Raw genomic sequence first — 71,315 nt, 5'->3', positions numbered from 1 at the left:
GGCCAGAACCGTCCCCACATATCGAGCTCTGGCTTTGTATCTTTTGAGTGTGAAGGTAATTAGAATAGATATCTTTTGCCACAACAATTTCTTGGAGTTTATGTTTTGACCCGACACAATAAAGACCATAGCTTTTAGACTTAGCTTGGCGACCTCACACCAAACCCGTCTTTTGTAGTTGGTTTGCCATCGCATCAACCAAATCATGAGGTGGAATTACGATAGGACGATGGAAGGTTTATTGGTTGCATTTGGGCTTCAACCCATGTTTGGTTGGATGGACTATGCCTAATGCAGTATTACTCAGCGCAATGTGTTCGGGTGAAGGCTTCACTATCATATTAAGGCCCTGTTTGCTCACGGGAAGAGTGTAGGAAAAAAAGAGGAATTGAGTTCTTATGATTCTATTCACTGTAGCATCATTTAGAACGTAGGAATGAGCATGAACCTTTCTTTTGGACGATAAGAAAGCATGGGTTTTTGGAGGAATGAAACAAAACACTCTGAGCAAAGGTTAGTCATTCCTACGGTGCTCATCTGCTTGCATGCATGTTCGCAACTAATGAAGCCCGAATTCCTATATGACTTTATCGATCAAGAGATAAGATAACGAAAGAATAAGGCTTGTTGTCCAAAAAAAACAAAGAATAAGGACACACTACAAACACAACAATCCCCTCTCCCTCTCACCCCGCATCTAGACTAGATTGCAGTTCAACTGTGGTCCATTTCTCTTGCTTGCAGGATAAGTTTCTTTTGCTTCGCCATCATCACCATGCACCTTTACCACTACTTTAAACTGTGTCGATTGCTAGTTTAGGTCCGCTCCAACTATTTACCACACACCATCTATTCAACAAAATGCCTCTTCATGTGAATGCTTTTCCAACCTCCCACACTTCTGGCCATGTGTACTGGTTGGTAGCGCCAGAACAAAGCTCATGTGTGCAGTGGCAAGCATCTCTACACTTGTCATCGATGCATAAAACCCTAGGTTGAGAGCAATGATAGGGCGGCCTAGCACGAAGCCGCGAACACCTCAAGCTCTGCCACTAAGAATCCGTAGACATAACAAAGGTGAGATGGGCATTTAAGTCGAGCAAGAGTTCACCCCGCGTGCCTTGGTCCTTGAGGACGTCCACCATTGCTTGAAAAAGATGGCTACCAGATCTTTCCTCGGCAACTATGGTATCAATGAGTTTCTTTCGTTGAACTTTGTGGTGCAAACCGATTCACACAAGCACAACTTGGAGCTAGAGCATGAGGAGGAGAGGAGGAGAAAGTCGACGATGATGGTAAATGATGGGTGAGAATGAGTATGATTTTTGAGAGATGAAATAAGTGGTAAGTTTACCTCTAGCAGTACAAGCAACAAAGTATAATAATAATGCCAACGAAACCAAAACAATAGCGGAACATTAATGTTTACGATACATAATTAATATCATTAGATAGATTATGAAATCTATTTTTATAACAAACTTATTTAAATATATAAATGCTGTTAATATTTTTTATAAACTTAATTAAAATTCTAAAAAGTCTGATCGGCGTAAATAGCATAGTGACACCTAAAAGAATAGAGGAGTCAAAATTTACCGACGTCTTCCGTGAGACTCTACCAGGATTACCGTCTGAACAAGAGGTTGATTTATGCATCGTAAACAAACAACGGATGTAGCAACTAGCGTGAAAGCCGTTGCGCATTTTGGTTTGCTTTATTCGCCATCGTAGAAATAATAAGCAGCTTCTTGTTTAGGGGGGGCTATCTCGACTCTTTGAGCCTGAGAAGGAAGGGTACCTATGACGGAACATGCAGAGGCGGTGACCGCGAGATATGACGTGGCCACTGATGCACGTCCACGTCCTACCCATTACCATAGATTCCGCCCAAAATCAACATCTGAACCACACAGCCACACCTGACGATCCCAATCTACCCTCTCACTGCCCATGGGGCCCAGGCCGATTCCTGAAACAAAACCTGTGATGATCTGTCAAACAGAAAGGTTACGGACTTCACAACGTACAGTAGAGAAACTGACATTGTGGTCCCACTAGTACACTTCCAGCTGTCAGGAGCACCCTGACAGATCACGCCTCTCCAGTCTCCCCGTTTTATTAAAACAAAGCAAACAAAAACAAATCTTAGCTGTTGCTCTCCGACGACTGCAGCCACCACTGCCCATCCCGCTGCCTATTCCCGCTCGCCGCCGCCGCCAATGGCGAGCCTCCGGCTCGCCGTCACCCACTGCCCGGCTCTCCCTCTCCCGACCCCCCATAGCCACCTTCGCCGCCGCCATCTGCACCTCCATCCCTACCCCAATCCCCTCTCCCTCTCACCCCGCATCTCCTCCCACCCCTCACCTATCCCTCGCCGCAACCTGCCCCCGCTCCTCGCCTCCGCATCGGCCTCTCAAGCGGCAACCAAGCCGCCGCAGCCGGCGGCATCGGGCGGTGCTAAGCCGCTGCCCCTCTTCATCTCGCTCGCCGCCGGCCTCGCCGTCCGCTTCCTCGTGCCGCGGCCGGCCGAGGTAACCCCGGAGGCATGGCAGCTCCTCTCCATCTTCCTCTCCACCATCGCGGGGCTCGTCCTCGGCCCTCTCCCCGTCGGTGCGTGGGCATTCCTCGGTCTCACCGCCACCGTCGCCACGCGCACGCTCCCCTTCACCGCCGCGTTCGGGGCGTTCACTAACGAGGTCATCTGGCTCATCGTCATCTCCTTCTTCTTCGCGCGCGGCTTCGTCAAGACCGGCCTCGGCGACCGCGTCGCCACCTACTTTGTCAAATGGCTGGGGCGCAGCACTTTGGGCCTATCCTATGGGCTTGCCATCAGCGAGGCTTTCATCTCGCCTGCCATGCCTAGCACCACGGCCAGGGCAGGAGGGGTTTTCCTTCCCATCGTCAAGTCGCTGTCGCTCTCGTCGGGAAGCAAGCCCAACGACCCATCGGCGAAGAAACTCGGCTCTTATCTTGTGCAATCTCAGCTACAGGTAATAAACGCTGCGCTTGAATGCTGGATGATGCAGATGCGTGCAGTTTTATATTAAGATGTTAATAGTCTGATGAATCCCGCTGTTATATCAGATATTCGTGAATGTAAATTGTTTTTATTTTCCCTTTTTTACTATAATCTGTCGCTTCTTTGTCTACCGCACCCTGCATTCGCGACTACTCTCAATGTGTTTATAGGAGGGAGCAATGGTAATTTTCTTGATCTGTAAGGTTCTTAATATTTGTGCGCACTCAAACTAAGTAAGCATTATGATTTGACGCGAAGGGTGCACTTGTAAGGATAATTTTGATGTGCTAAGATACAACCATAATTAATCAATGCAGCAATGAGATATCCATTTGTTTTAGCACAAACTAATTGTGGGTACAGATATTTTTCTTTGAACAAATTGAAATCTCACATTTGAATTGGAAATTAGCCTCAACCTGCAAGTGTTCTTATATGTTGTTTCTGTTTATGTGGACTTGTGTCCTCTGTAGTTGTACTAGTTATGTTTTCGCTTCTTAATCATTGTGTATTTTAAACGTTGATCAATGGATTTTCTGTGCTGGTTTCTGATGCTTGATTGACAGGCAGCTGCCAACTCCAGTGCTCTCTTCTTGACAGCGGCTGCACAGAACCTGTTGTGTCTGAAGTTAGCAGAGGAGATTGGTGTTAATATCGGAAACCCATGGATTACTTGGTTCAAGGTTGCTAGCGTACCAGCACTTCTTGGGCTTTTAGCGACTCCTTATTTGATTTACAAAATATTCCCCCCAGAAATAAAGGACACTCCTGAAGCCCCAGCATTAGCTGCCGAAAAACTAAGGTTAATGGGTCCGGTAACAAAAAATGAATGGGTCATGATTGCAACGATGCTTCTTGCAGTATCACTATGGATTTTTGGGTAAGATTTTTCTTTTTAAAGAGGATTTTCCCCATGAATTGACTTGCAATCTGAAGCTAAACGTTCAGTAACTGAATTTTTGTATTTAGTTTCACCGTTTACACTGTTCTTGGAATCACGCAAGTAAGTATATATACACACAGCACAAGAGCACAAGTATCTTTCTTGACTGGTGCTTGCTGTAGTAGTCATTGTGATAATGTTCACATCACAAAGCATTGAGCAGCACTCAATTGGTGTAAACAGCATTGTTCTGTGTGTTTTCCCCAGAAAACTTCCTTTATTAGTCTGTGGTTCCACTCATGATTGTGGAGACAGCTAAAATATTTTTTTTTCTTTATGGCCAAGAGTCAATATGGTTCAAAAGTATTCAGTTTTCCTTTTTTTATTGATGAGGAACAAAAAAGGCTTATCCTGTTTCTGATATTGCAGGGAAGCTATTGGCGTATCCAGCGTTGTTGCTGCAATGATTGGACTCTCAATACTTCTTCTGCTTGGAGTGCTGAACTGGGAGGATTGTTTGAATGAGAAGTCTGCATGGGACACCCTAGCTTGGTTTGCTATTTTAGTTGGTTTGGCTGGGCAGCTTACTAACCTCGGGATTGTGTCCTGGATGTCGAATTGTGTTGCCAAGGTTCTTCAATCTTTCTCATTGAGCTGGCCTGCAGCATTTGGTGTTCTTCAGGCCTCGTACTTCTTAATTCACTATATATTTGCAAGCCAAACTGCACATGTTGGAGCTTTATACTCGGCATTTCTTGCCATGCATTTAGCAGCTGGTGTGCCAGCTGTAATGTCGGCACTTGCTTTGGCATACAATGCAAACCTCTTTGGAGCACTAACACACTATAGCAGCGGGCAATCTGCAGTATACTTTGGAGGTAATTGTGCTTTTCCACCTCTTTTGTTGAATACATATTTTCCAAGTTTGCTTGCAATCCACCGCGTTGGTTTGGTACCATTCCATACTTGTTTCGAGCCTGGTTTTCAATACCGATTTATGGAGTAGTTAATTAACTGGCTAGCTTCTGCTGGTATTGCAATGTGTAGAACACATTTTGATGCACCATTTTTGTTCTTTTTTGTTGATTCAATTTACTAAATCCTTCTCTAGCATCAATTTCTATTTCGCTAGGTATGACATTGTATTTGATCATGAAAACTACCTTCATATTTGTGGACACAACAAAATGATAATTCAAATGGAGCCTTATAATGAAATGAAAGCACAAGCTGCTGCGCATAGACATATGAAGAAAATTCTTTGCTTGTTTTATTAGTTAGGTGATCCTTATAAAGGGCTTTAATAAAGCTTTAATATTTGTTCTGCTGAGTAACCTGATGTTTTCCTTGTGCAGCGGGGTATGTTGACCTTCCAGATGTATTCAAGCTGGGTTTTATAACAGCCGCACTCAATGCTGTAATTTGGGGAGTTTCTGGTGCATTGTGGTGGAAATTTTTGGGTCTTTATTGAATCTTGGGGCAGTGTAAGTACATGAAAATGGTACCATATATTAAACAAGTAACTCATGATCCACCATCGGAGGTGGGGGTTCATTTTTCTTCTGAGGTGCCTATGAATGCATAATAACTGAGGAACGCTCATCTTTAAAAAGTTTTTGAGCATGATCATCCTAGAAAGCAGATAGGTTTTCGGAGGTTGCTAAGACCGTCTTAAGGGGTGTTTGGTTGCCCCTCCTAAATTTTAGTCGCTGTCCAATCAGATGTTTGGACACATGCATGGAGTATTAAATATAGACTAATTACGAAACTAATTGCATATTCTATGACTAATTTGTGAGACGAATCTTTTAAGCCTAATTAGTCCATGATTTGACAATATTTTGCTACAGTAAACATGTGCTAATGATGGATTAATTAAGCTTAAAAAATCGTCTCGTGGGGTACTGACGGATTATGTAATTTGTTTTTTTATTAGTATTCGAACACCCCATATAACATCCTTCCGACACACCTCCTAAATTTTAGTAGCTGGATTCAAACACCCCCTTATATATCCTTTGATTTGATTGATGTACCATCATATCTCCTCCCCACAAGGAAATAAATGCATGAGTGACTTTTGAATTTTGATGGCACAAATCTTGTCTTATATCAAATCCTGATAGTAGATTATGATCACTTAGCTGCAGATCTAGCGGGTGTAAACTTGCATTTGGGATAAAATCACCTAGAACAAGTACTGGAGAAGAGAGGGAGAGAAGAGATGGGGAAAAAGGACATGTTACCGTCCATCCGTAGGCTTGGCAGAGGAGGAGGCCATGGAGTCGGTGGCAAGGTCGACGCCGGGGTGAGTGGCTCCGATGAAGGTGCTGAGGTGCTCGTCCCGGTGGCGTAGATCCAGTGGTGAGGGCGGTGGCGAAGGTAGTGGCGAAGGCGTGGCCCAATGGCGGCGACGAAAGCGGTGGAGCTTCCCATCGCTCACAGCGCGCCCTCTCAATCGGACTTGGGTTAGGATGTCGATTGAAATTGGCGGCCACGGTGAACCTCGTGTCTCGAGCCCCAGCCCCTACCTCCTATTCACAGCGCTGCATGATGGGGGCCCACCATCCAGGAGAACGGCTGGGCGCCCCCGATCAGGGCGCGAGTCAGGGTCCAACTCGATCGTTGGACCGAGCCGGGTGGAGATCAATCTAACATTCTCTCCCTTGATCTCACCTTATGACTTAAACTTATTTCACTTTATTTCTTTCCCATTCCATCACAGATTAGTGCATAGAGCATGCCTCGTCATAACAGTTTGTACCGTTAGGTTAACAACTACAATACACCTCTCTGTTTTGAAACAAATTCTCTACTAGGCCCTTATTATCTAGAAATCATAGGCTTTCTCGTAAACCCATGTCGACTGTGTGTTCTCTGAATGCACTAGGTGGTTAGCCTTTGATAAGCGGATCCGCAAGTACTTGCTCGGTACTTATATGCTCAATGATTTCAAAATGATTTTGGATTTTCTCCTTTACAACATATAACTTAATGTCAATGTGTTTGGCAGCACACTTGACCTATTGTCATAAGAGTACTTTAAATGGTTATTGTTGTTGTCTACCATTGTTAAATCCGGGTACAAATTCCCTTAACCACCTTTTGTCTGTTCCTGAAGCCTCATGACAAGCTATACTATGGATATCCATCATTGATGATACCACGACTATTTTTTTGAAGCTTTTCCACAATAAAACTCCAACTGCGAGTGTTAGCTACTACTGTGGATTTCACTACATATCTCGCCGAAGTTTAACATTTGTACCCACAACTATTTGAGAGTACCTGTTCTATCTTACTCAACATGAGGCCTACAATACTTCGTAAAATTACAAGACATTCTTAACTCCATTCCAGTGATCTATATCTAGACTGGACTTCTGCCAAAACATCCCGGATACGTGAGCTATGTCAGGGTAAGTTCTTACTTGTACACTCATTAAGCTTCCAACAGTTGAAGTATATGGAACCATGTTCATTTGATCGATCTCATATCGGTTCCTGGAACATTGAAAGTTTCCAAATCTATTACCCTTGACTATAGGAGCAGGCGTAGGTTTACTCGCATGCATACTTTATTACTTTAGAATCTTTTCTAGCTATGCCTATGCTATAGGCTTAATACCCCTTTTCTTCTATCTCGGTGAATTTTAATTTCTAGAACCAATGACCCTTCACCATGATCATTCATGTTGAAACTTTAGGACAAGAACTTCTTCTCCAATAGCATATTAACATCACTACTAGTGAGTAGGATGTCATCTATACACAGGATGTGGAAAATGAATTTTCTATTCTTGAACTTTTGCATAAGCGCTATTGTCCTCCTCATTCTCTTTAAACCTAAACTTTCTTATTGTTTCATCAACTTCAAATACTATTGTCTAGAGACTTGTTTTAACCCATAAATGGATTTCTGCAGACGACTTCCCATACGTTCTTTTTCTTTCACGACAAAACCTTTGGGTTGTGCCATGTAAATGTTTTTCATACAAATTCCCGTTGATGAATGCCGTCTTTACATCCATCGGATGTAACTCTAAATCGTAATGTGCCACTAACGCCATTATGATTCTAAAAGAATCCTTGCATGAGACTAGAGAAAAAAAATCTCATTGTAATCTATTCATTCTCTTTGCGTAAAGACTTTTGCTACAAGTCATGTTTTATATTTTTCCATATTTCCTTTGGAGTCACATTTTGTCTTATAGACCCATTCATAGCCTACTGTTTTGGCTCTATTAGGAATTTCTTCTAAATCACAAACATCGTTGGTATTCATCGAATTCATTTTAGCTTCCATAGCTTCTTGCCATTTAGACGAGTAAACGGTTCTCATGACTTCTTCAAATAAGGTGGGATCACCCTTCATTTGAATTTCTTCACTAACATAGACTTCATAGTCATAAAAAAATTGGTTTACTAATTCTTTGAGACCTTCTGGGGCCTCAGCTACTTGCACTTTCATATGGGGCTGTTGCTCTTCATTGCCAAGAGACAATTAATTCTACAGGCTCTTGTATCACAAGATCCTTGTTTACATTATTCATTTTTTCTGAAGAACTAACAACAGATGTTGTGTAAGTCATACAACATCAACAGGTATTGAGAAATTTGTTGCTCTTGAATCACTGGAGTGGACATGTAGTCTCTCTCCTCTTCAAGTCTTAGGTCTCTACATACCTTCACATACCATGCTCCCCCATATTATTCCATCTTCTATAAAGATAGTGTAGCTTCAAATTTTTTATTTGGGTTTAATCTGTTAAAACCTTATATGACGCTTTAAGCACCGTCTTAATATCTTTGAGGCTCGTCCAGTATGAATTCTGGCTGACTACGCTATTTCCTATCGGAACTGTAAAAAGTCCAGGAATTTAGCTTTTTTCTACTTAGGGGTATCATTGTTGTGACCGTTGTACTCCTCCGACGGTCACGTTCATCTTTGTCGGGGACCAATAGTACGGTACCCAAAGAAAAGGAGTTGATACCCATCAACGCTAAATTCATCAGAGCGATCAAGAACGCGACTACATTTCCCAGTAGGCCCCGCCTCGTCCAAACCACCAAGGCCGTAGGCTTCGTTTCGTTCGACCCCTGAGGGTTTGGAACGCCTTAGGCTGACTCCCGAGGGATGCCTCCGCCTCGCCCGACGTCTGAGAGCTGGCTCCGCCGTGGCTGACCCCCGAGGGTTGACTTCGCCTTGCCCAACATCCGAAGGATGGCTTTGCCTGTAACGTAAATGCATATCACACACACACACACACACACACACACACACACACACACACACACACACACACACATATATATATATTCCATGATCATTCAAAAATAGGGGTTATGCACCGGGGCTTGCCTTGGGCAGGCGTGGTGTCAACAAAGTCAGTAACTGATGGCTCTGGGGCTCTCTCCTATACAAGAATCTCCTCCTCGTAGTCCTGTTTGTCCGTAGGCATGAACTCTACCAACTCGTTATCTACATACATGAAATGATGACGCAACACTTAATAATACGGCAACAATGACTTTTCAAATAAAATACATCTATCAAGCTACTAAACTAGCTCTACCAACTAAGACGCTACGTTACCTATCATTCCCACTAAACAGGTATGAAACATTTCATGTATTAACTTAGCAACTAAAGGAATCCATATTCTTAATATCGATTTACTCTATATATGATAAAACAAGGAGTACTAGCTACTCTATTTATCAACCTACTCTAGGGCTACAAAATTTATAGTGAGCACATAATAATTTAATGAACCTATTGTAAAAATTTTATGGCTAAATCTATCATCAATTTGACAAAAATTCCTACAAATATTAAACTAAATAATACTAAGCTTTCCTAAATGAATTAATGAAGCTATCATTATCACAGATAACTGTAAACTAACTACACCAATAGATAGATAGCATTTTTGTGAACCTAACAAATTTTATTTCATTATTTTTGAACACCTACAGAATTTACTATAATTTTACAAAGATCAGCTCAAAACTAAATTGAATAATCATTTACTAATTCCCTGGAAAAATGAAAAATCGGAATTCATCCGTGCGGCCCATCGCGCGAGCGGCTCGGCCCACCCCCGCGCAGCGCGCGCGCACACGCGACCCACCAGCGCGGCCCACGCGATGCGGCCCAACTGTGCGTCGACGGCCCACGACAGGAAGGCCCGCGCGCACCGATCAATTATGCGAAAACCCCCTTGACCTACCGGTGAATCACCCTGAGACCCGTGACACTATTCCTACAGTCAGTACTTAAGTAATCTAACCCTTGGAATATTCTGTCTTCACCGAGGCCAGACCCTCGGGCACCCGCGCGCGCACCGGCGCGGCGGCGCTGGCATAGGGTGGTCACGTTGGCCAACCTAGCCTCTCCCCACCCAAGCTAGCGAGCCGAACAACACCTACGACCCAAGAGCCTACTCTAGCCGATGTTACAGGGACAGTAAAACTCACGGCAATAGTGGCCACGACACACGGCCACGCGCGACGGCGGCACGACCACGCCGGCCACTCAAAGTCACCGCAATGAGCTATAGCTAACCCTAAAGCACCATTAGCATACCCTGGTGGCTGCTGTGGTGGAGGTTTGTCCGGGGACAGACTGGGTGTGTCCGGCCATGTGCGCACAACAAGCTCCACGACGGTGGGGGTGGAACGACAATATCCGCGGCGTCGGGAAGGCAGTGGCAGTGGAAGTGGGGGTGCGCATGGGATGGAGGGGATCAAGGCGGAACTCGTGGTGGAGGCGAATTGGCGAGAGGTGGTGCGACGGGTAGCTATCCACAGTCGCGGCTGGTTTCGACCTTAATGGCACGACGGAGGGGGAAACAACCAATTGAATCATGGCTGGGCTCAATTGAAGGCCAAAGGTGACTAGGGCGGTAGCAGGGCTCCAACACCAGCGCTTGGCATGAGTAATTGCTCTAGTAGTGACCACGCGCGACGAATTTCACTCGGGCGCAGCTCGGTCCCACCTGCCGTCCCAGGCGACCGCAGCAGTGCGCGTGAGAGATGCTGGGACGAGACAGCATGATGTGTCGTGAAGCCATTTAGCACACGAGGACAAGGCGAGGGGGCGACAGCTCCACGTGCGGCGCAGTACGAGGCCAGCAGCGGCGCTGTCGCCTCGGCGGGACACAGACGCCAGGCAGAGCAGCAGCACGTGGGGGTGCCACGCGCCTGCGCGCGTTGTGCGCCCGACGTGACATTGTGGTGTGCGTGCTATGGTGCGACGACGACGGCACGAAGCAACGCGGTGACGGGACGGCGGCAGTCCATGCCGCGGCGGTGACAACACGAGACGGGCGATCCAGGCGACAGCGGACTGGCCAGAGCTACTGGCCCATGACGGCAATGGCAAGGACACTGCGGGGCGAAGCGGCCAGGGCAGCGCAGTGGTGCGCGTGCACCGGGCGGCTGATGTAGCGGCGCCGAGTGCCGAGGCACGGTGACCGTGTCCGGACGCTGAAATTGGCCGGGAACATGCCACATGATTTTTAAAGTGTCCCAAAAATCCAATTCAATGCTTCAATTGCTAAACCACCTATTTCATTCATAAGAGGGCATATTGAGCTATTAAAACCAGCCCTAAAACCACCCCACTACTGAACCCCATTCTCCTATAAAAATTATCAAACATGGCTTCGTCAAACCCTTTTCAAACTTACTAAATCGACTAAGTCTTGATCGGGTTCGCGTCAAATTTAATTTCTAAGCTATTAAGTATGCTAGCTAGTGAATTCCTTTCTCGACCATAGGTATTTCATCGCCATCTACAAAGTTCATACTTCTAATTCTACTAAAATTCCATATATACATTCTATAGTGTTTTCGCTTAATAAAAATTGATTTAAAACCCTAAGTGATATAAGTTGACTATGAAATATAGCTTTCGTTTCGCGTTTCCAATGATCGTTTCAAGTTATAGAAATTGATTTACATACTATATCACATGCATTAACACACAACCATGATGCTCATGACATGTTTTAGCAAAAGATTTACAGTGTAACACCGAGAGTGTTATAAATCTACCCCCTAAAATAAAATCTTGTCCTGAGATTTCATGTGTCTAGTGTGGGAAAAGAGATAAGAATTACATTTCAATATGGACAACTACCTCGATGAACCAGAAAGAAGATGGGGGTAATGCTTCAGGATATAGTCCTCTTGTTCCCACGTGGCTTCGTCCTCCGAGTGGTTTTGCCACTGAACTTTGTAGAATTTCACCACATTGTTCCTTGTCACTCTTTCTTTTTTGTCCAAAATCTTGACAGGGTGCTCAATATAAGTCAAGTTAGACTAGAGGGAAAGTCCTTCAATTTCCACAGCTTCATCAGGTACACGCAAACACTTCTTCAATTGAGACACATGGAGCACATCATTACCATCGATAAAATATCTAGAAGTTGAAGACGATAAGCAACTGGGCCACACGGCTCTAAAATCTTGTAAGGACCCACATATCGAGGGGCTAACTTGCCACTAACACCAAACTGATGCACCCTCTCATAGGAGACACCTTGAGGTACACATAATCCCCAACTACAAACTGCAAAGGTCTTCTTCGCTTATCCGCATAAACTTTCTATCGACTCTGAGCTGCCTTCAAATGACTCTGAATAATGCTGACTTGCTCTCGAGCTTCTTTGATGAAATCAGGTCCAAAATATCCACGGTCTCCCACTTCAACCCAGTTAAGTGGTGTCCTACACTTCCTTCCATACAGAGCTTCAAATGGTGCCATGCGAATACTTTCTTGATAGCTATTGTTGTAAGAAAACTCAGCTAACTTCAGGCATTCATCCCACTTCTCAGGAAAAGAAATAGCACAAGCTCTCAACATGTCCTCAAGTACCTAATTTACCCTTTCTATTTGGTCGTCAGTCTGTGGATGATAGGCTAAACTTCGGAGGAGGCTAGTACCAAGACACTCCTGGAGTTGCTCCCAAAAGCAGGAGACAAAGACGAACCCTCTATCAGAGACGATAGTGAGAGGAACTCCATATAGGGTCACAATCCAATCAAAGTACAGCTTGGCATACTTCCTAGCTAGATATCTGGAATCAACTAGGAGAAAATGAGCCTACTTGGTAAGGCGATCCACAATGACCCAAATAGAGTTATAGCCCTTGAATGTGTGGGGTAAACCCACAATGAAATCCATGGAAACATCTTCCCATTTCTAAACAGGAATGGGCAAGGGCTACAAATATTCCGGGGTATGCATGTGGTCTACCTTAACTCTCCCACAAGTGTCGCACTCCACGACGTACTGGGTGATATCCTGTTTCATATTGGACCACCAATATAAGTGGCGCAAATCATGGTACATCTTATTACTGCCAGGATGGATAGACAACTTTGAATGATGAGCTTCATTTAAAATCTTCCTTCTAACCTCCTCATTTGAAGGAACCACCAATCTATCCTTGTACCTCACTACACATTGCTCATTAATACTAAATTGAGGACTACGCCCTTCGGCAATTAATTTCTTGATGTGAGGAATTTCTAAAGTATCTTTCCTTTGCTCCATAATAATCTGCTCAAGTAAGCCTGAGACTAAGGCAATGTGAGCTAGCACCTCAGCATGGTTGAGAGACAAAGGTGCTCTTTCAACCTGATATGACTTCTGGCTCAATGCATCAGCCACCACGTTGGCCTTTCTGGGGTGATAATGTACCTCCAAGTTATAATCCTTGATCAATTCCAACCATCTCCTTTGCCTCATGTTCAGCTCAGACTGAGTGAAGATATACTTGAGGCTCTTATGATCTATAAAAATGTGTACTTTGTTGCCCAACAAATAACGCCTCCAAATTTTTAGAGCGTGGACCACAACAACCAGCTCTAAATCATGGATGAGGTAATTCACTTCATGCTTTTTCAATTGGCATGAAGCATAAGCTATCACACGCCCCTCCTGCATAAGCACACATCCCAACCCCGTCTTCGAGGCATCATAATATACATCAAAAGGTCTGTCAATATCTGGTTGGGCCAGGACAGGAGCAGTGGTAAGAAATTTCTTCAAAGCTTGGAAGGCTTCTTCATAGGCTGGACTCCAAACAAACTTGGCTTCTTTTTGGAGCAGCTTGGTCATTAGCTGAGCTATCTTGGAGAAGTCTGGAATGAAACGCCGATAGTATTCAGCTAGACCAAGGAACTGATGAATCTAGTGCACTGACTTGGGAGACTTCCAATTTAGCACATCTTGCACCTTGTTGGGGTCTATAGAGATACCGTCAGGTGTCAAAACATGCCCCAAAAACTGCACTTGATCCAACCAAAACTCACACTTGCTGAATTTAGCATACAACAGGTGTTCCCTCAAGCGAGTTAGTACTATCCGAAGATGTTGGGCATGCTCTTCCTTGTTCTTGGAATATATCAAGATATTATTAATGAATACCACTACAAACTTGTCTAGCTCCGGCATAAAGACTGAATTCATGAGATACATGAAGAATGCAGGAGCGTTGGTGAGACCAAAAGACGTGACTAGGTATTCATACAGCCCATACCTAGTAGAAAAAGTTGTCTTTGGTATATCTTGTGGTCTAATCTTGATTTGATGATAGTCTGAACGAAGATCAATCTTGGAGAACACTTTGACACCAGCTAGTTGATCGAACAAAGTATCATTATGAGGTAAAGGATACTTGTTCTTAATGGTTACCGCGTTGAGAGGGCGGTAATCCACACACATCCATAGAGTGCCATCCTTCTTCACAAAAATGTCTGGACAACCCCATGGTGAAGAGCTAGGATAGATGAATCCCTTTTTCAATAACTCTTCTAACAGTTTCTTTATTTTAGCCAATTTCTTCGGGGTCATGCGGTTCGGGCGTCGAGAGATAGGAGCAGTGCCAGGCTCTAATTTAATGGAGAATTCCACATCTCTATCTAGTGGCAACCCAGGTTGATCTTTAGGAAAGACATTCGGGAACTCGCAGACCATGGGAATAGAGGCAAGATCAGGAGAAGCTTCAGCATGAGCAGCAATAGGTAAGGCTGGATCTGAGGGCATAAGAAGAGACATCCTATCCTCAGAAGAAGGAAGCCGTAACTCAACAACTCTCTGCTTCAGATCCAAGACTATCCCATATACCCGTAACCAGTTCATTCCTAGAATTGCATCAATGCCTTGCCCAGGCAGCACCATAAACAGGAGACAGTAAGTATGAGTGGCTAATACTAAGCCCACCATGTCCGTCCGAGTATTAACGCACAGCTGCGCACCCGGAGTACTGATTCTATAGGTAAAAGGTATAGCCATAAGAGGTATATTGTGTCGGTGTGCAAATTCTATGCTCATGAATGAATGTGATGTACCAGAATCAAACAACACAAAAGCTAGATGGGAATCAATGGTGAACATACCAGCCATCACCGGTTTTATTTTTGCAATATTTCATCGACCTTCGTGAAATTAACCTGTCCAGATCGGCTCACTGACACTTTCTTCTTAATAACTATCCGCTTGATCAGGTGAGAGTTAGCTGAGGGCTGAGCAGACTAGGTAGGCTAGTTTTGTGAACACTTTCGGACATAGTGGCCTTCCTTGCCACACTTGAAACAAGCACCAAGCTTGTTCCCTAGTCCTTGACAAGGTGGGACCTGTTGTCCCTAGGGCTGTTGATGTTGCACCTGCTGGGTAGGTGCACGATACTGAGTGGAAGGTGCCTGAAAAGTCTGCTGAGGATGTCGAAACGAATGCCCACCCAAAGATTGATAGGGCACCGGCCTAACAACCTATACTTTCTATGCCTAGGGGTGGCTAGAAGACCTAGTAGCCACCCGCTTGCGCTTCCATTCTACCTGAGAGTCACGCTGCAACCCCTCCATGGCAATAGCAGCGTTCATCATCACCCCAAAGGTCTGATAATTTCCTGTATATAATTTCTACAAGATACAAGAGAGGCCGCGATAGAAACGGTCTCTCTTCTTCTCATCTTTATCAACATGAGTCCTAGCATACTGCGACAAGTGGTTGAACTTGTTGACATAGTCCATCACGGACATGCTTCCTTGCCGAAGGTCCAGAAACTCTGTCAACTTCCTGTTTAGAACACCAACAGGAATATAATACTCTCTAAAGGCCGCAGTGAACTCCTGCCAGGTCACCTGGTGATCCGTAGGCTACATGGCATTGAATGTGTCCCACCATGCACTAGCAAATCCCAATAGCTGTTGCGCTGCAAAGCGCACCTTCTGCTCCTCAGTTACTGTGAGCAGCAGAAACTTTTGCTCCAAAATGCTTAGCCAATGCTCCGCATCCAAAGGCTCACCTGTCGGCATGAACGTGGGTGGGTGGGTCTTTCAGAAATCCTAATAAGAGCAGGGTCCCTTAGGACCATGGGCACCACCCCCGTTCCCACCATTACCTCTGTGGCCTCCCCGGGCGAAGCCACCGATAGCCTGTGCCAGCAGCTCCATGGCATGGGCTGACTCGCGACGAGCAGCCAATATCTCCGCATCATCTCCACATGAGTCATCGGAGGTGGCAATGGCGGAGGAGCCAGAAGTGGAGCCTCATGACTCTCCCCGTTGCCGTTCCCATTGCCCCAACCACTTTCACCTTGGCCTTCACCAAGACCGTGGCCCGCTCTAGCACTGGTGCTCCCACGACCGGACCTCAGGTTCATCTGTAATAGATAGGAACAAACCATTTAGGACAACCCTCCAGATTAAGAATAAGAGACTAAAGAAATGATTAGATATTTATTGAAGCATTCTTTTAGTTATCCTATCAATTTACTAATCCAAATTATACGTGTAGGGGAAATTTAGTTTAAGTAAGATTTCCTTATCATGATGCATGCATCGGCCTGTACGCTCACTCAAGCCAGAATATAGCGGCAATTCGCAAAACTTTCGGCACATTGCACACTCACTTTTCGCTTTGCTAACGATTCTTACGCAGCGTAAGTCAGCGTACCTACAGAAAACTGATTAGATAAAATCAGTGCCGCTATCCTAGATAGACCATATTGTTAGGGCTTATACTTATTTAAATAATTTTATCGTATCCTACTTTTCGCAAAACTTTTGTTGGTCAAATTTTAGATTTTGAAAAAGAGTGAGGAAACTCATAGACTCATTATTGGCTCTGGTACCAACTATAGTAGGACCGCCCAAAATAACACACCTTCGGAGGCGCTCGTCTTTCATTAGACACTAAGCACCCCGAAAGCAAGCTACATCGGACGGATTCCGTCGGGACCCCAAGGGAGAGCCCAAATAATCCACGTTTTCCCGCAGGATCCAATAATGAGAACGAGTTACAATACTTAATCCATTTCATACATCCAGAGTTCTTAAAAATTACATTATTACATTTTCAAAGTTAGAGCGCAGAATATTAAACAGCGGAATTAAAATAAACATCTATCAATAATGAACAAGGATCTGTCTGTGCCCACCAGAAGAATCCTTCACACAACGATACTCCTCAAGCATTATCTACAACAGGGGTAAATAAACCCTGAGTACACAATATACTCGCAAGATTTATTCGACTAGTGGGAATAATTTTCTGACTCCAAGGGATATGCAAAGCTTTATGGTTTGCTGGTTTCCTTTTTGGAGAAAGCAATACTAATAGTGAGTCCTTTTTTATGTAATTATTAGTAGCCATGATTAATTGATTATCTTGTCATTCTATGTAAGCATCTGTTCTACTTTCAAGCAAGAGTTGAGCAATCAGTTCTATTTCTTCATCTTTTATCTTTTAGTTCTTACTACGATGCTAGAGTTTAGACAAGCCATACCAGATTTCCTGACGATTCGTGAATCAATACCCCTAGCTGGGTACCCCAAAAATACACGCCCTACTTGTACCCCAAGCACAAGCAGGACCAACTCATCACCCTCCTATCTCGGGGTCCAGGTCCCCGTCCAAACTTGGACTCTAAGCCCCCGCTCCTGAGTCCTAGACTCAGTGTGGTGCAAGGACCTCCACCATCCCCGCCTCTAATCAGTTGGTCCAGAAAGAGCCGAAACCCACGACAAGTGAGCAACATGTCTTCCCTATGCCCATACCCAAGTATGTGCTTGGGATAATAAGTCTGCGACTTGCCTAGCGTCCAATGCAACAGCCGGTCCTTAACTGACACAGATAGGAAAAAGTGTAACCAAGCTATGCCCTGTTGGCTGCAGGACACAACCTTTTACACCCACCAGTACCCAAACCATATCCCTGCCCGGTCACCATTTTTCCTTTCCACCATTTTATCATGAGTGATCATAATTATCACCTATTGTGAGTAATGGCAGGTTACTCACTCTACCAAAATCCTGAGCATAGCAGTTACCTGATCTATACTAGTAGGACTCATAGGTAGATATATTTATGCATATAGTTTCCATAAAATGCTTGTAACATAAATGCACATCATATATATATTCAGTGATCATTAAAAATACAGGTTATGCATTGGGGCTTGCCTTGGGCAGGCGGTGGGTCAACAAAGTCAGCACGAAAAGGCTTTGGGGCTCCCTTCTGCATGAGGATCTCCTCCTCGTACTCCTCAATGACCTCCCCATAGTCCTATTCGTCTGCAGGCACGAACTCTACCAACTCATGATCTATATGCATGAAATGATGATGCAACACTTAGTAATACGACAACAGCTACTCTTAAAATAAGAATACATTTGTCAAGCTACTAAACTAGCTCTACCGACTAAGGTGCTAAGTTACCTACTGCTACCACTAACAAGTATGGAGCATAACATATATTATCTTAGCACTAAAGGTATTCTTACTATTAATGCTGATTTATTCTATATATGATTAAACAGGGAGTACTAGCTACTATATTTATCCTCCTACCCTAGTGCTACAAAAATTACAGTGAGCACACAATAATCTAATGAGACTACTGTAAAAGTTTCATGGCTAAAGCTATCACCGATTTGCCACAAAAATTGCTACAAACATTGAGCTACATAACTCTAAGCTTTCTAAATTGAATTTATGAATCTATCACTATCATAGCTAACAATAAACTAACTACACCAATAGATAGATAGCATTTTTGTGAACCTAACAAATTTTGTTTCACTATTTTTAGAAACCTACAACATTTACTATCATTTTTTCAAAGTTTACCTCAAAACTAAATTGAATAAATATTGGTTAAGTCACTAGAAAATGAAAAACTGATTTCCTCAACGCGGCGCATGAGCGAGCGGCTCAGCCCACTCCAGCGCCCCGCACGTGCATGCGCAGCACACCGGCACGGCCCACACTGCTCGGCCCATGCGCGATAGTGGCCTAATGCGGGGAGACCCACGCGCGCATCGAAGATTATGCAAAAGAGACCCTGGCTTTCAACTAAATGAACCCGTAGTCCTTTTCACTATTTCACTCTCTTTGACGCTCGCACTTAACCCCCGGTTCACTATGAATTCTCGTTTCAAGGTCCCTGGCCGGAACTTAACAGAGGCCACGGCATCTCCGGCCAACGCCGGTGAGCACAGACCCCCTTGGCAGCAATACTCACCATCGAGACATCCCTCATCATAAGCGCATTCGATAGAGGTAATAAACACCACGAATGGTGCCGCATAGAGGCGTGGCCATGCACCACGATGGGGTTTGGCCATGGTGACACCGACGCCAGAGAATTAACCTATCCCAACGCCTCTACCGCTACCCTAGGAGCGAAGGTGCCTCACCAGATACGCGAAGGACAACATGGACGAAGTCGCGGGGCTCGGCAGGGTGGTTGGCCATGAGCGTGAGGTCGTTCTGGTTCATGGCAAGCATGACGATGGCGTCCCCGATGACCTGCTGCTCTACCGGCAAAACTGTTACATGGGTAAGGCAACCAAGTCAACACAATGCAAAGGCAGCGCTCAATTGAAACAACGGAGCACAGAGCGACGCGCTAGCCGAGCACCCACCTCGATGGCCATGGCAGACTGCTGTGAGGAGAATGCCACACATTACCTCACTATAGGATGGAAGCTCACCGGGACGACTCCAATCGCTGGCTAACTAATAGGGCTAGTTGGGTGTACAGTTAATTGGAAGGAGGTGGACTACGCAAGGCTAATTGGATGGACGATTCGACTCGGTCTTACGGTGGCCGGCGAGGGGAAAACTCAAATTGATGCCCCAACATCATACGACCACAACAGTGGTAGTCTTGGCACAACGCTAGACTCCAAACCAAAGCTCCAGATGCGCGCAATTACGAGGACAGGGCCAAGCTCTGCGGGTTTTGCCTTGGCGCGGCTCGGCCGACGCGATTCAATGCGACGGGATAGGGAGCTTGGCGTGGCGCGATCACAAAATGGAAAAGGACGGTAGCGCGACGGGTGATGGATCCATGCGCGTATCAGGCCGGCACGACGACGTGTGATCGTAGCGCCACAACACGTAGGACGATGGTGGCTCGGCACTACGCGCCGCAGTGGCTGGCACCGGTCCAAGGAGGCAGTAGCATGGCAACGCACGAACACGGATGTGATGGCGAAGGCAGGCGGGGCAAGCCCCATGCACGTGCAGCAATGAAGGGTCAGTGACAGCAGTAACCGGGCGAGCGGCGGTCGGAGCGTAGCACGACCGGTGACACAGCTCGACACAACGGCAATGGCAGAGTGGCCAAGTCCGCTGGCGTGGTGCATGTGTGTGCGTGAGCGGGAGCGTGAGCGCGCACCGGGGCACGGCAACAGGGGCAGTGGACCACATCGCGGAGCCAGCGGCATGCCCGGCCAGTGCGGTGGCACACGTGCGGTGTGCGTGAGCGTGCATGTTGGCGAACTAGCGCAGCACGCCAAGCCGAGGCAAAGGATGACCACGTCTAAATGCAGCAGCCGTCGGTAACGTGCCATGCATGTTTTTTTAAAAGCTGCTCAAAAATCCAACTCAATGATCCCATTGCTAAACCAACTATTTAATGCTCGAGATGGTATGTCAAACTACTAAAACCAACCATGAAATTACACTGCTTCTCAATTCAATTCGCCTACAAAAATTCCCAAACCTAGCTTTGTCAAAGCGTTGTTCGACTAAGGAATTTCGGCTGTCTTAAATAGTTTCGCGTCGAATGTGATTTTCAAGCTATTAAGTAAGCTATCTAGCGAACCCCGTTCTCGACCGCAAGTATTTCACTGCCACCTATGAAGTTTGTACTACAAACTTTATTAAAGTTTCATTTATGCGTTCTATAGCATTCTCGTTTAATAAAAATTCATTTAGAAACCTAAGTGACATAACGCGTCATGAAATATAACATTCGTTTCACGTTTCTAATGAATATTTTGAGTCACAGAAATTGATTTACACAGTATATTTCATACACTATCACATAAACATGATGCACATGCAGTGTTTTAGCAAAAGATTGTACAGTGTAACACCAAGGGTGTTACAGCAGTGGCGGTGGAAGTGGGGGTGCGCACGGGATGGAGGGGATCAAGGTAAAACTCGTGGTGGAGGCGAATTGGCGAGAGGTGGTGCGGCGGGTAGCTGTCCACAGTCGCGGCCGGTTCCGGCCTTAATGGCACGACAGAGGGGGAAATGGCCAATTGAAGTATGGCCAGGCTCAATTGAAGGTCGGAGGTGACTGGGGCGGTAGCAGGGCTCCAACACCAGTGCCTGGCATGAGTAATTGCTCTGGTAGTGACCACGCGTGGTGAATTTGACTCAGGCGCAGCTCGGTCTCACCTGCCGTCCTAGGCGGCCGCAGCAGTGCGCGCGAGAGATGGCACGAGAGATGTAGGGATGAGATGGCACGACGCGTTGTGAAGCCATTTAACACACGAGGACAAGGCTAGAGGACGACAGCTCCACATGCGGCACAGTGCGAGGCCAGCAGGGCGCTATGTCGCCTTGGCGGGACGCGAACGCTAGGCAGAGCAGCAGCACATGGGGGTGCCACGCGCCTATGCGCGCTGTGCGCCTGACATGATGACGCAGCGTAGAGAAACATGCGCGTGCTGTGGCGCGATGGTGACAGGACGACGACGGTCCATGGTGTGGCGGTGACAACGTGAGATGGGCTATCTAGGCGGCAATGGACCGGCCAGAGCGACTGGCCCACGACGGCAACGACAAGGACACCATGGGGCAGAGCGGCCAGGCTAGTGCAGTGGTGCGTGCGCACGTGCACCGGGTGGCTGACGCAGCAGCGTCGATTGCCGAGGCATGGTGACCGCGTCTAGACGTTGAAATTGGCCGGGAACGTGCCACGCATGATTTTTAAAGTGTCCCAAAAACATAATTCGATGCTTCAGTTGTTAAACCACCTATTCCATTCATAAGAGGGCATATTGAGCTATTAAAACCAGCCCTAAAACCACCCCACTACTTAACCCCATTCTCCTACAAAAATTATTAAACATGGCTTCGTCAAACCCTTTTCAAACTTACGAAATCGACTAAGTCTTGATCGGGTTCTCGTCAAATTCGATTTCCAAGCTATTAAGTATGCTAGCTAGTGAATTTATTTATCGACCGCAGGTATTTCATCACCATCTACAAGGTTCATACTTCTAATTCTACTAAAATTCCGTATATACATTCTATAGTGTTTTCGCTTAATAAAAATTAATTTAAAACCCTAAGTGATATAACTTGACTATGAAATGTAGCTTTCGTTTTGCGTTTCTGATGATCATTTTAAGTTACAGAAATTGATTTACATGCTATATCACATGCATTAATACACAACCATGATGCTCATGACATGTTTTAGCAAAAGATTTACAGTGTAATACCGAGAGTGTTACAGCATAAGAGCTGCCCTAACTTCTCGCAGTGTGGGATAAATCTATATACAGACACGCTTGCTTAATCCAATGTTGGTCAAATTAGACATGTATGTTACTTATTGCAACTCTTATCATAATGATGGAAAAAACATATACTATTTACTGTAACGAAAACTTAGTCATGACGACTAAAATATTCACTTACACTTTATTTTTTAATTAAATCTTTCCGTTAGTTCCAATTTAATCAGAAAATTAATAAACTAACAAAAAAACAGTCCAAAATTGGCTTAACTCAAGCCTTTTCATTCACATAGCCCAGCATTGCAGCCTGTTGGCATGCAGCTGAGTGATCTCGTCGGTTAAAATTAAAACATACAAGGTGCTTTTGCATCAATTCTACATCATCGTTGGGCAGAAAATAGAATTAATACATAAAACTCATAAATTAACTTGAAAGACATAAAACTACTCTTCAAAATTAAATTCTTTCGTTGATTCGAATTTAATTAGAAGATAATCAACATTATTGCAGTGCAAACATGAGAATAAAATACATTCTATTAGTTCAGAAGGATTTCTTGGTCCTTATCGACTCTGAAAAATTGACCACGTTGGTGTAAAATTTATGAGAGATTTAAACTTCAAACTCAAACTCATAAATAAAAACTTATAATATTGCTATCACCAACTTTGCTAAAAAAATAGCAATATCATAAATACAATATTCTTCTACATTAATTATATATCACCATTGGACATAAATGGAATTAATGCATGGAAAAACTCATTAATCAACTTACAATATTGTTATCATCGACGTTGGTCAGAAAATAATAATATCATAATTTAACTTAAAACAAATTGGACTACTCCTCCAATTTAAATTTTCCCGTTGGTTCCAATTTATTTTGAGGATAAATATAATCATAATTTACTGAATAAATATAACTGCTCTTCAAATTAAATCCTCCCGTTGGTTCGAATTTAATTAGAAGATAATCATCACCTTCTTTGCAGCGAAAATTGAAAAAAAATCTTGAAATAATGCTTATTCAGAAGCATCAATGTGTACTTATCTACTCTCTAAACAAATTATCCCGTTGGTTCAAATTTGAGTAGAGATGAAACATCAAAACAAATTCATCAACATGTGCTTCTAAAAAGGATAAAACTTAAAATCAATGTTTACTGTTCATTTGGCCTAGCATGGGGAACATAGTCCGCGGCCCATTCCGCAACACCAGTGCGCGGCCCAGCGAAACACTATGGCCCAGCGGCGAATCTCGGCCTAGCGGCCTGCTTCGCGCGGCACGAGCACCCGCTCCCCCGCGCCTAGGCCGCAACCTGGGCCTAGGCTGGGAATTCTCCTTCCCGCCTGGGCCTAAAGGTGGACCGAGCTCTGCCGGTCGTCGATCACGATCCGATGGCCGTGCACACCGATCGGGAGAACAAAAAATGCCCCCTTCCCGGGCGGCCTCCCCCAACCCTAGCCTCGTTCCTCTTTCTCCCCTTCGACCCTCTCTCACCGACGGCGCCCGAAGACGACAGAGCAACGCCCGCGTGTGGTAGTTAGAGGAGGATACGGTGTCGCTGCGGGCCCCCCTCAGTGGAGCGCGCACCCCCGATTGGTAGAGCGCGCCGCCGTCGAGTGGCCTCGCGTCGGCGCCTTGAACCCGCGCGCCTATGCACACGGCGCGGCGGAGTGCTGGCTAGCCGGCAGCTCGGTTGGCCCTTTCTTCCCGCGCGACGGCGGGGAAAGAACCCAAGTAGGTCCCTTCCTCCTCTCCGTTCTTATGATCTAGGGTTAGGGTTTGGGAAAACTTGGAAATCTTTCATCTCCTTCTAATTTCTTTTTAGTTTCTACCCCAGACTCGATCTACACACTAGGAGAAACCTGGCTCTGATACCACTGATAGTAGATTATGATCACTTAGCTGCAAATCTAGCGGGTGTAAACTTGCATTTGTGATAAAATCACCTAGAACAAGTATTGGAGAAGAGAGGGAGAGAAGAGATGGGGAAAAGGACATGTTACCGTCCATCCGTAGGCTTGGCAGAGCAGGATGCCATGGAGTCGGTGGCGAAGTCGACGCCGGGGTGAGTTGCTTCGATGAAGGTGTTGAGGTGCTCGTCCCGGCGGCATAGATCCAGTGGTGAGGGCGGTGGCGAATGTAGTGGCGAAGGTGCGGTCCAGTGGCGGCGGCGAAAGCGGTGGAGCATTCCGTCGGTGACAGCACGCCCTCTCGATCAGACTAGGGTTAGGATGTCGGTGGGAACTGGCGGCCGCGGTGAACCTCGTGTCTCGAGCCCCAGCCCCCACCTCCTATTCATAGCGCTGCGCGACGGGGGCCCACCAGCCAGAAGAACGTCTGGGCGCCCCCGATCAGGGCGCGAGTCAGGGTCCGACTCAGTTGTTGGACTGAGCCGGGTGGAGATCAATCTAACAAATCTATGAAGATTAAGTGCATGAATGAATGAATATTGATTGATGCGTGAAATCTTGTGTTTTGAGGCCGGGACAGCCTGCTTCCCCAAGCCTGCTATTTGCGTGCCTTGAACAGAGGCGCAGTGTTGCCTGTTGAGGACCACATTACTCCCCCACCACCCTGAACGGCTGTACAAAAACTGTGCAGACCTGTAGTTGTGTACAGCAGTACAGCTGATGAAAGGGCATGTGCTAATGCTTGACCATTTGACATCAATACTCGACGCAGCATTTGACATCAATACTCGACGGAGGATTAAAAGGGCAAGGTTATTAGGTGGCTGTTGCTCCTGGCCTTGGTTGCAACACTTTGGATCTGGACTGCCAGTCAGTCAGCCAGCGTTTGTCAAATTTCTTGGTTGCTCAAGGCTGACGTTTCTTAATACCATACCAATATCCATGCGTAATCTTTTCCCGGGCCATGCGTAATCTTTTCCCGGGCGGACGAGTTTTGTACAACAATTTAGACTCAGGTAAAACTTCATAAATCCTGCACTTCTTGGTTTTAAGCAAATTTAAAGCAATACACACTTCTCACTTTCTTTGTTATTTTCTGACAGAGTACCCACAAGTAGAGAAACGACATTTGATTCCACCTCGAAATTTGGCTTTAGTCTCGGTATTTTTCACGTCCGGAACTAGAGATACCTTTAGTCCTGGTTTGTAGCTCCAACCGGGATTAAAGGACCCTGCCCAACGGCTACCGCGACAAGCTTTTGCTGCAGGGGACCTTTAATCTCGGTTGAAGCTACCAACCAGGACTAAAGGTTAACTTTTACTCTCGGTTGGTCCCTCCAATCGGAAGTAAAAGTCTACTCCCGGCTGGAGGCTCTGTCTGGGACTAGGAAGGGACCTTTAGTCCCGGTTTCTGTCTCCAACCGGGACTAAAGGCCCCCTTCTATATAGCCCTTGTTTCTCCCCGAGCCCGAGCCACTTCGAGCTTAGTGTTCTTGATTCATCGCCAGCCTCTCTTCTTCCTCATCACCGGTGTATCACAAGATTTCTTCCATTCCTCCATCGATTCTTCGGTTATGAAGGTTACCAACTTTATACTCTTATATTTCATCAGTAGCTTATTTTATTTTGTGGACTAGATATATATGTGGTTTTTTATGTTAGATTTTTTTATTTGTAAGCCAATTATGCTCAAAATCACTTTAAAGTTTGCGTATTTGGATGAAGGAAGGTTAAAGTAGTTATTCAAAACTAGTATTGAGTTTTCAATTCTAGCATGCATAGCACACTTCATGGTTTGGAGGTATAGAGAATTTTAGAGTTTTTTTAATTTTATTTGTTTATAAAATGAAAAATTTATATTATATTAAAAATGAGTATAGAGAGTAGATGGCAACTGCTTTCGGGTCCTCGGCCTCTTATCGGGTTCCAAAGCGACTGAGGCTGGACCTTCCTCTTATTGCATGCGGCAAGTGTGAGGAGAAGATTGTGATGGAGTATCGGGTGAGGAAGGAGTGTCCCAACAAGGGCCGTATCTTCTACAAGTGTCCGGATCGTAATGTGAGTTATTTTGTCGCATTTGATAATTATGGTTAATTTATACTTATTTTTATGATGATTGTGATTAAAGTTCTAATTTTTTGTTTTAATTTTAGTGGGATGGCACTGGATGTTCAGGCTGGTACTGTGAGGAAGAGTATGTTGAACACGTGCAAAACTCTCTTGCACAGGCGGCTACGGCGGCTGATGAGATAGTGATCCTACGGAAGAAGCCCATAGATGTTGAACAAACGTATGATCTGTCTGTTTTAGTTGGGATTGGTCGCGAAATCCTTATGCTGCTGAAGTGCATTTTAGCTTTAGTTTTTTAGGGGTAGTTGGGATTATCTACATTGTAGCGAGACTTTTATAAATTAATACCTTGTGTGGTGGCATGCATGTCGTATAATTAACTGATTATGTTCTAGGTTTTAATATGGTATGTTTGTCATGTAATGCAGATGAGCCGGCATTGGATGTACAATACTGATCGCCGCTCCCAAGAGTTCATTTAGGGCGTACATTCTTTCTTACGTGTGGCCAAGGCAAACAAACACGATGGTTTCATGTGCTGCCCATGTGTCATATGTAAGAATTTGAAGGAATATGCTAGCTCAAGGAGTCTTCATTCACACTTGTTGAAGTCGGGTTTCATGCCAAACTATATTTGTTGGACGAAGCACGAAGAAACCGGGGTTGTAATGGAAGAATGTGAAGAAGAACAATGGGATGATGATGACATTATTGCTGAATATGGTGCCTTCAATGATACTGCAATGGGGGAAGCTGAAGAAAAGGTAGTGGCAGAAGATGAGCCCGCTGATGATCTTGGTCAGGCCATTCGTGACACATAAAGAGAATGCGAAAGTAAAAAGGAGAAGATCAAGTTCGAGCGCGTGCTAGAGGATCACAAGAAATTGCTATACCCAACTTGTGATGCAGGACAGAAAAAGTTGGGTACCACACTAGAATTGCTGCAATAGAAGGCAAAGAATGGTGTATCTGACAAGGGATTTGGGGAGTTACTGAAAATCCAAAAGAAGATGCTTCCAAAGGATAATGAATTGCCCGTCACTACGTATGAAGCAAAACAGGTAGTCTACCCTTTGGGATTAGAAATCCAGAAGATACATGCATGTTCTAATGACTGCATCCTCTACCATGGTGAGGAGTACGAGAAGTTAGATGCATGCCCGGTATGTCATGCATCGCGGTATAAGATTAGGCGAGATGACCCTGGTGACATTGAGGGCGAATGTCCCACGAAGAAAATCCCTGCCAAGATTATGTGGTATGCTCCAATAATACCACGCTTGAAACGGCTGTTCAGAAACAAAGACCATGCAAAGTTATTGCGATGGCACAAAGAAGACCGTAAGGTAGACAATATGTTGAGACACCCTGCTGATGGGTCCCAGTGGAGAGCAATCGATAGAGAATTCCCAGAGTTTGCAAATGACGCACGAAACTTAAGGTTTGCTTTAAGTACGGATGGTATAAATCCTTTCGGGGAGCAGAGCAGTAGTCATAGCACTTGGCCTGTTACTCTATGTATCTATAACCTACCTCCTTGGTTATGCATGAAGCGTAAGTTTATTATGATGCCAGTGCTCATCCAAGGTCCAAGGCAACCTGGCAACGACATCGATGTGTACCTGAGGCCACTAGTTGAAGAACTTCTACTTTTGTGGAACAGACCAGGTGTACGTGTGTGGGATGAGCACAAATAGGAGCACTTTGACCTACAAGCATTGTTGTTCGTAATAATCAATGATTGGCCTGCTCTAAGTAATCTTTCAAGACAATCAAACAAGGGATATAATACATGCACACACTGTTTCGATGACATTAAAGGTATATTATTGAAAAAATATCGAAAGGTCGTGTACCTTGGCCATCGTTGATTTCTTCCTGCAAATCACCCCCTAAGAAAGAAAGGCAAGCATTTTAAAGGTAAGGCAGACCACCAGTCTAAGCCGGGCAACCGAACTGGTGAGGATGTACTCAATATGGTCAAGGATGTGAAAATAGTATTTGGAAAGGCACATGGCAGCGAACCTGTTCCGAACGACGCCGACGGTCACGCACCCATGTGGAAGAAGAAGTCCATATTTTTGGAGCTACCCTATTGGCAAGTCCTAGAGGTCCGTAGCGCAATCGACGTGATGGACCTGACGAAGAATCTTTGTGTGAACCTGCTAGGCTTCATGGGTGTGTATGGGAAGCCTAAGGACACACTTGAAGCATGACAGGACCTACGATGTTTGAAAGAACGAGACAACCTACATCTAGAGAAGACAGATGATGGACACCATTACTTAAGTCTTGCCAGCTACACTCTTAGCAAAGAAGAGAAGGAAAGCATGTTTGAATGCCTAGCAAGCATCAAGGTACCATCTGGATTCTCCTTGAATATAAAGGATATAATAAATATGCCAGAGAAGAAATTCCTAAACTTAAAGTCCCATGACTGCCACGTGCTCATGACACAATTGCTTTTAGTTGCATTAAGAGGAATTCTACCTCCAAATGTACGTCTAGCCACCGTGAAGCTATGTGTATTCCTCAATGCAATTTCTCATAAGGCAATCGATCCAATGGATCTAGCTAAACTACAGAATGATGTGGTTCAATGTCTTGTCAGCTTTGAGTTAGTGTTCCCTCCTTCCTTCTTTAATATCATGACACACCTCCTAGTTCACCTGGTCAAGGAGATTAGCATTCTCGGTCCTGTGTTCCTGCACAACATGTTCCTCTTTGAGAGGTTCATAGGAGTCCTAAAGAAATATGTTCACAATCATGCTTGGCTAGAAGGAAGCATTGCCAAGGGCTATGGAACAGAGGAGGTCATTGAGTTTTGTGTTGACTTTATTTCTGACCTTGACCCGGTTGGGGTTCCTGAATCGCGACATGAGGGGAGACTAAGTGGAAAGGGGACACTAGGGAAGAAAACATATATTGGTACGTAGGACAATTATTTTAATAAAGCACACCACACAGTTCTGCAAAACTCCTCCTTGGTGGATCCGTATATCAAGACACATAAAAAGTTGCTCCCGATCTGAGTTTCCAGGGAAGTCTGAAGCTTGGATTACGCGTCAGCACATGGAAACTTTCAGCGACTGGTTGCGAAAAGAATGTCAGGGTGATGAGAGTATTGATGAGCAACTGTATTTGTTGGCTAGGCAGCCATCATGGCATATCCTTACATACAAAGGGTACGAGATAAATGGGAATATATTTTACATAGTAGCCCAAGATAAAAGGAGCACCAACCAAAACAGTGGTGTCCGCATAGATGCCACCGACCCTAATGGAAATAAGCAAACATATTATGGCCGCATAGAGGAGATATGTGAACTAAACTATGTAGCTACTTTTAAGGTACCTTTGTTCAAGTGCCAATGGGTAAAGGCGACTCGAGGCGGGGTAGCAGTCGACAACCAGTATGGAATGACAACCGTGGACCTCAACAATATTGGGTACAAAGACAAACCATTCGTCCTTGCCAAGGATGTGAATCAGGTGTTTTATGTCAAGGACATGTCTACAAAACCGAAGAGAGGGAAAAACAACAACGACCCAATCTATGAGCCAAAGCGCCACATAGTTCTTTCAGGGAAAAAAAACATTGTCGGAATTGAAGACAAGTCAGACATATCAGAAGATTATGAAAAGGATGACCGAATTCCACCCTTCACAGTGAACAAAGACCCAAGCATCCAGCTAAATGATGAGGACACTCCATGGTTACGACGCGATCATAACCAAGGGATATACGTTAAGAAGAAGTTCACTACTGTGCCCGCTTGATATATTTAGTGATGTATTAGACCTATTATGTAATAATTGTGACTTCAGATTTTTTTTGTCCTGTTTTCATATTTTCTATGGTTTAAATGAATTTTCTGCTAGATGGTGGATTCCCCGTTGAGAATGTGTGATGAAAAACCAAATGATCAACGTTAATAAGATGTGAAAACTAATTTCCTGTCGAAAAGCAATAGTTTTAATGATTTTAATTAAGTAGTATATTTTTGCATGGTGCAAATTGTAATTATTATTTATACTATGTCAAATATTCATACAGTAAAACAAAAGAGTTTAGGTTACAATTTTTTGTTGTGTATAATAATGCAAAACCAAGTCTAGGATTTTTTTTATAATTTTTTTGGTAATATTTTATTTATTAGGCAATTAATAACTCTATGCATTTTTATATAAAAGAAACATATAAAAAAGGAAAAAACATATGGAAACCGGAGAAAGCCAACTGCAGACCACCTTTACTCCCGGGCCTAAAATGCCTTTTACTCCTAGGCCGTGGCTACACCCGGGACTAAAGGTGGGCTGCGTTTTCGCAGCCCGCCAAAATGACCTTTACTCTTGGGCCGTGGAGACACCCGGGACAAAAGATCAGACCTTTAGTCCTAGTTCTAATCATCACCCGGGACTAAAGGTGGGCTGCGTTTTCGTAGCCCGCCCAGATGACCTTTACTCCTGGGCCGTGGCTACACCCGGGACTAAAGATCAGACCTTTAGTCCTGGTTCTAATCATCACCCGGGACTAATGGGTCTTTAGTCCCAGTTCATAGCGACAGCCGGGACTAAAGGTCTCCCTTTATAAAACCTCTCTGTCTCCGCAAGCCTCATCTTCTCCACCAGATCGATCCAGCAACGCCGCCGCCCCCAGGCCACCCTAGCCTCGCCTCACGCGCACATGCTATCACCGGCTGGCCAGCGCACGCCTTGCGTCGTCCTCGTCCCTGGCCCACGTCGCCCCAAGCAGTCTTCTCCAAGATCCACAGTAGGCCATAGCTACGGCACGTCTCCAGGTTTGGCCCTGGTCTCCCTCTTCCTCTGCACTTCCCTTGATGATGCCGTAGTTGGTGTTCCGACGATGATGGAGATCGCCGGGCTAGGTTGGCGTGATGTGCCGTAGCTGTGGCGTGATGTGCCATAGCTGTGGCGTGATGTTGCGAGATGATCAGTGCTGTGCATGACAGTTGTGTGTGTTGCTATTGTTCGGATAACGTATTATATTTATGTACTAATCTTTGTTCTATTTAAGGTGCTAAATGCCCTGATTAGGTTTCGTCGTCAGGTTCAGTTAGATTAGACTTCTCAAGTGTAGAAGGGCCTCATCTTCTCCACTAGATGATCATGTTTATTAGAATTATGATTTTATACATTTGTACATACTTGTTGCAAATGAGCTTTTGTATGAATCTAGAATCTGGGCAGGAGCTAACTTTGATCTGGTAGGAGTTATGGCTGATATCATGAGCTTTTGCAATTTCTACAAGTCATAAAAAAAAGATGCTTCTATATGAATCTAGAATCTATGCATGATCTTTGAAGTTTGGATTGGAACCTGAGTGGTAGAAACTTTTTGCGACAAAATCTCTATGCTGATGAGAGCAGCATTGATAATGGAAGCATTTTTGAAGATATAGTGAGATGCTTGCTTTTGCATTTGTTTTGTACATTTTGTTGTTATAAACAATACTGCTGATTTCCATTAGTATCAGTTTAGCTCATCAATTTGGTGCATACTTCTGTAACATGATTTTTTAGTAAAGTCTAAGTCTCTAACATGTTTTTTTGGCTGCAGGAGCTGGACCTCGCGTTTGACACCTTAGATGTGAGCCACCGCCGCCACCATATATAATCCGTTTATGATGGATTAATTGCTCAAACCTTTTGTAATCGGATGGATGCAAGTGCCGAGCCCTCGTGCCGGCAATCTTGTAATGCGATTTTGCGCTGAGCCATCGAGCTCAGTGGAGCACGGGCGCGCCCGGTGTCTCGTCGTTTCCTCCTTTTTGCGCGGTAGTTTATGATGACTAGTTAGAAAATTGTAGAAAATCTGTACTAGTTGAACTTGCGGACCGTGTTCATTTCGGCGAGCATGTTCTCTGCCGAGCGGTAATGGACGTCAAGGAGGAGCTTTGATTCTATGAGGGAGAGCGACAACGGTCGTGGAAGACCGTGTTCCCTTCCTCGTAGAATCGGAGCTCTTCCGTGGCCAAGTACGGTGCCGTCCGGTGGAGAAATACTCGCCGAGATGATCACGTAAGCAAGGTCAACTAGTACGGGTGATTATTTATTCACACATCCCGATATCATCGCAGTAGTCTGTCAATCACCATACCCAAACGTATTATATATATAAATATAAACGATAATCGATTGTTATGTGTGTACACTCATATTCTTTTGTTAATTTGCGGAAATATCATATGAATTACTTACCTACCGCAGTAAAAGACGAGAACATAATGACCATGGCCACGGCCATGAAAAATGCCAACGACACAACACTAGCAACTTTCTCGGCAAGCAGAGTAGTGTTAAACGCTCTGGAAACCTTTAAACTTTGTCAGTTAAGATTTCCCCTTCAAACAAGCTAGGCACTTAAATAAGGCTTATGCTAGATTCTATCACTAGTACAGATACAGAAATGATTTTTACAAATGTTACTATCCTTGAGGTGGCACGTCTTGCAAGAGTTCATTTTATAGATATAGTTTTTATTTTTTATAGATATATCTGGTGGTGTAAAAGCTAGATGGCTGCCCCAAGAGACAACATGGATGAAGAAATGATGAATATTATCAACACCGGCACTCAATTTGCCGATGGTGTCCAGCAGGATGTAGATGACGGGAGTCAATACCTAGCTCTTGAAGATAACCAAGAAAATATTGTGCAAGAAAATACAGGCGAGGTATATATATTTATATATATATTTGAATATTATATATATATATATATTTGAATATCTATCATCTATTATACGTAGCCCTCTGGATCGACGACAACAACGGCGAAAAGCAAAAAAATTCGAGGCCCGAAAAAGCCATTGGAGGGGCGCTACATAATATCGAAATTCAATATCGAGACAGGCGAACCACTTGGTCCACACGCAAGGAAATTCGTGCAACACTATGGGTGCCTTGTAAGGGACAGACTTCCGATCAGTGCCCGTGAATGGAAGCAAAAGATCAACGAGTCTCATGTTAGTTTTGTCTCTGATCTTGATAAGAATTTAATTTGGGATGATATTCTTCAACATTTCACGTTGCAAGCGGATGATTATGATGCTATCAACGGTGATGAATTGAAGGAACTAGTTCGAAATTAGGCTATGAAGAAGATGGCCACACAATTTCAGACTTGGAAGAAATCCCTATACACAAAATACGTCAAGAAAAACGTAACGCCCAATTTCAATACTAGTGGCCCGCTCGTGAAGTTGAGGCCCTACTGGAATGATTTTGTACAGTACAAGACATCGGAAAAGGATGAGGAATGGGTGAGAAGGAACCAAGAGAATGTCCGACAGAAGGTATACCACCATGGCATGGGATCTGGTGGCTACGCGACTGCCATTCCCAAGTGGGAAAAAATGGAAGTGGACATTCTTGCCAAGGGTATCACACCAGAATCACTCAATTGGCCCAAATGCGCGAAGAATTAGTTTTTCGCTCATGGGGGAAGACTGGACCTAGAGACTGGGAAGCTGATTCATGGCTCAAAACTCGAAAGAGCAACATAAAGATTATCTTATGCTCTACAAGCTAAAACTATTGGTGCGTTCAGGCCCAATAGAGAGAAGGATGAACTGACGTATGCCCTCGAGACCGTTGAACACAGTGGCCGAACGAGAGGTTTAGGATGGAATATTTCTTGAGAGCATGGTTTCCCTGACGACAGAGATACCTATAGAAGCTGGCAGAGAAGAAAGGATGAGGATGCAGCGTGGATCAGCAGGTTGGAGGAATTGGTTCGTGAGTCACGGGAGGCGTTGCTTCAAGCATAGGAGCGCAAAAAAAACATGCAAGCTAGAATGCAGGACGAAATCATAAAGCAAGTGCAAATAGCAATGAGTGCCTAGAGGCAGGTGAAAGCTCTAGTTTGGTTTTGGTGAATTGATGAAACCCTAAGTGCTAACATAGTTTATCAAAGTGATTATGAGATAGGTAGCACATTCCAAGTGGTGAAGAAAATGAAGATCATAACATGACAATGGTGATAGCATGGAGATGATCAAGGGCTTAAACTTGAAGAGAAGAAAGAGAAAAACAAAAAGCTCAAGGCAAAGGTATAACTTGTAGGAGCTATTTTGTTTTGGTGATCAAGACACTTAGAGAGTGTGATCACATTTAGGTTTGATAGCCGTACTATTAAGAGGGGTGAAACTCGTATCGGAATGCGGTTATCAAAGTGCCACTAGATGCTCTAATTCATTGCATATGCATTTAGGATCTAGTGGAGTGCTAACACCCTTGATAATATTTGTGAAAATATGCTACCACATGTGCACAAGGTGTTTGTAGGGTTGAGATGGGTTTGGGTCCCTCTCTCCCTCCCGTCGAGCTTGCGAGGCGGGATTCGACGCTTTCGGGAAAATGAAATGTCTATTTTCTATTGCGCCGGATGCAAAATTCTTGGTGATTGGCACACTTGAGCAAGGGTGAAGAAGTAAGAGTTGAAATGGAGTTGATCGAAATGATGCTGGCGTCGGTCTACTGACCGGACGCTGGGTCACTCAGCGACCGGACGCTGAAAGGCTGTGTCCGGTCGAGCTGTCAGATGGCGCAGTGGCTAGGGTTGAGCACCGGACGCTAGCTGCGTCCGGTCAAGGTGGACCGGACGCGTCCGGTCGAAAAAACATGCCTCGGGGAGCTTACTGGAAACGACCGAACGCTGGGGCTTCAGCGTCCGGTCAGTTTTTTCGGACGTGTCCGGTCATGCTCGGGAGCTTACTATAAACGACCGGACGCAGGGGCTTCAGCGTCCGGTCAGTTCGAAGGAGCAGCGTCCGGTCGAGGCTGATGACCGTTGAGTCTGGACACGTGGCTGACATCGAGCGACCGGACGCTGAGAGCCAGTGTCCGGTCAGTCTGACCGGAGCGTCCGGTCAGAACGCGTTTTGCCCAGTGAAGGGGTATAACGGCTCTATTTGTTTGGGGCTCTATTTATAGCCCCATGGCTGGCTCAAGCTCACTCTCTTGGCCATTTCTATTGACATAGCATACTTGTGAGCTTAGCCAAAGCCCTCCCACTCATCTAGATCATTGATTCATCATCATAGTGAGATTGGGAGTGAATCCAAGTGCATTGCTTGAGTGATTGCATCTAGAGGCACTTGGTGATTGTGTTTCGCTGCGGATTTCTCTTGTTACTCTTGGTGGTTGCCGCCACCTAGACGGCTTGGAGCAGCGAGGATCGTTGAGTGGAGGTGGTGATTGGCTCCGGCTCCGATCGTGGTGATTGTGAGGGGTTCTTGACCTTTCCCCGGCGGAGCGCCAAAAGGTACTCTAGTAAATTGCTTGTGGCTTGTGTGATCCTCATCTTATGTTGGTTGTGCGGCACCCTATTGAGGGTTTGGCGAGTGATGCCAATCAGCGCGTGAACCTCCAAGTGAGTGAATCGCCACAACGAGGACTAGCTTGCCGGCAAGCAAGTGAACCTCGGTAAAAATCATTGTGTTCATCATTTGATTCCGAGGTGATTGGTCATCATTGTTATTCATCTTCGTGATTGATTGGTTCATTCATCTACACGGTGGTATAACCCTCTTGATCACTCTCTTTACTTTACCGCAAACTAGTTGACAAGCTCTTTAGTGTAGCTAGTTGTGAGAGCTTGCATGCTTGGTTGGTGTGGCTCTTTAGTTAGCCTTTGAGAGCACACTAACATAGGGTAGTGTCATTGCTCTTGTGTGAATTGACACTATCTAAACTAGAATTGTGGTAGGTGGCTTGCATTTTTGAGTAGGCTAGCACAACACTCGCTTCGCCTCATAATTGTCTAACCATTTGGTTAAGTGTTGTTGTAGAAATTTTTATTAGGCTATTCACCCCCCCTCTAGCCATTAGGACCTTTCAGCAGGCATCAGATCCAGGAATGAACATTAATATTAGCCCCCCTGATCAGTTGAAAAGCAGCTGTGCTTCCACGGAGTTGCCAAATCAAGATGACGCAATGCTACGTTTCCCCGTGGATGACATCACTGCACCGTTTACATCATGTGAGCTACATATTCCAAAAGAGAATGCCACAATCATGGTGGCTCTCGGTGTTTTTTCTCCTCTAGATCCTATCAAGACACCAAGAATCCATGGGGCAATAATACCACCTGGATATGTTAGCGTCTCAGTTGATAGAGTTAACAAAGGTTTTAGTGACCTGCCTCTTGACATTCCAGGAGGTGATGGGGAGAAGACTCTAGGAGAAGCAGAGAAAACATTCATACTATGGCGCAAGCGCTACATCATTATTCCTAGGGTCTCTAGTCCACCACCGCTTCCTCAACTGCCAGACAATAGGTGCGGACAAAAGTGAACGAAACAATTTTTTCGCAAACTTTCTATTGACATGCATGATTAATAATAACAATTTCTTATACCTAATTATTCTTTTTTGTAATCACACAGCAGGGCCTCCGCCAACCTAAGTCCAATTATTCAATCTCTAGATCACCATAGTGCTCCGGGCAATCAGGTGGCAACGCCGCCACCTCTAAGGAGGTCTCCAACGCCTCCAACGGTTGTCCCACCTCCCTTGATGACTAAGAGGAAGCCAGCTCCTAAGAGGTCCGCCCCGCAAACAAAGTCGTTGTCCCACCAGCCAGTAAAGAAGAAAGCCTCATCTAATCCAGTTATTCCCCAAAAACTATCTTTCGAGAAAAGTGAAAAGGAATTAAAAGTTGTAGTAAAAAAGATGTGGACAGTTTCTTCGAAAAAGTAAAAAGGCAACGAGAAGAGAGGGAGAACCTAGAGAAATCATACTTCTACCTACCTCCAGATCTTCTAAGAAAGAAGGTGGACCAGAAAAAGAGGAAATCTCAAAAGACCCGGCCAAAATCGGACTACGACCGCTCTCTCACCAAGTCATTTGAGGCGGCGCAGAAAAAGACTAGACCAGGGAAAGGTGTTGCACAACTCGGACAATAATCGCAACAACCAGTCCCCCCTCTTGTCGTTCGTAATCAATATGGTTCGAACTTAAACTTAGACGTCGATTTTGAGGAGCTGGCTCAGTTTTACGAGGAAACTGGTTTGGACCTTGCCCAAGTGCTTGCTGAAGGACCATCTGCTCCGAAAGTGGATCCTTGGAAGAAATTTGAACGTGGAAAGAGTCTATACAACCCTGAGGCCTTAGGTGAACTGGGTACGCAAATGTACCTGCTAAACAAGTGGTACATGGCGGCGTGTGAACGGGGAGAGGCCTTTGTTACTGTCAGAGTTAGAAACCAACATTACTTCCGTGGTGATGACGTTATATATGTCGAGTTTGAAGAATTACACCAACTATGTCACCTGGACTCTCTCGACAAAAGTCTCATTAGCTGCTATTGTCTATAAGTGTGATTATTTTCTACTATTAAAGTGTGTATATATAAAGCTACATGTATATATATATACATTATATATCCTCACACTATATTTTTATATATGCAGATATGAGATGACAGAGCTCAGAAAGAGAAAGGATAATGATGTTGATTTCGTTGATCCAAATGTTGTATTCAAACACCCTAATCCCCCGCCTCAATGGAAAGTTGAACTCGAGAAAAATCTCATGAGGTTCTTAGTGAACCAACAAAACAAGGACATACTCTTCCCCTACAACTTCAAGTGAGTGTTAAATAATTAATGACGATCATATGGACATTTGTTCAATTATTTGCTTACTAGCTAAGCTATCTCCCATATACATACATATATGTTGACTCTAGTTAATGTCGATCATATTTGTGTATAAAACATATGCAGCAATCACTAGATATTGATGGTCATCGATATGGTCAATAGTCGGTTGAGAATCTTAGACTCGTTAAGAAAAGAGCAAACAGAGTACCAAGACATGATAGATATTATCCAAGGGTAATATGGTCTCTCTAGCAACTATATATACCTCGATCTCTTAACTGCAACAATTATTAAAGACCAAATTAATGTTTTATTTTATTGGACGCAGTGTTTGGAAAAGTTTCATTGAGAATCACCACATGAAACATTGCAAAGTGCCACCGGATGTAATCGCACACAAAGTAAGTACTATCTACATTTATATATATATATATAATTCAATTAACACCATGCATGCTTTCAATTCACCGGATCTTTTTTCTCGTAAAAGTGGGTTCTGAGGCAAGAACAGGGGAACAACTACTGCGGATACTATGTTTGCGAGTTTATCGGGACGTACACAAAAAGAACTCCTGAAGAGATCCTCAAAGTATGTTATATAAATATATTCATATATTCACAATTTCTTTTGTTGCTCATATATATAAGTAATCAAGTGACCAACACACACACACACATATATATATATATATATTAATATTTTTCCTTTAATTTTTATTGAAGACTCTATGGTTGAAGGAAAAAGTCATACGGCGTGACCAACTGAAAGCAATTCAAGAGACCATAGCAGGATTTCTTAATGACCAGGTCCTCAACCCCGCCGGCGAGTTCTACAATGACGTCAACGAAACATGGAAGCCAAACTAGATGTAGTGATTTTGTTATCCCAAGGATATGATAGAATATACAATGCAACCTTTATTTGTAATATATATATATATATATATATATATATATATATACATATACACACACACATACATACATATTATATGTACATAAAATAACGTACAATATATGTATATGCATGTAATATATACGTTAGTTTCATACTTTAGTTTGTACAAAATGTTCGAACATTATAAACGTGTAGAATACGTATATTATTAGCAGCGTAGAATGCGTATTCGAAAACCAAAAGGAATCATCAATTGAAAATAGAAACAAAAAAAGAAAAAAAGGAAACCTTTAGTCCCGGTTGGTAATACCAACCGGGACTAAAGGGCCGCCCCACGTGGCCAGGCCGGGGACTAAAGGTAGTCCCGGGCGCGAAACCAGGACTAAAGGAGGGGACCTTTAGTCCCGATTTGGTACTCCCGGTTCCAAAACCGAGACTGAAGGCGGTTGAGAACCGGGAGTACAGCCCGTTTCTCCACTAGTGACCTTATTGAATTCTTCAATGCTAAATTTGGGCGTGTGGAGGAAGCAGTAGTCATTGGGATACCAGTAGACGACCAACTTCAGTCCTGAGGTTTTGGCTTTGTAAAATTTGAAAGTGAGGAGGATATGACAAGTGCACAATGGAGCACGATTAATAAGTTGATGCTATCTTCTTAGCAAGATTTTTCTCCCTGGAGTTATTTGACCATTGCTTCAATTGTAAACAAAAACTATTGTGAAGTTGTCAATCATCTTTGTGCACGGTCGGTCAAGCCTTTACATCTTTTTGTTTAATGTTGAAACTATTGATGCTAATTTTTCTAGAACAGTATTAGATGTAAGCCAACATACCACCAGTTTTTTTTGTCTATAACCTTCTTATTACCGGTGGCATGCTTTGTCCATCACCACCACCGCGACCAAGCTGTCGCATGGGAGAAAATCCACCCCGCGCCTTGCCACCCCCGGCGAGCATGCCCCGATGGACTTCCATGTGCATTTCTACCTCGAGGGCGTGCCGATCCATGTCTGGACCGAGGACGTCGCTAAGAAGATCATCGGCAAGTCCTGCTCGCTGCACTATATCGTAGAGGCCTCTCTGAACAGTGAAGATACTCGGTCTCCCAACCTGTGGCAGTGGGCATGGACTCACAACCCCAACAACATGCATGCATCCCGCCGATTGACCGCTTCAACCTCAGCTCCGCAACGCCCTCACCGAGAGAGAGAGAGAGACGATGGCCCACCGTGAGCAGCAAGCATGGTGCGGGGCCGGTTGGTCCATGCCTAGGATACCGGATCCGTGTCCTCCCCGTCCACTTCTGAATGAGGAGTCGTCCCACCGTCGCGACAGGAGACATAGGGACGACGACGACGACCGCTGAGACGGTCGTGGTCGTGGAAGCAGATCCTCCTGGCTGCCCCGCTTCCTCGGCAACCCCGAGCCCTAAGCCGGCGCCGGCACCGGCGGCAGCGGCATCGGGCGGTGCTAAGCCGCTGCCCCTCTTCATCTCGCTTGCCCTCGGCCTCGCCGTCCGCTTCCTCGTGCCGCGGCCGGCCAAGGTAACCCCGCAGGCATGGCAGCTCCTCTCCATCTTCCTCTCCACCATCGCGGGGCTCGTCCTCGCCCCGCTCCCCGTCGGTGCGTGGGCGTTCCTCGGCCTCACCGTCACCGTCGCCACGCGCACGCTCTCCTTCGCCGCCGCGTTCGGGGCCTTCACTAATGAGGTCATCTGGCTCATCGTCATCTCCTTCTTCTTCGCGCGCGGCTTCGTCAAGACCGGCCTCGGCGACCGCGTCGCCACCTACTTCGTCAAATGGCTGGGCCGCAGCACTTTGGGCCTATCCTATGGGCTTGTCATCAGCGAGGCTCTCATCTCGCCTGCCATGCCCAGCACCACGGCCAGGGCAGGAGGAGTTTTCCTTCCCATCATCAAGTCGCTGTCGCTCTCGTCGGGAAGCAAGCCCAACGACCCATCGGCCAAGAAACTCGGCTCGTATCTTGTGCAATCGCAGCTACAGGTAATAAACGACGATGTGCTTGAATGCTTGATGATGCAGATGTGCATGCATGCAAGTTTTATATTAAGATATTACAGTCTGATGAATCCCGCTGTTATATATATCAGATATTCGTTCTGGCTCTGATGAGCCTTTTAAATTTTGCCCCAGATGGATGAATCGGTGCGTGTGCTTAACTGCTTATTGACCTTGCTCTAAACTGTTGTACTCCGAAGTTGCTAATAGGATAGGGCCTAGTAATGGAAACTGTGCCTTAAGATTATTTAATATCTTATAGGAATCCACATTGATGCATCACCACTGAGTTGGAAAACTGTGTTCATTCTTGAGTGCAGTCTGAGTCATTTGATTGCATAACACTGAACTGAAGAACTGAATAGATTGATCCTTAAAAAATTTTGTTATGGTTGTTGCCTTGTTGGTCACTTGACTCAATGCAAAGAAAGCAGTGGAAAACTAATGGCATTTGTACGAATTGTAGTGTATTGTATGCAAATCATTTTGCTAGTTATGTTCTTGCTTCTTAATCATTAGTGCATTTTCAAATTGATCAACTGATTTACTGTGCTGATTTCTGATGCTTGATTGACAGGCAGCTGCCAACTCCAGTGCTCTTTTCTTGACAGCGGCTGCACAGAACCTGTTGTGTCTGAAGTTAGCAGAGGGGATTGGCGTTAATATCAGAAACCAATGGATTACTTGGTTCAAGGCTGCTTGCGTGCCAGCACTTCTTGGGCTTTTAGTGACTCCTTATTTGATTTACAAAATATACCCCCCTGAAATAAAGGACACTCCTGAAGCCCCAGCATTGGCTGCCGAGAAGCTAAAGAACATGGGTCCAGTAACAAAAAATGAATGGATCATGATTGCAACGATGCTTCTTGCAGTCTCACTCTGGATTTTTGGGTAAGATTTTGCTTTTTAAAGAGGATTTTCCCAATGAATTGACTTGCAATCTGAAGCTAAACTTTCAGTAACTGAACTTTTGTATTTAGTTTCACCGTTTACACTGTTCTTGGAATCACACAAGTAAGTATATACACACACAGCACAAGAGCACAAGTATCTTTCTTGACTGGTGCCTGCTGTAGTTGTCATTGTGATAATGTTCACATCACAGAGCACTGAGCAGCATTGTTCTGTGTGTTTTCCCCTGAAAAGTTCCTTTATTAGTCTGTGGTTCCACTTATGGTTGTGGAGACAGCTAAAATATTCTTTTTTTCTTTATGGCCAAGAGTCAATATGGTTATTCAGTTTTCCTTTTTTTTATTGATGAGGAACAAAAAAAGGCTTATCCTGTTTCTAATATTGCAGGCAAAGTATTGCCGTATCCAGCGTTGTTGCTGCAATGATTGGACTCTCAATACTTCTTCTGCTTGGAGTGCTGAACTGGGAGGATTGTTTGAATGAGAAGTCTGCATGGGACACCCTAGCTTGGTTTGCTATTTTAGTTGGTTTAGCTGGGCAGCTTACCAACCTCGGGATTGTGTCCTGGATGTCGAACTGTGTTGCCAAGGTTCTTCGATCTTTCTCATTGAGCTGGCCTGCAGCATTTGGTGTTCTTCAGGCTTCATACTTCTTTATTCACTATATATTTGCAAGCCAAACTGCACAAGTTGGAGCTTTATACTCGGCATTTCTTGCCATGCATTTAGCAGCTGGTGTGCCAGCTCTAATGTCGGCACTTGCTTTGGCATACAATGCAAACCTCTTTGGATCACTGACCCACTATAGTAGCGGGCAATCTGCAGTATACTTTGGAGGTAATTGTGCTTTTCCACCTCTTTTGTTGAATAGCACATATTTTCCAAGTTTGCTTGCAATCATTCCATACTTGTTTCGAGCCTGGTTTTCAATACCAATTTATAGAGGAGTTAATTAACTGATTAGCTTCTACTGATATTCCAATGTGTAGAACATATCTTGATGCATGATCTTTTCCGTTCTTTTTGTCGATTCGATTTACTAATAAATCCTTCTTCTAGCATCAACTTCTATTTCGTTAGGTATGACAGTGTATTTGATCATGAAAACTACCTTCATATTTGTGCACACAACAAAATGATAATTCAAATGGAGCCTTATAATGAAATGAAAGCACAAGCTGCTGCGCATAGACATGAAGAAAATTCTTTGCGTGTTTTATTAGTTATGAAAGCATAAGCTTTAATATTTGTTCTCTGCTGAGTAACCTGATGTTTTCCTTGTGCAGCTGGGTATGTTGGCCTTCCAGATGTATTCAAGCTGGGTTTTATAACAGCCGTAATCAATGCTGTAATTTGGGGAGCTGCTGGTGCACTATGGTGGAAACTGTTGGGTCTTTATTGAGATGAGTCTTGGGGCAGTGTAAGTACGTGAAAATCGTATCATATCGTTTTTCTTCTGAGGTGCCTATGAATGCATAATAACAGAGGAATGCTCATCTTTAGAAGTTTTTGAGCATTATATATCCTTTGATTTGATTGATGTAGCATCATATCTCCTCCCCAAAAGGGAAATAAAAGCACGAGTGACTTTTATATTTTGATGACCCAAATCTTGTCTTATATTGAATCCATGATGAAGATTAAGTGCATAAATGAATATTGATTGATGCGTTAAATCTTGTGTTTTGAGGCCGCGATCGACAGCCTGCTTCCCCAAGCCTGCGTGTATGCATGAACAGAGCCGTAGTTGCCTGGCTGTATACATCAACTCTGTCTGCCCGTTTGTTTGAGCCACAGCCACTGTCGCGTTGGTTATTAACCAACCGTGTGCTTGTACTACTAGCTCGCCTTGTACAAACAAACAAATGATTGCAAAGCTGCGTGCGATTGGACGGTAAATTGAAGAGTGGATGCGCATGGGCGGATATGATGTTGCACCTCCGACCTCCGTGGTGTCGCCGGTCGGTCTCCCTGGTCCCTGCCACGCCCACCTCGACCTCCATCTTTCTTTCCCGGTGCCGGCGCAAAATCTTACTGTAGCTTTTGTGCACAACGCCTGCCACGCAAGTCTACTTACAGGTACAGTTGACTTGGACACAACTCTGTTCGTTGCTCTCGGAAGGAAATACGGAGTACTGCCTTGTGCTTCGCGGCTACTCGTCCTAGCAAAGGCTTGACTGACTTCTTGTTCCACTCCTCTTAAAAACCCTGCGAATTACTAGCTCCCTATTTGTGTTTTACTGTGCCCGGCCGGCTTGTGTTCTACCATGGGACATTAATACACTCCATACATTTGACTTGTGCCCCATCATCAGCTGAGCCAAAACGCTACTGCCCTGCTGATAAGACATGATTTGGCTGATTTGTTGTGAGAGAAAGATATTATTTGTTGACCAAAAAAATACGGCTTATAAACCAAACTAACAGGACGTAGGTAGCTAGCTGCTTCCGTGTACAATGCCATGCCACTATTATTCAATGGAATAAATATTTAGAGAGTACTCCGTACTCCACTCTGGCGTGGCCATGGTTTTGTTGTGTGTGCTAAGGCCACGTTTAGTTGGTCGAATTCGGCGCCGCCGGATTTATTGTGCAACACTGTAGCGTATTGTAGTATTTCGTTTGTATTTGATAATAATTGTCCAATTGTTGACTAATTAGGTTCAAAACGTCCGTCTCGCAAAGTACAACCTAACTGTGCAATTAGTTTTTTATTTCGTCTACATTTAGTACTCCATACATGTACCACAAGTTTGATGTGACGAGAAATCTTCTTTTTACATAATGTCAAAGTTGGGAGTTGGGAGCAACTAAACAGTGCCTAAGCCCGTTTGGCAATTCTGACCAAACGACCCTCTGTCGTCTGGGCGTGACAGGTCTCCACGTCCCTCCCCTGTTCCTCTGAACCAGCCAACTAGCTGGTGCTCCTTTCAGAACAGAACGCAACAGCTGTGGACGTTTCTTTGTGGGGGCAGGGCAGCTGCGGATAACGGATATCATCGTGCATGCATTGCAGAAAAGGCACAATGACTACTGAAACTGAACTGAGCCACTCGAGGCGTAGGGCGACGGATGGCATCATAATAAGGTCATCATCATTCATCGCTGGTGGCAAGTCAACTAACCAATCAGTTGGACATCATTTGATACCGGAACATCACACAGCTGGGTACAAACTCTCTCTCTATTCTCTCTCTCGTTCCCCCTTGACAAGTCTGGCTGCGTTTGCTGCATGTTTAGTCATCTAACTATTGCCTGAGTTTTGTTCTTGGAATGCAAATCTAAAACTAGAAGAAACTCTTGGGCAACAAACTATCGATACAGCATAAATTCGACCATTTACCTAGTTCCAAAGGTGTTCCTCAGCCTGCATAAATTCGACCATTAACGGAAATACGTCATGTTTGAGAGTATTCAGAAAGAGACAGAGAGTGAGTGCCACGCTTATTTGCAGCTGCAGAAATGTTCTCTCACAAATTTACTGTAGCAAAAGCCAAAAAAGCTGCAGCTGTATTTTTTTTCTATACATATATATAAGATAGTCTGCATTATTTTCAGTTCAAAGTCAGAAGTTTTATGTGTACGATCCTGACTGCCTCGGCCCCATCCCACGTCGAGGCGATCCGATTGGATTCGTCAGCCAGACTCATTATATATTACTATTAATTAGTGATTAGTATAGTAGATTATTAAACAAGGGACGTGCGTCTGAACCTCTCAACAGCTTCGAAACCCCCCCCCCCCCCCCCGATTCATGTAAGCAGGATGTACTAACGCCGTGTTTGTTTGTCTGGCCGAGGGAGTGAGACAGGTTCAACCCGTGTAGGGGGCCTTGTTTGTTTGCCTGGACGCCTATAGGGCCTGGCCCGCACGTTGCTTAAAGCAGTTGGGAGCCAGGCCCTCGAGGAACGCCTCTCCTCGTCGTTTCTCCCGGGCTCGGCTCGATTTGGCCTCTCGCGCTCCCTTTTGGCCGTTGGCGGGCTGACGCTCCCGGTCTCGCGCGCGACGTGAAAATTCCCCCCCTCCTCCCTCTCCGCCGCTAGGGTTTCGCCTCTCTTTATATTGAGGGGCGCTGCTCACTCCTCGTCTTCCCCGCTCCTCACTCCCTCCTGCTCTCCACTCTCCTCGGTGCGGTTGCCTCCTCCTCCCTCATCCGGCAGTGCGTGGTGGCGGCGGGGTCATAGACGGGCCTCGCGTGGCTTGCGTCGGCTGCTCCTCCTCCGTCTCGCCGGCGCACGGGTGCTGCTGCTCGTCGTCATCGTCTTCTTCCTCGAGACGAGCGGTGCTGCTGGTTGCTGGTGTTTGTTTGCCTGGACGCAGGCCTGTGGTAGACGTTGCTTCGTCTTCCCCAAACTTTTGCCTCGTTCCTCGCCGGATATGCTTCCTCCTCCCCAAGCCGCCGACTTCTTTGGTGGCTGCTTCCTCTCCATCCCGAAAGCAAGGTGAAATCTTGAAATGTAGGTTACACCTGACCCGATTTCGACGGTAAAAATGCTTATAGCGTTGTGAAGTATTTACACTTGACCCGATTTCGGCAGTCAAAGTGCTCATAGCGTTGTTTCTATGGCATATCTGTGAGTTCTTGGTCCCAATCCATGATGTTTTCATGTTTTTGTTGCACTGTGATGATACATATGAGCTAGGGTTTGCTAGGGTTTGGTTTATGACATGGTCTGAGATTGGGATCCCACAGTTGGTGGTTTATTTGGTAGATCTGTGAGTTTTTGGTCCCAATCCATGATATTTCCATGCTTCTATTTCATTGTGATAAGATGTATGAGCTAGGGTTTATTGTTAAGCATGGTTTGAGCCTGGGATCCGATTTTTTTGGGTTTTATTATGGTCGATGATGTTGAGGTGGAGCCTCTAGGTGGCTGTGCTCTACACATTGCTGGGTTTCTTGCTGGTTTGTTGATTCTGATGCTTGAAGCCGATGATGACCTAATTATGTATACAGGTGGCGCTGCTTATGATCTGGTGAATGTGGTTCTCATGGTTGTCATTGAACCGTGAGATGCATCCATACCCAATTAACAACTCTTTCTATTCTTTGCTGAGGGCTCGGGTTGGATGTGTCTTACGATTCCATGTCTGTCATGAACTTGGTTATTTTGACTGCGATGGTTTCGTGCTGCTTATGGCCGATGATGACACAAGGTTATGTTATAGAGGTGGCACTACTTATGCTTCTATCTGTCTTTGTGCTGGTTTCTTGGTTCTCATGGCTGTCATCAAAACATGTGAGACGTTCATACCCAAGCAACTGCTCTCTTATAGATGCTCTGATGGCTTTGGGTTAGACGTGTCTCATGCTTCTATGGCTGTCATGACCTTGGTTTTCTACCGTCTACATTTGGCTTCTCCAGGCAAACAAACATGTCATCCTCTATTTTGTTCTATTTGATACTTCAGCAGCGCCACCAGTGACTGTTATCAGAATGTATTGAATTATGATCAAGTCTGAGGCCACATACTTTTTTTACCTATGATGCAATAGATGAATAGCTGAGGCATTTCAACAGCTGCCTGTGATGTCTACTGCACCTTTACCATGTGTATTCCAACGGTTTGTTTCTTGAGTTTGTCTACAGCTACCTTTACTGCACCTAGACAGTCTCATTGAACAAACTAGTGGCTTGCACCTGAACCATTTTTGACTCAGGCCTTGCTGCTTGTTAACTGTAGAACAATGTGTGCTTACTATGTTGTTTTCAGGGAGAACAACCTGGTGTCTACATCAATTGGGCTGAGCGCAGTAAGCATGTATTAGGGTATGGTGGAGCTGTGCATAAGAAATACAGCTCTTATGAGGAAGCAATGACTGCTTTCAACTCAGCAATCAACTCAATCTCTACTTCTAACCCTGCATCAACACCCTCTGCTATCAGTTACAAAACTATGGTGATTTTTTTCCTTTGTGCTCTGTTGTGTGCGATGTGGATCAAGCCGAAGAAGTGCAATGGCTGCAACTTTTAGTTAGTAATTGTAATATCTAATTTATGATGTTGTAATGATACTGCTAATTATGCTCTTAATAAACTATGCTCTATTTAGCTTCATTGTCCATTCATAAATTGTGCTATGGTACCTGCTCTTATCATGTGTGCTTGCGGTTGCTGTCTAGTGCTGGCGGTTGCATCTTGTGCTGGCGGTTGCTGTCCAAGCAAACAAACACCATCCCAACTAAGCAGTTGGGAGGTAGTTAGAATTCCTGACACCCAGCCCAGGCAAACAAACACAATCTCCCAACAGCCAGGTCTAGTTGGGAAGAGGCACCAAATAAGGGCCTGTTTAGTTCCCAAAATTTTTTGCGCAGTACCCATCACATCGAATCTTGTGGCACATGTATGGAGTACTAAATGTAGACGAAAAAAAACTAATTGCACAGTTGGGTGAGAAATCGCGAGACGAAACTTTCGAACCTAATTAGTCCATAATTAGACACTAATTGCTAAATACAAATGAAAGTGCTACAGTAGCCAAAACCTAAAAATTTTTGCATCTAAAAACGCCCTAAGCTGCATTGCAGCAGTTAGCCCTGCATCTCTGAAACCTGGCTGGACTGGTCTAGGCAGGCTCTCTGCGTGTAGGCAACCAATCACGCCCTAGATTGGTGAAAAGAAGAAAAAAACCCCGCAAACTGGTGAAAAGGGGGCGGCCTTTTTGGAAGGCTGTGGGACGGACAAGGTGAAAGCAATGGCGGAGACCAGACGCGCCTGCCCCTCCCTTCTTCCTCCGCAAGACGCCAATCCATGCGCAGCTTTTTTGGGGGAAACGCCAAACGGTGGAGCCGCTTGCTTTCGCACCCTTTTGGCCGCCCAACCCCATCGGCAACCTTTTCCACAATAGCGGAGCCCCATCCGCCTCTCGCAGTCATCGGGGCGGGATAGCTTCTGAACCAACCGGATCGGATTCAGAGCACACGCGACTCTACCTACGCCCGCCCGGCTGCCGCTGCCGGCTGCTCGGCATCGATCGGCGTGGCTCCTGGCGTGAGCAGCCTCTGAGAGTGGAGTGAGGAGCGAGTCGTGACTCGTGAGAGATGCATGTAGGAGTATTTGCAGCTGGAGTCGGTCAATGCCCTTTGCACCATCACCGTGCTGCACAACGAAAGGTCGTCGCTTCATGGGGCATCACTGCCGAGTATGTACGTTTGCCACATGCAGATGCCTATCACCAACTGCTTGCTTTCGAGTACGAGTACAGGCACAGTAGACTTGCACACAACTCTGTTCCACTTCCCTACTGCCTGTAGCATGTACTACCTCTGCTTTACATTATGATTATAGATAGAGTAAATCGTTTCAGTTTTGTCGTAAACCAAACTTATATAACTTCGATCGAGTTTATTTAAAGAAATCTATATAAAAGCTAAAGAAATTTTTTTGACTCTAGACAAATCTAAAACAAATCGCACTTTGGAACATACTAGAGAGTAAAACCATTAAAACAAGGGTGATGCTACTTGCCATTTTGACTGAAAATAGGTGTTTTCTAAAGGCGTGTTTGGCACTGCTCCACTTCATGTTTTTAGCCAAGTTCAGCTCCAAACACTCTGTTCAAAGAAAAAAAAAAATGGAGTCGTGATATCACCTAAAGGGTGCTCCACAAACTCCAGGTTTTCATGGAGCTGCTCCACGAACTTCTCTTGAAGCCCGATTATAATCAAAGTCATTGTCCAAATCAAGAGGGCAACCAATTACTCTCTAATTCTCATGTGACTAATGCATATGAGCCTCGAAAAATAAGAGGTTTGTATTTATCACAACTCCCCATTCGAATGTCTCTTCCTTCTTCACATCCTATTATTTTTCCAAACAACAGACCATGATATAACGTTTACAAAATTACTTATTTCCTTGGTTCTACGTTTTCTTTGTCTGACATTTCGTTCCACTTGCTCACAACTCTTACGTTGACAATACCCTTTCCAAATTTACATCCTCCGACTACATCCCTAACACCTGCTCTTACCATCACCACACTAACTCGACTTTACTTGGATACCGAGTTGAGGCCTCCACCCCAACCATCATCCTGATCGTCAGGTCAGCCTTCCCTCTAAGCGCAAAGATTAGAGAAAATATCGTTAGAGCTTATCAGCCCGACTTATCAGTCACGGTACAATATTTTTCTATCACAATAGATCAACATCAGTCGGTTTATCAGCCGTAGAAACCATCAGCCGAACAACTGACAAATCTTAAAATTGTTGGAGGCTCAAATCACTTGGATTTAGAGAAGGGAGAGGAAAAGGAAGAAATAACATATTATAGCTTTCGTAACAAATAAACTGTTGGGCGTGCTACTGCTACCTTCTGAGCGGCTAGACGCGCGACTCGCCGTCGCACGACCGTGGCTCGGACGCTGCGTTCGCGATTCCTGTGCGCACAGTTCATTTTGCCGCGATTCGCGTTGCGCACGGCAGTCAAACGCGCGGTCATCGCAGACCATTCGGCGGGATTTTTTCGCTCAAACCACTCAAACGTGTCGCCACCATGGAACCAAACACGGCCTAGATCTGATCAATGAGCCAAGATGCGTAAATCAGTTCAAAATTCTCTCCTCGGCATGCATGGTCTGTGCTGCCTCTCCCTTGTCTTTCTATTGCGTTTGTGTAACGCGCAGCTCGGCTTTCGCCTGGTCCCCTCTGAACCTGACTACTCCTGTACCTTGGAGGCTTAACCATGGGCATTTTTTACACCACCAGGCTCATCCCATCCCAGGTAACCTGACCAGTGACCAACCCGAGCTCTGCACTCTCCACTTCTCCAGTCTCCTCCCCCTCCCCCGCTCCGCATCCGCTCGTATTTTAAGCACACAGTTGTTGCGGCCGGACGAAAATAGTAACCGGAGAGAAACCTCTCACTCCACTCCTCCAGTGCTCCACAGTCCACACACGCAGTGAAACAGAGCAAGGCGATCATGAGAAACCTCAGGAACCTCCCAAGTAGCTCTCAGTTGTACTAGGAGGCGCTTGGATCCGAACTGGGGAAGAAGACAAGAGAGCCATGGTAATTGTCCTGGGTGGTGGCGGTGGTCACAGCAAGACGGAGGAGAAGCACCACCGGAGGCGCCATCCCGGCCTCTCCCGATTCCCCTTTCCCCGGCTGCCCCTCCCCTGACTCAAGGGAGACCCTGTCTGTGATCCTTCCTTCTCTTCGATTCCGGATCCGACCCACCCACCTCCTTCTCTTCTCTTGGGAATCTTTGAGAATTTCGCGCCCGGCAGCAGCGACAGTCGATAGAGCATGAAGAGACCGAGCGGTTCCATCTCCGGCGGCGGCGGCGGCGGCAGTCCCGGCCCCCTTCCGATGGTTCACAGTGGTAATACTACTAACTTGTGCTCATCTCTTTCTCTCTTGACGATTCAGTGCGTGCTCTGCTCTTTTGCTGTTGCGTCATCGGACGGACGGTTTGGCTGATGCTGGGCTTGTTGTTTGGAACAATAAAGACGATGGCTTTGGCGGCGTCGGGATGGAGGATGCCGACGAGGACATGGTGCTGTGCAACGGCATCGGCTTCGGCGAGAAGAAGCGGCGGCTGAGCACGGAGCAGGTGCGCGCGCTGGAGCGGAGCTTCGAGACGGAGAACAACAAGCTGGAGCCGGAGCGGAAGGCGCGGCTGGCGCGGGAGCTGGGCCTGCAGCCGCGGCAGGTGGCCGTGTGGTTCCAGAACCGGCGCGCCCGGTGGAAGACGAAGCAGCTGGAGCGCGACTACGCGGCGCTGCGCCACTCGTACGACGCGCTCCGCACCGACCACGACGCGCTCCGGCGCGACAAGGACGCGCTGCTCGCCGAGGTGCATCGTACATAATACTCTACTAATTCCTTGGTTCCAGTTCCGGGGGGAGATCCTCTTCCTCACGTGCACGGTGCACACCAAAAAGAAAGAAAGAAGAAGATTCTTTACAGCGTTTGTTTTGTTTGTGATTGTTTATGAATCATGAGTTCCGTGGCTCGTGGCAGATCAAGGAGCTGAAGGCGAAGCTGGGCGACGAGGACGCCTTCTCGTCGGTGAAGGAGGAGCCAGCGGCGTCCGACATCGAGGCCCCCGCCGCCGGGGCGGCCATGGCGGCGCAGGGGTCGTCCGACAGCGACTCCAGCGGGGTGGTGAACGATGCGGAGACGACGCCGGAGAAGCCTCCTTCTCCGGCGGTGCCCGCCGAGGCGGCGGCGGTGGCCGGTGCGTCGGCTCCGCATCTCCAGCTCCATCACGGCGAGGTGTTCTTCCACGGGCACCTGCTGAAGGTGGAAGAGGAAGACGCGGCGTTCCTGGGCGACGACGACTCGGCGTGCGGGGGCTTCTTCGCGGACCTGCAGCCGCCGCCGTTGCTGCCGTGGTGGACCGAGCCTACGGACCACTGGGCCTAGGGCAGGCCGGGGGGGGGGGGGGGGGGGGGGGGGGGGGGGTGCGGCGCGCGGTGGGCTGCGGGGAACCCAATAAAAACCAATAAAAGAAGGAAACTCGGCAGTGCCCAGTTGGGGGGCGTTTCTGCAAATTTGGTAAAATGGAAATGTACCTAGTAGTTTTCTGTCAGTTCTCCCGTAGTAGACAGTAGCTCTCTCGCTGCCTGCCTCTGGCCTTTTTGCCATCCATCCCCTGTTCTGTCCGGTGTGTGTCTGCCCAGCCTGCCATTGTGGTCGTGGAATTGATAGAAACGAGAACGACGAAGGTCGAAGGGAAAAGGGCATACGGAGTACTCCGTAGTAATTAGCAGGAAGCGCAGGGGCGTTTGTGTGAAAGAAACAGCAGGATGGGATGGGACGGGATTGGGATGGGATCGAGAGCGACAGTGTGCTGGAGAGGCACACGAGCAGTGTCCCGCAAGCGAGCGAGCGGAGGGAGCGCAGGGTCGCTGTCACTGGGCCCGGTGCCACGTGAAAAGTCAGGCTCGTCACTGACAGCGATTCCTGGTGTCCACTCCCCCAGCACAGTCCGCACCATCCGCTGGGTCCGGCTGTGGGCCAGTGGGTCCCCTCCTCGTCTCCTTCAGAGCAAGAGCAAAGCAATTCCTCTCTTTTCTGCAAAAGCGAAGATGCACGCCGCAATTTCGCTACCAATTTCTGTCCAACAAGCATCAGAAAAGCATGTTACACTACTGCACAAGAGCCATTTTTTTTTAAAACTGAAATGAAGATAGGAGAAGGACCAGAGAAGTTCCAACAAAAAGAAAGTTGGTGACATGGTCTCTGATACCAGGTTGTTACGGCCAACTTGGCTGGGAAGGGGACGAAGGCGATAGGGATAAGAAGTGGCAGAGAACGAACGAACAGGATGCCGGCGAACTGGTGGCGCCGTGGACGGCGCGTCGACGAACGCAGCGCTACGGAGTTACCGTGAACAGTGTGATGCGGAGTTACCATGAACAGTGTGCTGGACGCCCAAGGGAGACGAGGTGTCTTAGTCCCAGGCTAAATCTTCATTAACGAATTGTCTAAGCCTTATAGGCTCCCTTTGTTACAAGATGAAAACAAACTCTTAGTTTTACTCTCCTGATCTAACCACCTCAAGCAAGGCGCGGTTATCGCGCTCAATCCCGCGTCGCGCGCGGACGCGGCCTTCATGCCCGTGATCTCGCTCAGCCACATGCCTTCCTCTTTCTCTGGTAGATCTGGCCCACCATAACAGTCTGGCACACGGATGAATCAGTCAAATTCCTCGTGAAATTCCGTTGATGTTAAAAAAAACAACAACCGCGGGTCAGGTAAAATAAAAAACAACCGTGGATGCAGGTGCTGGGCCAGGTGGGCATTATTCTCTGCCTCTGTGGGGATCGGATGCCACGGTCTGTTGTGTTCATCGGACAACGCCCATGGATCAGCGCAGAGACCCAACGCAAATGCATGGAGGAGGCCTTCCTCCCCTTGCCGTTGTTTCCTTGCAGGTGCTGCGGCCTGCTGGTGCGCTCGCGCTCCAATGCTCTGCTGTTATCGTCTCCCAACCCTTTTGGCCTCGTCGTCGTGCTTTTCGACGTGGATTTCTCTTCGGCCGCTTGGCGGTGGTGTGAGTGGGTGAACAACTACATGCTTATCACAAGAGTTCTTTGTTCTCCTCTCTATGCTTTTCGTGGTTGTCCTCTGCTCTGTCTTGTACAGGAGTTCTTTGTTCTCCTCTCTATGTTTTTCGTGGTTGTCCTCTGCTCTGTCTTGTGTGTTGTTGGTGGTGTTATATTGTAAGTGTGCGTTCTCTGTTGTTTCTTCCTGAGCGGTAATTTAATTATCTCTCCAATGCAATATATTGAGGTGGGGAATTCTTCCCCCCCTGTTATTCATAGAAAGCAAACAAACATGCCGAGCGAGCCAAAGGAGCTTTTCAACTGTGGACAGTATATAATTCAGGCGAATCTACATGTCCATTTCATTTTTCAACTGTGGACGGTATATAATTCTGGCGAATCTACGTGTCCATTTCATTTTAAGGCTGTTCGGTTAGCAGGGATTCACTCTGTAGAAAAAATCCAGCTGGAACAACTAGCTTAATTTGTACTAATCAAGTAAACCTGAAATTGTTCCTGGTCTGGAATCAGCTAACCGAACAGGCTTCTCTCTCTAAAGTCTCGGTATAATTCAGACGATGCTTAAGCACACTGGTATTAGGGGTATTCGATATTTCTACTTTGCGGTCTTACACAAAGGGGCAAGGACGACAGGGTAGCCAACCGGGTTAAGAGCATCTCTAGTAGTCATTCAATAAGACCCCTCATTCACATAAAACTATCATATTTTTGGGGAGTTGGATCTCTTCTTCTCCAATAAGGTAGGCCTCACAATAATTATCTCTTCTTTATCCTACTTTGTGAAGAACCTGCCTATGCCCAGTGAGCTCTTTCCCACGCTCGTTCGGCGCGACAAAACCAAACCCCAGCCCCGCCAACAGCACACAATAGCTTGTCCTCCGTTTATGGCGCTAGTAGTCAACATCGACGACGCCATGCTCTTGGCCCTCGAGGCCGTCGGCTTCCTCCACGGCCTCATCCTTCTCCTCCATCATGCCATTCGGCGGTGTCGGCATTGACTTGGCCGTGTGGGCTATGGCTGTGGGCTCCTTTTGCGGCCTATGCGCGGGGATCTAGTCGTGGCCCGTGGGAGGAGAGAAGGGCCACACCATGCCGGGGTCTGGAGGTTGGGTCTAGGGCCAACGTCGACCGATTTCTTTTATTTTTGAGCCCTTTTTTTGATTTTTTTAACAAATATGCCTCTGGAGGTAAGATTTCAAAATCTGGACCCTTAGCTCGGCGCCATCGTTGCTGGCGCCGAGCTCTTGGGCTCGAAGCAGACGTGGCGGTGATTTGGCAGGCACCTCGGCGCCGTAGATCTGCGACGTCGAGCTCAGCGCTAGGGTTACTGGTGCCAAGCCTGTCTTACGTATGGCCCCCAATTCTTTCTCTCTTCCTCTCCCTCTCTCTCTCGCACCTCCCTCGCCTCCCCCGAGTAGCGCACCGCCGTCGCTACCCGCGCCCTCTCCCGCCCTCGGTCGCCCGTGCCCGGCCGCCCTCACCTATGCCCTCGCCTCGCCCAACGTGTCGGCCGCGCCCCGCCGTGCCGGCGCTATGCCCGCCGTGCCGTGACCGTGTCGTGGCTGCACCGCGCCCACGCCGCGCTGCCCGCGCCTGACCTCGTCCGTCTTGCCACCCGCCACCGCCGGCCTCACCGTGCAGAGCGTCGGGCATCCCGCGTCGGCCACGCGCCACCGCCGGCCCGACTCGTCGTCCTGACCCACGCCCGGCGTCCGCTGCGACTTCGTCGACGTCTGTGACTCCATCATCGGACAGGTAAAAATTTTTATTTGCAATGTGCGTACTTAGTTAGCTTTGATTGTAGTGTAGTAGTTTTGGCATTTGTCATTTACTAGTCAATGTGATGACTCAGGTAGTTGATTTAGTTAGTGATCTAGTGAGATAGATATGTAGATAGATAGAAACATAGGGACGGGTTCATTAACCCGGGGTCCCTCGGGCACTGGCTTCCACGCCAGGGCTCGGCCCAGAAGAACAACCTTTTCTTCTTCTGGACTGGCCCAAGAGTCTGAACTCAACAGACCGGAGCACTCACTTCAGGCCCAGGCCGCCTTCGGCCCATCTCTCCGACCAGAGCGCTAGCTCAAGCTTAGGCTGGCTCCGAACGGCCTCTCCGGTCGAAGCACTAGCGTTAGGCCCCGGCTGCCTCCGCACGGCCTCCACTCAGAAAGCCTGATCCGAGGGCCACCTCCGACTCCGACCCCGTGTCTCCGACCGGGATTCATAGAAAACCCTGCTCATCGCTATTCTCCGACTGGCGCGCCAGAACCGACTGGGGACCATCCGACCGAGGACACCCGCTCGGAAAAAACCAGAAGGCGTGCGGAGAAAGGCAAGGCATGGCTCACAAGTCAACACCACTGTACCAAGGACCATACCCTGCACGAAGCAGTGCTCTGCAGCCAACCTGACACAAAGTATTGTAGGGGCCGCTAGAAACTCCCATATGGTAAGCCCCCTCCGCGTATCTCTGGACACCGATTGCGGTATGGGCTCCAGCATTTGCCATACCGGGTGAACATAGCATAGCTCCTCACATGCCACTAGGCATCCAGAAGTATTCTGCAGGTACCGGCGTCATCCTTCCTGAAGAAGATAGCTCGACCTTCCGTACACATCTAACATCTTATAGCGACATCGACAGTATTGGGGGGCTTCAACCATTATCCAGTTTTCATCACCGTAGGCAGCAAGACTTAGAAATATCTGTACTCTCCCCCTCTCGCCTGTAAGAGCCATCCCCTTCATTTATAAAAGGGGATGCGCTCCCTCCCCCGAAGGGGATTGACTTCTTCAAGCTCAGACTCACTAGATCGACATCAACGCTCCCAACTGCAGGACCACCCAGTTCCGACCGTGACCCTTCTGGTCGGAGCCAACCGAACCTCTTATATCCCACCTTCTTCCTCCTTCTCGTTTGTACCCCCACTACAGATTTTGAGCACCTGGGCTCAGGAATAAAGTCACCGACCGACCCCGACTGGACGTAGGGCACGTTGCCTAAACCAGTATAAATCCTGTGTCATTGTGTGCTAGGCCACCTCCGATTACAATGTACAGCAAAACTACAAATATTTACTAGTTGGTCACTTTCTGCACCGACAGTTGACGCCGTCCGTGGGGAAGACAATGTACGTTCAACACTCTTTTGGTCATCGGATGTCCCATTTTTCCGCCACTCCCGTCGTGGCGGGCACCGATGATATGATTCATTTTGGCTTGCTGGAGTTCCCCGCAGTCTCGCCCGTCGGGATGCGGGTTCCACCCGTCTTCAAGCCATTCTAGGCCTTCCGCTTCGGGAGCCTGGACTTCGTCGCCGATCGGCTCGACGTACTCCACCTCCGCGAGGAGGCTCGCGACCCGGCACCCGTCGAAGGGACGTCCTCCATCGACTCCGGGACGCGCAACTTCGACGGCGCGGCATCTGCGCTTCATTCTGAGCAAACTCTCTGCTCAAACCCCGTTGTGAGTAATATACATGCTATTATTTACTTACTGCGCTCTATTTTCCGCCAAATACCTGGTGGGTTACCGTTATCCCTATCACAGCCGCCATACGGCCGGCTCCCCTATGGCCTTGTGTCTTCCGCGGACGCATACGCCCGGGGACTCCAAAAGGTGCTGGCACCGCACCCCCTCACGTCTGAGTTTGTCAGGATGGCGAGCTATGCTCCCACCTATTTCCTCGACATCATGGACGACGACGTCGGGAGTGACGGCTCCAGCATCGGCGACGTGGCGCCTAGCCACCGTCGGTCCCGGGAGTACGCTCTGGCGGACGCCCCGGAACAGCCGCTAGGGGTGACGGAGTCCTTCCGGACCTAGGCCCCGCCGGGTCCTCACGCGGAGACCCTTGAGCTCACACATGAGCACGGGGAGGATCTACGACGATAGTGGCCGCATCAGCCACCAACTGCACCAACGCGCTCGGCGCACCACACTGCGCTCCGTGCGCATAGACCGGTGAGCGAAGCTCGAGGTCGCGCCCGTCAGCCCCAGTGCAACGCCTCGGTTTGAGGGACCAACCCCCGTAGTTCGCTCAGGCCAGTCAGAACGTTGCCGCCGTGGCAATGCTCCTACGTGACCTGCCTGAGCCGAACGACCCTCGCGGACGGGCAATCCATCAGAACCTCCGGGCACTGCTGGAGACCACCACCGTTCAACAGGCGGAGTACTCCGTATCGTGACTCGTGACTTCGCACCCCGTCTAGGGAACAGGGACGCAACAGATAGGGCACTACACCCTGTCATCGCCTCAACCACCGATTACGGCATAAGGAGCCACAACCGCTCCTCATCTTGACTTGACGACCGCCCCGTACCGACCACCTATCTATGCGTGGCTCGCGCCGAACCAAGATGCGTGCAGCGTCGACCGAAGTTCCAGCCCTAACAGCCTGGAACCACGGACCTTTGTCCAACACCCCCAACAAGCGCCTTTTTTGCCGTGCTTCAACAAGTGCCGCGACAAAGGCAAGTCCAAGCGCCAGGATCAAGACGAAGGCCCCTCCACACAGAGGGGAAAGAAGAACAGAAAGGATCACCGCCGACCGACCAACTCCGCGTTGGCCGTCGCGGCAGATTATGCGGGTACTTAGCCCCAGCAAGACCCTTCGGGCCACTTCCACAAACTCATGGATGGTCCGTACCCCAATCACAACTATCCCATCAACCATCTCTACAAGGACTGCCAGCTCCTCAGGCGCCTGCTGAGGTAGGCTGGCAGGCCAAAGGAGGAAGAAGATGAGGAAGCACCGACTGAAGGACGATGACGACGATGCCCTCTCCGTGGACCTTGGAACAGCTATGTCTTTTCTTCTTTTCCTAAGTTCAGTCTTACCTTACTTAGCGAACGCTCCTACAAGAGCACCCCGACCCGAACACTGTTTGGCTCAGAGCGCTCGGGGGCTCCACTAGGGGGCTCTACTACCCCTTTGTTGTTGTTTTTACCTTAAGTACTTTTTTGCTTTTGTATGGAGAAATTCCTTCCTACCCCAACGAGGGGGTAGTTCGTTCCTTTGTTTTGCCTTACGTAACTTTGCTTTACAACGTTCCGATTGATCGCACGCCGTCTTTTCCTATGGCTACGACCGGCCAAGCCTCGTGGGCCATGCCCCGGGCTCGCAAAGTTGTGACCTACGGAACAAATGGGCAGGTACAAGATAGAAAGAAATTTAAAACAAAATTATGCCAGGGGAGAACTAAGGAATGAAAGGGAACAAGCTTCCCCAAATGGAGCAACTCCATTACAAAAGCAAAAAATCGATTGCAGTCATTGAAACACATCACAAAACGTCTTACACGGAGGCTTCCCCATGAACTTAAAACTTCCTACATTTACTAACTACTATTATATTTTTACATGCTACTAGGCTGACCCGGCAACATCCGACGATGGTGCAACCGACGAAGGCGCAGGCTGCTCACTTCCCGACGACACAGCATCCGGCTCAGCCAAAACCGGGGCGACATCCACCTCTAACCCAGGCTCCTCTCCATCCGAGAGCTCTGCAGCATCCTCTCCACGTGCACTTTTGACCAGGTCTTCGCGGTGGACGTCCATCACCCACTCGGCGGAGACTTGATCTGCCACCGACCGCGCGTATGGCAGCAAGCGCTCCCCGATCGACTGGATGTCCGCCATGCTCATACCTTCAGCATATCTGCTACATATGGTGGCGAAGTCCAGGTGCGAATGGTGCGTCCCCACCGCGGTCAGCACCCCTGACGCTCCGTAGAACAGCCTGTATCTGATGAGATCCCGAACCTCCCCCGGGACCTCCGCCAGCTGGACAACGGGCATGCTAGTGCTCGGTGCCGACCCAATGGTCTCCGAGACGACGTGCTGGGCAACATTGCGGATCTGGTCAAGATCCCCCTCAAGAGCACGACGCTCCTCATAGGACTTGGCTAGCTCCTCCGTACGCCGGCCAAGCGTCGCCTTGGTCGTCTCTAGGTCCCGCTCCAGCACCTCCACTTTTCCGCCTAGCTCTGCGAGAAGAGCAACGAGCTCAGAAATAGGTTGAGGGAAAAGTCAATACAACAAAAAACAAAAAGGGTACATACCGACGTGAGAAGCCTCAAGGGTGGAGAGATCCTCCGCTTGCCGAGCCACCTGCTCACGTAGCTGGGCCACCTGCTCATGCAGCCGGGGACTCGCGTCCTCCGTCTCCATCACCCGGCCCCGGAGCGTGACCACCTCCCAATCCGCCTCTGATCGGGCCCTCCGCTCCACCTCCAGGGCCTTCTCCACCGACTCCAGGGAGGCACGCTCTGGATCAAGGGCCGCCAAGGCCTCCTGAAGCGCCACCTCGGTGTTCACCAGGGACGCCCACAACTCCGCCTCAGTCTCCGCCTAGCGGGCCCTTGCCGCCTCGAGCCCTTGCTCAGCTACAGTCGCCCACTCCCCCGCCCGCTGCCCCTCCGCCCGCGCCGCGGCCGCCTCGGCCGCCCGGTCCCGGGACTCATGGCAAGCGGACTCCGCCCGACGCTTGAGCTCGGCCATCCGGGCGTACTTCGACCGGAGGAAGTGGGACTTGTGGGACGACGTCTTCCTTATCTCCTATGAAAGGTAAGCACGCTAAAAACAACCGACGAGGGGATTCAAGGAGAAAAGGACAAGTACCAGAAACTCACCTCTGTCGCGAGCTGCATGTCGCCCTCAACCAACTGCCGAGCAAACAAAGCCTGCTTCCGGACGCTTTCAAGCTGCGAGGTCAGCTTGGTGAGTTCTGATACCGAGACGTGCCCTTGCCCTCGAAGATATCCTAGAGCTGACGCTCCCGGGAGTCCCGAAGGATGAACCACGCGCTTGCTGGAAGCTTAGGGCAGGGCCACTCTAGGTCACCCTCCGGCACCTCACCGAAGGGCCTAGCCTCCGATCGTGCCACCGCCAAGTCCCGCGGTGACACCACCGGCCCGCCAGAGGTCCCAGCCACCGACTGGACCACCGCCAGGCTCCGCGACAGCACCAACAACCCCATCGTGACATCACCGATGGGCTACTGCAACGGCACCGATGGTACCGCTAGGACATCCGCCTCGTTATTGGACGGGATGTCCACCACCTTGTCGACCAGGGCCACTGCCGAGCGTCTAGACCCTAGCCTGGCCACGTCTTCCCTCAGCGCCTTTGGCTCCGATGGCAAGGGCGATCCACGTGACCCTCTACCCAGCAAGGTAGGAAGTTCGATATCCCTTGCCTCCGCCGCGAGTCACCACCGACACCGCCGTCGCCATCGGCACTGGGATCGCCGCTAACACCGACGCCACAGCCGCTGCCTCCTCTGCAGCCAAATCAGAGGGCACCATCCCTGGAACGGAAGGTCTTGCCACCGCGACACGCTGCAGGACGGGCTTCTAGGTCTCCTGCACGGCAGTCGGGGCAATACTTATCCCCGGCATCCCAAGCCACTGACGGAAGGTATGGGTCAGTCACACTGCAACAAAAAGCTCAGCCAGCAAAAAACCAAAAGAAAACATAGAAAGACATACCGGGTGGTGAGCGGCACAACTCTGAAGGCCGACCACAGCCTCGATGCGCCCATAGGACGAGGACCGCTCTTGGACTGCGACCTGCACCCCCTCACTTTGGACAGGGTCGGGGCTGACCCAACCTGCTCCTGCCCGGCCTACGGATTGCCGTCTCCTTCGGCTCGGGGCTCCCCGACCGGAGCAACGGCCGAGGCGTCCCTGACTGCGAGTCGCGCATCGACCGGGCGCCAGTCTGCCATTCAGACCGCCTGGGCTATTCGGCCGCATTCACGGCAGGCGGGGCCTCCTCCGGCCGTAAGTTCGGCATTGGCACCGATCCCACCGCCACACATTTGCCGGGCAGCTCCTCGGACCGCCCAGCTCGTCCAGCCGTGTCTGCCACAGGCAACGGTGGAGCTAGCAACACCGTCGAGGGACGCGGTGACCACGTCCGCTTCACCGCTCGCTCGCCAATGGCGTTTGCACTGGCTACATGCTTCCTCGACGCAGGAACCTCCACGCGCCACCCCTGTCGGATTGAGGTGCTACAGTTCTAGACCCCACTCATTGAGGAGCCCGTGCAGGAACCAATGCGTGGGGTATCCTAACCCGCGCTTGTGGAAGGTAAGGAAAGACACCACCTCATCGGGACGAGGTTGTGGGAACTCCTCCTCCTTCTCGGGGACCCTCCTGTGCGCCACCTCCCGTGGCGGCAGGAACCCCTTCGCGACGAACGCCTCTAGCTCCGACGCCCTCACGGTGGACGACCTCCAGTCTGACATTCCGGTGAGTTCTCCTCTTCTCCCTTGCTCTCTCCCCCTTCCTTTCCTAGAAACCTCCGTAGCTCTCAGGAACACTCTCGACGAGGAGGAAAAGGAAAGGCGGTGGTGGCAGACAACGAACAGGCAAAAGAACGAGGCGAACACCCTCTCTCTTCTCCTACTTAAAGGAAAGGGAGCAGCGGTTAGGAAAGGGCGTGCCGATCAGGAAGGCGAAGCGGCGGGGCAAGAAACTCTCTCTCTCTCTCTCTCCATTTAATGCAGATGGGACACCCCCTGATCGATGAGACGTGCCCAGCATGACGAAATGGCACCTAATCAGACGGGACACGACCGAGAAATGGCCCACCACTACCGCACGACTAGCCACTACCGCACATTGGGCACGAAAACCGAAGCATCACCACATGCGGACAGCTCCCCGTATCCCCAGGCGTGGCCTAGAGAGATCCAACAGCGAAGTCTCTACCGAGAGAGACCAACTAGCCTCCTGAGTCGATCGATTCACTTAGGATAAACACCTGAGATACAGGTCCCGGTCGAACGGCTCCGACTGGAGCTCTTCGAACCCCATCTCTCAGGTCACCAAGGTGAGCATGTCTTCATTAATACATATAGTTCACACAAGGGCTAACCCATAATTGACGAGCGTAGGTATCGGCTGGACGTCTCCGACTGGAGCTCTCCAAACTTCGTCACTCCAGTCGTGCAGGCGTCACCACGTGAAATCTCCACCGAAAGACAACCAGACCTCCCTGAGTCGATTGAGTCACCCAGGATAGATCAACCGGACTCCTGAGTTGATCAATTCACTCAGGACAAGTACCTGAGATACAGGAAGGAAGCGAAGGGATGCCCTATGCGAGCCATGCCGCCTCCATCTCGAATGACGAGCACAGGTCCCGATCGAACATTTCCAACTGAAGCTCTCCGAACCCCGTCTCTCAGGTCATCAAGGTAAGCATATGTCCATTAAAAAACTGTTCACATGAGAGCTAACCCACGATTGATAAGCACAGGTACCGATCGGACGTTGTCAACTAAAGCTCCGGTCTCCTGGGTCGATTGATTCACTCAGGATAAGCACCTGAGATACAAGAAGGAAGCGAAGGGGCACCCCATGCGGGCCATGCCGACTCCATCTTGAATGACGAGCACGGGTCCCGGTCGGACATCTCTGACTAAAGCTCTCCGAACCCCGTCTCTCAGGTCATCAAGGTCCTAGACGGTCGTTTCTGACTGAAGCCCAACGAACCCCGTCTCTCCAGTCTTCAAGGTAAAACACTATCAAAGCCCCTCTATTTCAATTTAAAGCATTCATACATCCATACACAGATTTATCTCATACGCCTGAACCCCTTGGACAGTTAGGGCATGAACCGCTCGGGGGCTCAGGAACTAAGCATCGCACGTGCAGCGAAATGCACCAAAACGCTCCGTGTTGTGCCATGAAGCGGTGGCTTGCCTCATTCGACATGAGCAACCAAACAGAGCTAGGGGAGAAAACCATAGATGAGCACCATGCGGCCTTCGCCCGATCTGGCAAACCGGGTCATCTGAACCTTCTCGATCGATCCTGAACCTCTCAAGCCCATAGAATCTCCATCGAAGGGTAGGCCATCAGGCCACCCGAATTGGTCTATGGAACGACCTAGGCATCTGCCGGGCTGAAGGTAAAGGAGTAGTGGAATGTGACAAGAGGGCTATGCCGACCCTGTCATGAACGACGGACCCGGATTCCACTCGATCACACCTGTTAGCGAGCTCACCGAGCTAGTCTTCGAGCCTGAGCGATCAGGACAAGCGACAAAACTGAGCCCCTCCAGTTGTGAGGAACCGGATGGGGTAGCGCAAAAATGACTCATAGCCCCCACGAAGGCTCGACAGGGCTCGGGGGTTTAAACGCCATGGGACCACGACTCTGAATTCACGTCGACGGGATAGGTAACATCCGGCTACGGCTTGGGTCCGTGACTCCTTAATTTGTGTCGACGGGATAGGTGACATCCGGCTACGGCTTGGGACCGTGACTCCATAACTCGCGTCGACAGGATCGGCGACATTCGGCTATGGCTCCTGGGACCGCGACTCCTTGACTCGCATAACGGCTTCAGACGGCTTCACTAACTAAAACTAACTCTTTTGATCCATGGCGAGCACCGATGCCTGGGTCTACTCGTGACTCCACCTTACCCGATCCCACAGCGCGCACCGACGCCAAAGATTGAACTCTGTTGCATCCAAAACTAAGTTATTTCTGTTCACGCGTGCACCGACGCCAGGGCTTGTTTCAAAAACTAAAAACTTCCTCGTCCGATCCCCGGCGCGCACCGACGCTGGGATCATTAAGTTCTATCTCAATCCAATCCCCGCTCTTAAAAACACCTCAGCTGCACAACGACGCCATGGTTAAACAAAATTCTGTCTCGAACTAAAAAACATGCATACACGCCTGCTGAGACAACACCCCCAATCGGTTCGGCCCGAACCGCCTAGGGCTCAGGGGCTACACCCGTGGGTGCGCTCGCGCGCACCCGCCGGCAAGACAAAAATCCCCCAGACGATTCTGTCTGAATCGCCCGATGGCTCGGGGGCTCCTGTTGGGTTCATTAACCCAGGGTCCCTTGGGGACCGACTTCCACACCAGGGCTTGGCCCAGAAGAATGGCCTTTTCTTCTTCTAGACCAACCCAAGAGTCTGAACTCAACAGACCGGAGCACTCGCTTCAGGCCCAGGCCGCCTTCGGCCCATCTCTCCGACCGGAGCGCTAGCTCTGGCTCAGGCCGGCTCCGAACGGCCTCTCTGGTCGGAGCGCTAGCGTCAGGCCCTAGCCGCCTCCACACGGCCTCCACTCAGAAAGCCTGATCCAAGGACCGCCTCCGACTCCGACCCCGTGTCTCCGACCGGGATTCATAGAAAACCCTGCTCATCGCTATTCTCCGACTAGCACGCCAGAACTAACTAGGGACCATCCGACCGGGGACGCCCGCTCAGAAAGAACCAGAAGGCATGCGGAGAAAGGCAAGGCATGGCTCATGAGTCAACACCACTATACCAAGGACCATACCCTGCACGAAGCAATGCTCTGCAGCCACCCTGACACAAAGTATTGTAGGGGCCGCTAGAAACTCCCATATGGTAAGCCCCCTCCACGTGTCTCTGGACACCGATTGCGGTATGGGCTCCAGCATTTACCATAACGGGTGAATATAGCACAACTCCTCACATGCCACTAGGCATCCAGAAGTATTCTGCAAGTACCAGCATCATCCTTCCTGAAGAAGATAGCTCGACCTTCCATACACATCTGACATCTTACAGCGACATCGATAGTATTGGGGCTTCAACCATTATCCAGTTTTCATCACCGTAGGCAGCAAGACTTAGAAATATCTATACTCTCCCCCTCTCGCCTGTAAGAGCCATCCCCTTCATCTATAAAAGGGGATGCGCTCCCTCCCCCAAAGGGGGGATCGACTTCTTCAAGCTCAGACTCACTAGATCGACATCAACGCTCCCAACCACTGGACCACCCAGTTTCGATCGCGACCCTTCCGGTCGAAGACAACCGAACCTCTTGTATGCCACCTTCTTCCTCCTTCTCGTTTGTACCCCCACTACAGACTTTGAGCACCTGGGCTCAGGAATAAAGTCGCCGATCGACCCCGACTGGACGTAGGGCACGTTGCCTGAACCAGTATAAATCCTGTGTCATTGTGTGCTAGGCCACCTCCGATTACAACGTACAGCAAAACTACAAATATTTACTAGTTGGTCATTTTCTGCACTGACACATAGATACATAGGTACATAGATATAGTTAGATAGCTACTTAGATATGTAGTTATATATTTAGTTAACTAAATAGGATCTAGCTATTTAGTGAGTACACTATATCTATGAATGTAGTTATTATCTTATTTACTTAGTTTGTAGTTAGAAAGTACTTGTTAGGTACTATCTATCGTCTAATTTGGACTAAAGGATATGTGTTTCATTACGTGTTTGAAATAGATGGACAACCTAGTGACCATTTATCATGGAGGCACCATTGAAAGCGATCGCTATGGATATGTTGAGTTTGTTGACATGTAAAGCGTGTCTGTGCTATTCAATGAGAAGCCATAGTTTAGTGAGATGGTTGCAAGGGCTCAGGAGGAGCTGCATTGCCTTAGCGATGATGATGATGATGGCAATGCAGTTGAGGGTGTACTGCACATAGGTTCTCCTCCCAACATCCTTAGGCGAATGATCCCAATTGGATATGCGGATCAGTGGGAGAACTATGTGAGATCAGCAATGATGAGCCAGCTGCAATGTTTGGATGTGGTTGTACATCGGGTGTTAGTTGATCCCACCCCTCATAGGTTTTCTCCACCAATGGGTCAATAGGCACACTTTGACCCTTTGGTCCCAGAACCTGATATGGATGTGGAGGTTGCACCTACGGTTTCCGATGCTCAATCTGCCTCCAATGAGCTAGTTGGAGATGCTTGTCATACTCATGATGTTGTGGCAGATCCTCCTTATGAGATCCCTTTGACACAGAATCATCTGAGTAAGTGTCTTATCCGCATGGTTATTGGGAGCTTACCCCCTTCCTTACATCCATTTCTTTTATTCTTTCTTCATTTTTCTACTTATGTTGTAGTAGACATTCCTGACAATGTGGATGTGCCCCTGTTGCTGCGCAAGTGCTCTATGGAGATGGATTTCGTGGCTCCAATAGTGTTGAAATTATGAATGATTTGGAGCCATATGAGATGGTAAGGGCTCTTGATTCTGATGATGATCGCCCTATTGGAGAGCTGACAGAGAGTGATGTTGAGATGCTAAGGCATATCTTTCTCGGCCGTCGTGATCCAAGAGTTCACGAGTTCAGCGATCTTGCTCATTCCGATCAGGCATGTGCAGAAGGACGTGATGATGAGCTCCTAGAAGCTCCTGAGGCTGGCCCTAACATGGTAATTGAAAATGTGAGAGTGTTCAATGACCTCCCTACATTGAAGAGGTGGTTGCAACCGTTTGTAGTGATACGAAAGAGACCTTACAAGGTCTTGCATTCAAATGCGGAGCGCCGTTACATAGTTGTGTGTGACAAGGAACGCTGCCCATGGAGGGTTTGTGTAAGGAAGCAAAAGGTCACCGGAAAGTGGAAGATCACAAAAGTTGTCGGGCCACATGGTTGTAACACCTCTGGTGTTACGAGCTTGCTTAGCACCGATGTTTAGACCTAAGAAGATTTACCGAAATGATTTTCTCGGATTTTAAAATTTAACTTATGTTTAAAAGTGTCATTTTGGCGAATTATATTGAACAACGGGTTAGTTAGTTCCTAGATGTTTTGTTTCTCTGAGTTAGTATGACGTATGGACTAGTGCTTAAAAATGCCTGATAACAAATAAATAACAAATGGCTTGTTTATTTCATTAGGCATGAAAAATAATTTTTATAAACAAAAATTGTTGAAAGTAAAATTTGCTAAATAATAAAACCTTAGAGATTTGGTTATGCTTGTAAATGCTTAAAGTTGTTTTAGAAAATGAATTTTGGAAGCTAAAATAATATAAAATATAAACAGGAAAAATTATATCATCAACAGAATATGAACATCATGAATATGTTGGTATGCTTGTTCGAGTGTCAATGTGATGTTTGTTAGTTTAAAAAAATAATGAGAGTGCCGCTGGCCACTCGCCCCACCTACCTCGCCGGTACGACACGCGCGATGATGGATGAGTTGGTCGGGCTGCTGCTGCCGTGTACTGCTTTGCTTGTTTTCCCTCCCTCACTGTTAGTTTTGTCGCTTCACCCTGTGCCTCTTGTCGTGCTCTCTGCTCTCTGCCTTGCTTGTCTCTACCTGCTGCTCGCATCGTCCCGTCGCTCGGCAACGCTGCCGAAGCACGCCGCGCTGTCCCAGCGTTAATGAAGTTGGCCGAACCCTCGCGTTGTTTTCCTTCTTCCTTTTCTATTTTTGCTTGCCTCTGTCTATGATTGTCCTTGCCTGCCACTGCTGTCTGCCTCTCCCATGCCGCAGTAACCGCAGCGCCCGCCATGGCCAGCCACCGAAGCCGCTACCCAACACCGCACATGCAGGCGCGCCCAAGCCCGTGCGTGGCTCCTCGCCTTCCTCTCGCACGCCTGTGCTGCTCTCCCTCCTAGCTTGCCTAAGCCGACCGCCATGCCTTGCAGCCACGCCGAGGCGCCCATGCTTCGCCGCCGTTGCGCCTTCCCCGCCATGGCCACGCCACCATAGCACCCGCCGTGCCATGCCCGCTCGGTACCTCAGCGTCCGTATCGCTCCACCTCCATGCTCGTCCACCGCCACAGTCGCTTGAGCCACCACGTCACTGGCACCGGTGCCCCGCCCCCACCTTTTGTGCATGCGAGCTCCATGCCCCGTGCTGGTACGGCTGCTCCATGGCACTGCCCCTTCCAAATGCCCCTCCACCGTCGTCCACGCCAGGCTGCACCTCTGCTGCTGTTGCCGCGTCTCCTCTCGTTAGTCGCTGGTTTTCCTTCCCCCTCTCCCTCATGTGAGTGCGTGCCTAGGCCCACGTTGCCCCGTAGCACCCTACCACCTCCCGTCATGCCTGCTGCACCATCGCCCGTCTCCTCGCATGCGCTCGAGAGCCGCAGTGGCCACCCCCGACGCCATCCGCCTGTCTCGCCCTGCTGCTGCTGCTGCCACGGGGCTCTGCCTCCATGGCACCACCTAGCTAGGTGAGCCCCTTGTCCGCCAGTGCCTAGGAGCCTGCACCTCACCTCCCCAGCCCCCTGCATCGCTGTAGCACTACTGCCGCCTGCCGTGTCCATCGGCAGCCGCCAGCTGCCATGGCCGGGCCGCCACAGACTATCGCGGGCCAGGCTAGGGCCTAGCGTGGGTGTAGTCGGACGCCGCCTTGCCGTACGACCAAGCAGCTCGCCCTCACTGCCGCATGGGCTGGTGGATTGCTTCCTCTGCTCCGTGCTCTGTGTTTGGGGAGAAACAGAAGGTTGGGATGTGTAAATAGAAGCTTTTCGGGGGTTCTAGGTGCATTAACGTGACTCACATGAACAGTGTAGGCTGGACTACGGATTAATTTAAGGTAAACGTAGGGTCATTTTTGCAAAACTGCCAGCGCACCCTGGGCTTGCTAGTTGGGCTGGTTGGTTGGGCCTCGCTCGCTGTCCGCTTGGGCCACCGGCCTCCTCTGTGGGCCGCGCGCGCCGCGCGTCCTATCTGGGTCAGCCATGTGCCGCTGGGCCACGCCTAGTCAGTAGGCCATGCGCGTGCCTATGGGCCGCGCCATGTTGGGCCGTGCGCATGCCTGCGGACCGTTGGGCCGATCTGGCCATCGGCCCTTTTAGTTTCTAAAGCAATTGTTAATTTAGTTTCGTAAATAAACTTGTAAAATTCATAGTAAATCATAGAAAAATCATAAAAATGCCAAACTAGTTTTGTTGAGTTCCTAAAATCATGATCAATCTAATAGTGTATTTTGTTCACATAGATTCGATATGTTTTAGGGTTGCTCTAATTATTTTAACATGCTTAATATTGTTAAAAGGTGAACTTGTAGGAATTTTTGTGATAAATCAGAGATAGTGTTGACTCTAAAAATTTTATAGTAAATTACTAATATTATTAGCTACTCATTGTAATTGTTGTAGCTCCAGAATAATTAGTTTGCTAGATAGATAATGATGCCCTATTTCAAATAATGATTAAATCAATAGAATGAAATAAAGAAACACCCTAGGATTGTATAACTAAAACATCTATCGGGAAATAACGTCTTATTCGACAACATGGATAGGTAGCCTACGTACGGTCGTCATTACAACTAGCTCGTTAACTTGAGAGGCGTAAATCGTATTTTATGAGTCACGGTTGCAGTCGATTAATTATGTCTTTGCATTGCATCGTATTGCATATCATAATAGGGACGTCGATGGATCACAGAGTCATCAGGAGTTGCTGGAGAATTGGTGCTTTTGGAGATCATGTCGCCATGATGGAAAGCTAACTTCTGATTATATCTTACCCAGGCAAGCCCCGGTGCATAACCCCTACTTTTCTGCACTTTAAATTATATTTGTGCATTAAGTTTTAAGGAGTTGAATGAAACCCACTTGCATATATATCTTTATCCTTTGAGTCTTACTAGTATGACAGGACCATGTAGATTGCTATGCTATAGGACTCTAGTAGAAGTCGAGTGATTGACTGTCACTGGCAAGATATAGGACACATATTACTGTATTATTATCACTTGGAATATACAAAATAGTGGAAAGGAAAAATGGTGACTGGACAAGGATATGGTTTGGGTATTGGTGGGTATAAGAGGTTATGTCCTGCAGCCGTGGGGCATAGCTTGGTTACACTACTTTCCCTATCCATGTCGGTTAAGGACCGGCCATTGCCTAAGACTCTAGACAAGTCACAGACTTATTATCCCGAGTACATACTTGGGTATGGACGCTTGGAAGACTTGTTGCTCTCTTGTCGTGGGTTATGGCTCTTTTCGAACCGACTGATTGGAGGCAGGGATGGTGGAGGTCCTTGCACCGTACTAAGTCCGGGACTTAGGAGCGGGGGCTTGGAGTCCAAGTTTGGATGGGGACCTAGACCCCATGACAGGAGGGTGATGGGTTGGTCCTGCTTATGCCTAAGGTACAAGCGGGGAGTGTGTTTTTGGGGTACCCAGCTGGGGGCATTGATTCATGAATCGCTGAGAAATCCGGTATGACTTGCCTAAACTCTAGCACCGTAGTAAGAACTGGAAAATGAAAGATGGAAAAAGGAAATATAATTGCTTACCACCTGCTGGAAAGTAGCACAAATGCTGACATAGAATGGTTGGTTAATGAACTAATGCAGCTATTAATAAAAATCGAATATAAGGACGCACGCTTAGTAATGCTT

The 71,315-nt window shown here is 47.6% G+C and overlaps 3 protein-coding genes across 6 annotated transcripts; all 3 read left to right on the top strand.

Moving 5' to 3' along the window:
• The first annotated feature begins 2,153 nt into the window (after positions 1-2,153).
• Positions 2,154-7,143, top strand: LOC136472614 (dicarboxylate transporter 2.1, chloroplastic-like). Of its 2 annotated transcripts, XM_066470320.1 has the most exons (5): positions 2,154-2,993; positions 3,589-3,902; positions 4,335-4,783; positions 5,261-5,389; positions 7,027-7,143. In XM_066470320.1, exons 1-4 carry the CDS (start codon positions 2,223-2,225, stop codon positions 5,374-5,376), a joined length of 1,650 nt encoding a protein of 549 aa, XP_066326417.1. In that variant the 5' UTR covers positions 2,154-2,222; the 3' UTR covers positions 5,377-5,389; positions 7,027-7,143. The 2 variants fall into 2 exon arrangements, with proteins under 2 accessions (XP_066326417.1, XP_066326416.1); XM_066470319.1 differs by lacking the exon at positions 7,027-7,143 and having other exon boundaries at positions 5,261-5,468.
• Positions 7,144-40,505: 33,362 nt separating this feature from the next.
• LOC136472613 (dicarboxylate transporter 2.1, chloroplastic-like) lies at positions 40,506-47,924 on the top strand. 3 transcript variants are annotated; one of them, XM_066470318.1, is made up of 5 exons: positions 40,506-41,207; positions 41,800-42,113; positions 42,522-42,970; positions 43,420-43,553; positions 47,849-47,924. In XM_066470318.1, the coding sequence occupies exons 1-4, from the start codon at positions 40,512-40,514 to the stop codon at positions 43,533-43,535; spliced, it is 1,575 nt and encodes a 524-aa protein (XP_066326415.1). In that variant the 5' UTR covers positions 40,506-40,511; the 3' UTR covers positions 43,536-43,553; positions 47,849-47,924. The 3 variants fall into 3 exon arrangements, with proteins under 3 accessions (XP_066326415.1, XP_066326414.1, XP_066326413.1); XM_066470317.1 differs by lacking the exon at positions 47,849-47,924 and adding an exon at positions 45,010-45,135; XM_066470316.1 differs by lacking the exon at positions 47,849-47,924 and having other exon boundaries at positions 43,420-43,724.
• A 2,945-nt stretch (positions 47,925-50,869) lies between these two features.
• Positions 50,870-52,525, top strand: LOC136472612 (homeobox-leucine zipper protein HOX20-like). The gene is made up of 3 exons (XM_066470314.1): positions 50,870-51,460; positions 51,588-51,934; positions 52,102-52,525. The coding sequence occupies exons 1-3, from the start codon at positions 51,385-51,387 to the stop codon at positions 52,504-52,506; spliced, it is 828 nt and encodes a 275-aa protein (XP_066326411.1). The 5' UTR covers positions 50,870-51,384; the 3' UTR covers positions 52,507-52,525.
• The last annotated feature ends 18,790 nt before the right edge of the window (positions 52,526-71,315 follow it).

This window comes from Miscanthus floridulus, chromosome 8, assembly GCF_019320115.1.
Source record: "Miscanthus floridulus cultivar M001 chromosome 8, ASM1932011v1, whole genome shotgun sequence".
Classification (NCBI taxonomy): Eukaryota; Viridiplantae; Streptophyta; class Magnoliopsida; order Poales; family Poaceae; genus Miscanthus; species Miscanthus floridulus.
The sequence above is the reverse complement of the archived record's forward strand: the minus strand, read 5'-3'. Positions and strand labels throughout refer to the sequence as shown.

What these genes read in the sequence shown, in the direction of transcription:
- LOC136472614 (XM_066470320.1), top strand. Translation starts at nt 2,223, where the DNA reads ATGGCGAGCCTCCGGCTCGCCGTCACCCACTGCCCGGCTCTCCCTCTC. An exon ending in GTATCACTATGGATTTTTGG is followed by an intron (nt 3,903 to 4,334) that starts GTAAGATTTTTC and finishes CTGATATTGCAG; the next exon opens with GGAAGCTATTGGCGTATCCA. An exon ending in ATCTGCAGTATACTTTGGAG is followed by an intron (nt 4,784 to 5,260) that starts GTAATTGTGCTT and finishes TTCCTTGTGCAG; the next exon opens with CGGGGTATGTTGACCTTCCA.
- LOC136472613 (XM_066470318.1), top strand. Translation starts at nt 40,512, where the DNA reads ATGAGGAGTCGTCCCACCGTCGCGACAGGAGACATAGGGACGACGACG. An exon ending in GTCTCACTCTGGATTTTTGG is followed by an intron (nt 42,114 to 42,521) that starts GTAAGATTTTGC and finishes CTAATATTGCAG; the next exon opens with GCAAAGTATTGCCGTATCCA. An exon ending in ATCTGCAGTATACTTTGGAG is followed by an intron (nt 42,971 to 43,419) that starts GTAATTGTGCTT and finishes TTCCTTGTGCAG; the next exon opens with CTGGGTATGTTGGCCTTCCA.
- LOC136472612 (XM_066470314.1), top strand. Translation starts at nt 51,385, where the DNA reads ATGAAGAGACCGAGCGGTTCCATCTCCGGCGGCGGCGGCGGCGGCAGT. An exon ending in CCTTCCGATGGTTCACAGTG is followed by an intron (nt 51,461 to 51,587) that starts GTAATACTACTA and finishes GGAACAATAAAG; the next exon opens with ACGATGGCTTTGGCGGCGTC. An exon ending in AGGACGCGCTGCTCGCCGAG is followed by an intron (nt 51,935 to 52,101) that starts GTGCATCGTACA and finishes GGCTCGTGGCAG; the next exon opens with ATCAAGGAGCTGAAGGCGAA.